Source organism: Theropithecus gelada, chromosome X, assembly GCF_003255815.1.
Source record: "Theropithecus gelada isolate Dixy chromosome X, Tgel_1.0, whole genome shotgun sequence".
Classification (NCBI taxonomy): Eukaryota; Metazoa; Chordata; class Mammalia; order Primates; family Cercopithecidae; genus Theropithecus; species Theropithecus gelada.
In genome coordinates, this window is record NC_037689.1 from 61,264,176 (window position 1) to 61,336,264 (window position 72,089).

The window sequence follows — 72,089 nt, forward strand, 5'->3', positions numbered from 1 at the left end:
CCTCCCGGGTTCACGCCATTCTCCTGCCTCAGCCTCCCGAGTAGCTGGGACTACAGGCGCCCGCCACTACGCCCGGCTAATTTTTTTGTATTTTTAGTAGAGACGGGGTTTCACTGTGTTAGCTAGGATGGTCTCGATCTCCTGACCTTGTGATCCGCCCGCCTTGGCCTCCCAAAGTGCTGGGATTACAGGCGTGAGCCACCGCGCCCGGCCATTTAAACACTTTCTAAAGGGATTTCATTAAATTGTTATTTTCAATGCATGTTTTCTGGTTGTATAAAAGCTTTCCCATGCAAGAGGGCTGATGTTATAAGAGAAGATTATTATGCTACAGTGTATTTTCATCAGGTAAAGAAAGCTTTTATAGTTTGGATCTTCTGGAAACATCAGGAAAAAACTGTCCTTGCTATGCACATTACAACAAAGCTTTGGTACCCTGGGCTTTGGGTTCATAGTCTTACAACTGAGAAGGGTTCCTCTACACTCTTGGAGCTGTACACCCTTTGGAACCCTTTAAGGTAAAACTAACTAGGGAAATTTCTCCCAAGAAAAAGATGGCATCCGTGATGTAAGCAGCTTTTGCCAAGTTTACACATTAAGACTTCTACTATCATGAAGCTCTTATCTTTGAATATTTTTTTTCTTGCTTCTGCCTCTATGAACAATAGAAGTGAAAAAGGGGTCTGTTAGGGGCACTTATAGGGTATATTTTTATTTGTGAAGGCGTTTGCAGCAAGCCTTATACATGGATAAACTTATACTATGATAAATCAAAGACAAACGCCCAACGTAGGTAGGAAACTTTAATGGTACATGTGTTGCCTCACAGTCAGTCAAAAATAAAACTTTGGCTCACTCCTGTTGACCCACATCAGGGGTTAAAAAGAACATTGCCAGGAGGGCTTCATTCTTCTAGAAGGGCATCATTTGTTCCTTTTTCCATAGCTTAAAGTAAAAGAGGCAGTTACTAGAAATGTATTCCCCATAATAGTCTCTATAGCAAAAAAATACTGTAAAGGCTACAATTTCACAACAGACTTTAATTTCTATTGTGAAAGTTATAATGGAATCGGCTGAACAGAAAAGTATCTGTACAGCTTCTGGCACTTATGACCTATAAAGGAATGCATCAAATGAACATTAGAGAAATTCAGTGACAGTGGATTAATGAAGAAACTGCTTAGTTAAGTCAGTCTTTGATCTATTTGATTTTAGGAAGTTTTGGTTCATGGGGACTTTGGGTAAGGAGCATACTCCAAACTGTTGGTATTATCCTCCCAATAGTCATAATAATAGTCTCCCTGGAGTGCTCTATTATCTCAAAGGTTTTAAATGCTTGCGGGCAGCCATCTCTATTATGTCATATGGTCTCTCTTCAACTGGATAACAGGAGCTGAAAGAAATGTGCAACCATGAGGACACCATAACCTATAAATAACGTGCTGAAACCGGAAACCCAAATGAGGATAACTAAGAGTGGTGCTAAGACCCTAAGTTTTGGTTATATTTTCACCTAAGTGAGAACCTAACCAAAAAGGTGGAAATTTTAAACAAAATTCTGGGAGGCCATTGTTTTGAAGTAAGCTCATGCACCAGGCCCCAACAGTCCAAACCAAATGAAATGGAGTGACTTGGGCTAAGACTTTAAGGAAATACATAGATTCCAGAAGAAATCAGGTTTTGTTTTTTCTCTTGCAATTCTCTATAACAAACATTCCTGACAGCAGAAGTATCCACCTTATGAAGTTCCCATTACATCTTTTAACCAAATTCATTTCCTCTCGCCTAGAGAGCATCAAGCTTTAGGTGATCATGCAACAAAGGCTCCAGCCAGTTCCAAGTGAAGACACCACCCCTGGCCATCAAGGAGCTACCTTGCCTCCACTAGACACAGCAGAATGACAGTTTTGTGATCCCCAGTAGGTAGGGACTATGCCCCAAGCCAGCATAAAGCAGTTACAGAAAAAAAGACCATTGGTCCCTCTGCCTCCCATAAAAATGTATGAGGATCACATCTCTCTGGGCAGATGAGGCAGGAAACTAGGATCTGGAGGCAGGGAACGTAAGGCCGATTCACACTTCAGCTATGACAGGAAATATCCTCTCCATAGGGCGTAGGCCAAGTAAATGACTTTGTAACATTACTTCCTCCTCTCCATTTACATAGGGCACACCCAAAGTAACCAGTGGAATCCTCTAGAGGGTGTTGTAACTCCCCAAAATGCTGTCATGGGGCCCTTGAGGCCCTATGCTCGGGCCCGCTCCCACACTGGAGCATACATTTATTTTCAGTAAATCCCTTTATTCCTTCTTTGCTTTGTTTGTGTGATTTGTCCAGTTCTTTGTCCAAGATGCCAAGAACCTGGACACTCTCCACCAGTGACACTAGGTGCTCTCCGACTGCAAAAGACAAATCATTTAAAAATATATATACACAATAATATTTCTAAAGACGTGGGATTCAAAACTACTAGCACTTAAGACCACATGCTTTCAGAAATCCCTAATTGTGCAATAAGCCTCATCTGAGCACTACATTTTAACTATATATATAAATAAGATTTTAAAATATGAGTCAATCATAAAAATGCAAAAATCATGAAGTAGCACCCTTATCAATGTACTGAAATTGTTCTGTAAGAAAAAACACACTTACACTTGTATTAATTGAGGAGGTTAGACTACCTCCATAACCCATAATATTTATCTAACTTGCCCTGCCAGAAATGTTTGCCGTTAACCAATTCTTTGTGTTAAAGCATTATAACCTCCCTCTATCAGACTGCATATTATCCAACAGGGAGTGGAACATTAAGCCATTAAATGTAAACTTCAGATTGGTTAGATTTTTAAAAATGAGACACAGCCAGTTATTTTCAATGGAGGCAAATTTCTCATAAAATAAAATTAGCCATTTTAAAATAAGTAATTCAGTATCATTAGTTATTTTAACAATGTTGTGCAATCACCTCTATCTAGTTCTAAACATTTTCGTTAACCCCCAAATAATATCACATACCCAGTAACCACTTATTCTCCATTCACTTCCCCCAGCCTTTGAAAACCATCGATCTACTTTTCTGTGAATTTGCCCATTCATAAATTATATATAAATTGGATCATACAATACATGACCTTTTGTGTCTTAACAAAACACATTTTTCAGGTTATAGCATGTATAGGTACTCTATTCCTTTTTATAGCTAAATATTTTCCATTGTATGTATATAACACCGTTTATTTGTCCATTAAGCTATTTATAGACATTTGGGTGTGTCCTGCTTTTGTCAATTGTGACTAGACCTATTAGGAATATTTGTGTGCAAGTATTTCTTTTAGTACTAGTATCCTATTCTTTTGAGTGTATTCCTTGAAGTGGAATTACTGGATTATATGCTAATTCTATGTTTAACTTTTTAAAGAACTGCTCCTATACTCTTTCTTTTGATGAATCTACCTTGGATCTCAAGTGAGCTCCCACAATGAAGTGGCCTTGTTTTCTGGGGTGACACCCGAGGTTCGTTGTCTCAGCCACAGAGATCAAGGATGTGGACACACAAAGAGTGAAGTTAAAAGGGAAATTTGCCAGGTGAAAGAAAGATAATAGCTTTCTGTTATAGAAAGGGGACCCGGAAACTGGGCGGCTGATCTGCAGTGAAATGAAGGAGGGAGTTTTTATAGTTGAGCTAGTGGGGAGATGGTGTCTGATCTACACAGGGCACGAAAAAACAGTTAGAACCAGGTTTGCCATCTGCATACCACTTGAATCTCTGGCAGCCCCCACCCCAATCTTTTATTATTCAGGTGGGTTCCCTGCCTGAGCGTCTCCATGTTGCCCATTTCTTTCTTACTATACAAGTGTTAACAAAAAAAATAAAACGGAGCTTCCATGGTGGACATGCCTGGCCCCCAGGTAGCCCTTTTCTATTGGTGTAGCTGCTGGCATTTCCGGTGCAAACTTCCAGCTTCCTTATCTATATTTGCCGCTCGATCTTTCAGGCTGCTCTTGTGAGAAATAAAATGATTTCTTAGGTTGCTTTTTGTTAGAAGGGAAGTTCTGCCAAAGCCTCTTTTGCTCTCACTATCTGTCTAAATAAATTCTTTCTATCTCCTGTATCAGAACTGTCAACATTTTCCACAGCAACTGACCAATTTTACATTCTCATAAGCAATGTAAAAGGCTTGCAATTTCTCCATATTCTTGACAATGCTAGTTATTTTTCTGATTTTTAAAAATTGCCATGTAGATGGGAGTGAAGTGGTATCTCATTGTGATTTTGATTTGCATTGTCCTAATGATTAATAATGTTTAGCATTACATTTCTAGTGTCATTTGCACATCTTTAGAGGAACATCAATTCGAGTCCATGGGCTGGTTGTATGAGATTGTTTTCCATGTTGTTGTTGTTAAAGACTTAAGAGTTGAATGGGAGTGTTTTTCATTTTGTTATTGAGTAGAAGGCATTCTTTATAAAATCTGGATACTAGATTCTTGTCAGCTATATGATTTGCAAATATTTTATCCCGTTCCATAAGTTGTCTTTCTCTTCCTTGATAATGTCCTTTAACATGAATGTCTTTTAACATGAAAACCGGTTTAATTTTAACAAACTCCAATTTATCTATTTTTTCTTTTGTTGGTTGTACTCTTGATGTCAGATCTCAGAATCTGTTGCCAAATCCAAGGTCATGAAGGTCAAGAAAACCTTTTTTCTCGTGGTGGCTCACGCCTGTAATCCTAGCACTTTGGGAGGCCGAGGTGGGCGGATCACGAGGTCAGGAGTTCAAGACCAGCCTGGCCAGCATGGTGAAACCCATCTCTACTAAAACAAAAAATTAGCCAGGCATGGTGGTGCACGCCTATAGTCCCAGCTACTTGGGAGGCTAAGGCAGGAGAATTGCTTGAACCAGGAAGGCGGAGGTTGCAGTGAGTCGAGATCGTACCACTGCAGCCTGGGCAACAGAGCAAGACTCCATCTCAAAAAAAAAAGAAAGAGAAAGGAAACCTTTTTTTTCCTTTCTTCCCCCCCCCCACTGGTCACTCATTTATTGAGCACCTACTGTGTGCTAGGCACAGGATACAGAGTGTGCGAATCTCCCCACTGCTGTGTAGTGAGATGCCAGCTCTGAGTGTGAGGGAGGGCAGAGTCAATGCAGCTTGCAACGGTGAAGATCGTGCATTTATGCAGGACTGCTGACTGACACCGAGAGTCCAGGAAGACGCCAGGTGGGTTCAGTGTGGGCCTTATGTGAAGTGCCAGTGATGAGGACAGGAGACACAGAGAAGAGAGTTGGCCTGCTGGCTTGTCAGCTGTGACATCCAGGTAGGAAGAAGCGGCACCACGTCCTCTGGGAAGTCTGCAGTGGGGGCTTTTACTCTGAACCTTGGGCCTTATCCTCTCTGCCTTCTGTGGACAAGCTTCTCTTGCCCAGGAGGCCCTGGAGCGTGTGTTCCAGCTGACAATGCTTTTTTTCTCCTTGGCTGGATCAGAGGTCTTCCTCCCACTCGCTTCCCCATCAGCCCAAAGAACTGGCTTGCCTTGCCCATCTTCACCTCCTGCAGCTGGAGCCGAATGCTGGGGCCAGCACCTTCCTCCAAGGCCACAGTTATCCAGGTCTCTGCTTCAGTGCTGTGTCTGTTCCTCTCCACCATCACCTGCCACAGTGCACACGGACAGCTCCATCAGGAGATGCAGGACGAGGCGAGGCAAGGCAACATGGTGAGCCCACACTGTCCCAGAATCCTCTGGGAGCCCCTCGCAGCCTGAAGATGCCTCCTGCAGGCTTTGGTTGGCTCTTTGGCTCCTTGATTATAGATAGAATACCCCCGTTTTCTGGTCCTTCCAGCTGTTCCTGCTTCCTTCCTTAGCTTACCTCAAGAAAACCCTTTTTTTTTTTTTTAAGAGTTTTAGAGTTTAGCTTTTATAATTAAGTCTTTGATAAAATTTTAAGCACATTTTTGTATATGTATATATACATAATTTTTTTTTTGTATAATTTTGTATAAAGCTACAACTTTTTTATTTTGTCTGTGAATATCAATTTGTCACAGCACCGTTTTCTTGAGGAAACTATTCTTTACCTATTGAATAATCTTGGCATCCTTGTTGAAAATCAACTGACCATACATATATATGATTATTCCTGCACTCTCAATCCTGTTCCATCAGTGCATATGACTGTTCTTATGCTAGGACCATACTGTTTAATTACTGTAGTTTTGTAGTAAGTTATAAAATTTGAAAATGATGGTCCTTCAATTTTGTTCCTCTACTTTGTGAGTGTTTTAATATTCAAGGCTCTTTGCAATTTCATATGAATTCAAGAATTGGGTTTTCCGTTTCTGCAGAAAGGCTCTTAGAATTTTTATGATTGCATTGAATCTATAGATTGCTTGAAGTTAGCATTGCCATTTTAACAAAAGTGAGTCTTCTAATCCAAAAACATGAGATATCTTTCCATTTATTTATGTATTCTTTAGTTTATTAATGTTTTATAGTTTTCAGTGTATGAACTGTCCACATATTTGGTTGAATTTATTCCTAAATACTTAACTTTTTTGGATACTATTGTAGATGGAATTATTTCCATTTTTTCCTTTTCAGATTGTTCATTATTAGTGTATAAAAAGACAGCTGATTTTTATGTGTTGGTTTTTACCCAGAAGCTTTGCTAAATTAATTATTAGGTCTATTAGGTTTTGGTGGATCCTATGGGATTTTCCATACATAGAATCATGTCATCTGCGAATCAGTTTTGATAGGGGTGTGAAGAAGTAAATAATATCATACAGTATGTGATCTATTCTGTCTGGTGTATTTCACTTAGCATAAATATTTTTCAAGTTATATCATGTATCACTAATTCATTCCTTTTTATGGTTGGATATTTTCATATACACCACAATTTGTTTATTCATTAACTGCCCATGGACATTTGGGGTGTTTTTAACTTTTGTCTATTTTGAATAATGCTACTATGAACATTTGTGTACAAGTAATTTTTTGAGTACCAGTATGTAAACCTTTTGAGCATATACCTAGAAGTAAAATTGCTTGGTTATATCATCTTTGGGTCATATAGAAAATAAAATATTCATAACATAGGAGTGCAGAGGATGTAAGTCTTGCATAGGATGCCACAATTGCTATAGAGGAAGAAGAGCCAGAGGGAGAAATAGAATATTAAATTCCCAGGAAATGTGTAGAAAGAAAGAAGTGAAAAAATGGATTAGAGAAATTTGTAAGGTGAGGTTTTTGTACTTCACAATTTATTCAATAGCCAGCTTTATTTACAGCAGAAAGGAAATGCCACAGTTAATTGAAATTTGTATTGTAAAGATGATTCTTAGAGACATGTTCTTGTTGTAACAAAAACTTGACCCTCTGAGGAACAATTAGGTCAAATCCTTAAATTCTGTACATATATATAGATATAGTGTTTAACATATAAAGTAATATGTTTTATTTTAATTGATGCTTCCAATTAAATCATTAAGTCTTTCCAAACAATCTTATGGCAGGCAACATGGAGTTTAAAGGCATTTAATAAAGTAGGTTTGCATTTTAAGAATTTCTATAGTAGATAGTATTTTAAAATCTGCCTACCTACTTCGACACAATTAAGTTTCAACTGTTTCAACTGTTTCAATTTTGATTCATGACAAAATTCCCAAACTAGAATCCTCTATTTTATATGCATTATTTTTTAGTTATGTCTGAATAATGATAAACAGAAAATGACCCAAGCATAGGTCATTCTAATCTACTACTCAATTTTAATCTCATCATATGTCAGTAGATTAAATTGCCATTTCTATCACTAGATTCCCATCTGCCACATTGATTACATTGGTTTTCCTTTTTAACCCTATTATTTAACATAATCAACACATCAAGTAAATGCCTGAATTATAAATCTGATTTCTTTCTGGACACCTTTCTTCCGGTCTTCACACACATCTAATCCATCAAAGTTTTGAAATTTCTACTTCCAAGAAATATCCCACTTCTCCATTTCTCTTTCTCCCCACCATCACCAGCCTAGGATAGGCCACCCTCATCTCTTGGTTGAATATTAAAATAGACTTATTTTTTTGTTTGTTTGTTTGTTTGTTTTTGTTGTTGTTGCACCCAGTTCCCTTCACCTAATTATGCTGTTCATACAGCAATGAGAATAGTCTTTTAAAAATGTAAATTAGAAAATTTCACTGTCTCGGCCGGGCGCGGTGGCTCACGCCTGTAATCCCAGCACTTTGGGAGGCCGAGGCGGGCGGATCACAAGGTCAGGAGATCGAGACTACGGTGAAACCCCGTCTCTACTAAAAATACAAAAAAATTAGCCGGGCGAGGTGGCGGGCGCCTGTAGTCCCAGCTACTCAGGAGGCTGAGGCAGGAGAATGGCGTGAACCCGGGAGGCGGAGCTTGCAGTGAGCCGAGATCGCGCCACTGCACTCCAGCCTGGGCGACAGCGTGAGACTCCGTCTCAAAAAAAAAAAAAAAAAAAAAAGAAAATTTCACTGTCTCATTCAAATCCTCCAGTGTCTTCTCCCTTTACACTTAGAATTTAATATTCAAACTCTTTATTAAAACCTGTAAAACCCTGCATGATCTGAACCTTCACTGACTCCCCCATACTTTCTGCTACTTTCTCCCTCACATGATATGCTCCAGCCACTTTATGACCCTCCACATGCTAAATTTATTACCTCTTCTGAGAGTTTTTATTTTCCTGTAATTTCTACTTGAAAGGCTTTTCCAGCTGGTCAGCACCTTGTTCAGCCAACTTATTAAGATCTTAGCTCCAAAGAAACCTCTTAAAGCCGGTCTTCCTTTACAACCTGATATAAATCGGCTGTCTAATTTCTCCCCTTTTCCATATTTTTTTTCCACAACATTCAGTTCTCTTCTATAGAAGTCTTATCACCATATATATATATACACACACACACACACATGTGTGTATATATATATATCAATCACCATCTATATATACTTTATGTTTATGAGTCACATAGACTAATCTAGCCATTTTCGGTTCCTTGTTTTGCTCTATTAAGCTATATTAACCTAGCTTTAGAGAATTTCCTCTCGGTTCAAAGTGGAGGGCTAAAGTGCTGAGCTAGTATTGGGACAATATTTAGTAACCTTATAAATAAATAAGTATATATATAGATATATATAACATATACATATATTTCTGTCTCCTCTACTAGATTTTAAGCTTCATAAAGTCATATCTTTGTATTTACTGATTACCAATCTATAATATGCACCTAGACTTGTACCTAATTTGAAAAAAAAAATAACATTTCTTCACTGTATAAATAACTTTTATTCTGTTAAGGAAAAAGAAACTGCCAGCTTATTTTCTCAACTTAATTCATTACTTCCCTCCACAAATTTTGTCCTTTCTCTTATGTACTTAATGTCTTCTACTCAACTGTTTGTTATTTTCATTTCTGTTATACGTGTGTTTTAATTATCTTTAGGAAAACAAAATGAAAACTTTACCCCATCTGTCAAGACATACCTTGATTTCTCAGCCTCTGCCTTGCCAGCTGTTTCCACCTGGACACCTACGAGCTGAAAACTTGGTCCTTAGCTGATCCAAAATGATATATACATTACATCAAAGGCTGTAGTGCTAATTCTAGTGACATGAGTAGTAATAGCTATATATTGAGTTCCCCCAAAAGTCTTGCTGCCAGACAGTCTAGAATCTGCTTCACTGAGATAGACCCTTCAGAATGTGCTTCCCTGGATTCACAGATGTATTGTGCATTTGCACGTTAGTTTCATAGAGGCCAAGGGAGATTTTCCTCTTGCTCTCTGAATGTTTGCTGAAAATCACTGACATAAGGTAGATTAATAGGAGAAAAGGCATACACCTTTGTTGTGCAGATGGGGAGCATCACAGAATGATTTCCCACTCTCCAATGGAGTTCAGGAACTTACATACTATCCTGGCAAAAAAAGGTTATGAAAGGTGGGAGAAGAGAATATCTGTTAAGGGGATCACTAGGAAGAATAATCAGATCAGGGAACAGAAAACTTGTATATTATCTTGTGAAAGGGTTTGTTAAGATGTGATTATACTCTTTGCTTTATAGAGAAGGAAAAAAAAATGTTCTCCTTGGTGGATCTGGATCTTAAGAAAAAAAAAAAATCTGAAGGTTTTGGGAGAGAGCGTATGTGGGGGAAGAAAGTCGTAGAGACGTTGAAGTTTCTTCAGAATGTCAATGTATCATATTTTGGAGTATTGATTTCTGAGCCCTAACATTTCATTCACCAGATGCGGGTTTTTTGTCTTAGTTTATATTGCTTAATTTTGACAGGTTATTCTTTATGTCTAGTTTTTATTCCAGGACTAGAATCCTGCCACATGTCTTGTTTACCTACTGGTCACCCTGCTGTTTTTGACTTACTTATACCCTATCTTCACTGGAGCTGGAGAAGTGCTCAGTAGTTCAGTCTTGGGACTGTGGACTCAGGATTTAATCCTTTTATTTTCTTAAAAAAAAAAAAAAAAAAAAAGATTCCAAAGAAGGACTGACCACTCCTTAAATCTCTTACAATTGAGATCCTTCTGTCTGAATAATCTCCTCAGGACCAACTATTTCCAAATTGTTATTGAGATTTCAGTGGGTGGAACAATCAACTTCACCACCTCGCTGTTAGTCCTGTTTTTAAGAAGCAGTCTTAAACATCAAGTTCTGCCTACCTCTGGCTTCTTGTTTGTGTAACATTTTTTAAAACTTTCTACGATTATTTCCTTTGTTTTGGCAACCTTGATCTGATCTTTATTTATTTGTTATCTGATTTCTTTCTCTTTCTCATTATTAAGACTATTCTTTGAAATGATTTCCAAATGATAAAACTAATTTTGTAGTCGTCATTAAAATTTATTTCCCTGCAGTAGTTGACTAATGATCCCTTTTTTATTGAAATATTCTTAAACTTTATAGTTTGTGACTTTTTATTATCTTGTTTCTCCTCTCATCTTTTCACCTAGGCTTATTGTTGCTTTTCTAATAACAGTTTTTTCCTGCTGCTCTTTAATATAAGACTCTGCCCTTGATTTAATTTTACTTTGCTCCTTATATCATTTTTTAATTTCATTATCCTAATTATCACTTCTATATGGAGTTTGTATACTTAGTTCAAACTTCTCTGGAACGCTTTATTTTTTTTTAGATGGAGTCTTGCTCTGTTGCCCAGGCTGGAGTGCAGTGGCACGATCTCGGCTCACTGCAAGCTCTGCCTCCTGGGTTCATGCCATTCTCCTGCCTCAGCCTCCCAAGTAGCTGGGACTACAGGGGCCCACCACCATGCCTGGCTAGTTTTTTTTTTATTTTTAGTAGAGACTGCGTTTCATCCTGTTAGCCAGGATGGTCTCGATCTCCTGACCTCGTGATCCACCCACCTTGGCCTCCCAAAGTGCTGAGATTACAGGCGTGAGCCACTGCGCCAGGCCTGGAACACTGTTTCTTATATTTCTATTTGATAGTTGGCTATTTCCATTTTGAAGTTCTATCAAGATCTCACTCTCAAAATGTCAAAACTTTTAGCCCATTGTCTAATAAATCATAACCCATTTTTTTCAGTGGTTGCCCATCGTTTTTCAGTTTTCAGTCTTCAAACTTGAAAATCACTTTTACATCCTCCTACATCACTCCCTAATCAGTATGTAATATCAGGTTTTTCATTATGTTGTTTCTCACATAAGACTCTTTCTATTCAGCTTTTTTTCTAGAAACTGAGCTTAATCTTTCAAGTCACATAAACTATATGAACATTTGCCTAATCGTATCTTCTCTTCTCAATAATAATAATTCTAGAGCAATCATCTACAAATTTGAGGTGCTTTGACACAAAGGTATTCAAGATTACTCTTTAGAATTGTTAAGTTTAGTCTAAAGCTGCCATCTTATTTTCAATTCAACCTAAAGATTTCTGTGTACACAATGAACTGTAATCTAACCAGGTTTAAAAATAGACTGCACCTATTCTTGTACCAATCATTGAGTTTTGGCCAGTCAAAGGCAACCAACTGTTCAACCCATTTTGAAATAAGCAAAACACCAAGCTATATCCAATCCAGCTGTTTCTGCACCTCACCTTGAGCTTTTGTTTTTTAATCCACAAATATTTTTCAACCATGAGATATCACTGGAGATTCTCTGAACATATTCTAGTCTGGGAGGCTGTCCAATTTATAAATTATGCTTTGCTCAATTAAACACTGATAAATTTAAGTTGTCTAAAGTGTTTCTTGATGGAAGAGAGAAGATGGCCATTAGATGCAGCTGGGAAGCTCCTCTTCTACTGAGAGAAACCAAAATCTTGGGTAAACAACTACACTTCAAACTGATCTTTTAGAGAAAACACTGAAAATTGACAAAGACACAACACAACTCCAAGGTTAAACAGGAAGCTGAGAAGTCCACATAGAGTCACCAGACCAGGCTCTTGGTTGTGAACAGGTCTTAAGGAAAGAGGTAAATGAAGGAACTCTGTGACATCACATTCCTGCTGTGAGTCTCTGGAATCCTAGCTCCAGGAGATATTGTGACCCTCATAGACATTTCAGTTGACAGAGGGAACTGCCTGAACAGTAGGCAGAGGCAGAGAATAAACTTGCACAGAACCAAAATGTTATATGGCACACAAGGCAACTGCAGCAAAACGTGACTATAAGTGTCCATCCCCAAAGGTTCTCCATCTTGCTTTGAATGGGTGTAGCTCCTCCTGAGTTTTGGCTGGGAGAGAGGAAGGCTGCCTTCCCTGCGGCACCAAGGTGCGACTGATCTGCATGTCCCCTTTTCCACCGGCCCATCACAAAGCAAGCTGCCTTTCAGCTCCCACAAGAGAATGCACACAGCACAGCCTCCACTATTCTGTCTGATTGTTTTGCCAGCAGTTGGAGAGCAGTTCAACAGCCTGGTACAGCCAGTGTTTGGCCCCAAGAGGCCAGAGGACAAAGCCACAGGACAAGTTTCAACTTCCTAGGGTTTGAGGACACCCACCACAGTTACTGAGCTGAGATTTTTGGCTGGAGTTCAAGTGTGGGGGGGAACCCCAAGTCTTAGAACACAGAGAAGAGTGAGGTGTGGATTCATGTGCTGGTGTAGGAGCTAAATGTCCCTCCCTCTGCAAGATCAGTCAGGGAAAGGTGGAGCCTGTTGGCCAGCCACAGTTTCTGCCTGAGTGAGCCCCATGGCCCTGATCACCTGGAACATGCCAGCAATCTGAGTGCAGAAGGTTTGAGACAAAGCTAGCTGATCAGGCTAGATATTGGGATCCCTTTGCCCAAGGACCCTCCACCCTTGATCCACTATATCACCAGATCACCTGCCGGTATACCCCACAACCTGCTCTGTCTTTGCTAAGCTCAGAAAACCAGTGGGTCCCTGAGAAGTTGCAGGAATCCTGGTGACCTAAACTTTGGCTCTGGCCACCCTTAAGGGAGGAGGAGTGCAGGCTCCCAGGGCTCCCCTTGGAGCTAAGAGAAAATGAGCACAGCACCAGTGATTAAAAGGGGTTCTCCCAATAAAGTCTTTTATTATTCTTTAATATTTACTAGTACTTTGGGAGATTTCCTTAACTTTATTGTCAAAATCTGCCATTACAGTTTTTATTTTAGCAACTATCTTTTTCATTTACAAGAGTTTTTTGTGTTCTTCATTGGTTCTTTTATCATCTTGTTTTTGACTTTTAGGTGCTCTGAAAATAATTGTTAGACGATTTTTTTATTTTAATCTTTTTATTTCAACAGGTTTTTTGGGAACAGGTGCTGTTTGGTTTCATGAATAAGTTCTTTAGTGTTGATTTCTGAGATTTTGGTGCACCCATCACCCAAGTAGTGTACACTGTACCCAGTGTGTAGTCTTTTATCCGTTGTCAGCCCCAGTCCTTTTCCTGAGTCCCCAAAGCCCAATGTATCATTATTATGCCTTTGAAGAGTCACTCAAAGCTTTCTGCATTGTCTAAGTTTGTCCAAAGGCATCAGAGACACAAATGCCTAGAGGACTCAGAAAATTTATTTTCTTTCGCATACATATGTGCTTTCTTTCATGGCCTCTTAAACATATTAATTAGATTAGATCAAGACGGCAAAGGGCTGTAGAAGTAAAGAATCTAGAGGAAAGAGAGACTCAAGAAAAGCCTTTGATACCAGGAAGAACTGGGGGAGTGTTTTTAATATGTAGATTGCAAATTGCAAAATTGAAATGGCACAATTGAAAATCAGTCTATTAATTCCAGAGAAACTAAAATGCAGTAAAACAAAACAAATGTAATCACAGTCACTAATTGGTGCTACAACTAGCAATGTATACATACTAACAATGTAAACACTAATTACTCATTTAAATAAAGGAGCACTTTTTACAAAAAGAACTGAAATAATTTAAGGAGAAGCAGTATTTAAAAAGATAATGGCTGAAAAATTTTCTAGAACTGATAAAAATAGGACTACAGGTCTAGAAACCACAGCACGCCCAAGCATTTGGAAAGAAAGGGTATCTGAAAAAAAACCAATAATTGTAATGACAACTTCTTTAAAGCATTAAGAGCTAGAATACAGTGAAATCATATCAAAGTCCTGAGAGAAAGTAACTCAATATAAATTACTGTACTGTTTTAAATTTTTAGTAATTGTGCCAAATTATTTTTTTCTCCCTATATCCCTGTAACGATGTCCTTGTACACTCCCCTTCCATATTGACTTTGGGGTTGGTTCTGTGATTTGATTTGACAGTTAGACTTTATCAAATCTGAGGCTTAAAAAGCACTTGATCATTGGGGCTTAGCCTCTTACTGTTGGAATCTCTACCTCTATCATGTGAAAAAGTCTGGGAGAGCTTACTAAAAGATAAAAACATATGGAGCAGAAGCAATCTCAAGTGAGATCTTCCTAGATCAGTTGTGGTAGACAGAATAATTCCCTCCCTAAACCATCCACATCTTAATCCCTGGAATATATAAATATGTTGCCTTACATAGCAAAAGAGATTTTAAATATATAAGTGATTAAATTAAGGGCCTTAGGATGAGGCCATTGTCCTGCAATATCCCAGTGGTCCTAATGTCATCAAAAATATCCTTAAAAGACTCAAATAAAAAGATGTGACAACAGAAACACACACAGAGAGAAAATGGGACAAGGATGCTAATATTGTTGGTTGTGAAGATGGAGGAAAGACCCAGAAGCCAAGGAATGTAAGTAATCCCTAGAAGCTAGAAGATTCTTCCCTGGAGTCCCGAGAAATAGCACATCTCCACCAGCATATTGATTTTAGCCCAGTAAGATTCATTTTGAACTTCTGAGCACCAGAGCTATAAGATAAAAATTTGGGTTGCTTTATGTTTTTACTTTTTAAAAAATTTATACATCATAACTGTACATATTTTTGTGGTTTATTTTTTATTTTTTAAAAATTATACATCATAGCTGTACATATTTTTGTGGTACATGTGGTAATTTGATATATGTATACAATACATAATAATTAAATCAGGGTAAGTGAGAGATTCATCACCTCAAATATTTACCTTTTGTTTGTGTCAGGAACATTACAATTCTTCTCTTCTCGCTATTTTGAAATATACACGAAATTATTGTTAACTATAATTTTCTATTGTACTATCCAGCATTAAGACTTACTCCTAACTGTATTTTTGTACCCATTTAACCAACTTCTCTTTATCACTTTCCTTTTCTTCACAGCCTCTGATAACCACCATTTACTCTCTGTCTTTATTAGATCCACTTTCCTAGTTTCTGCTTATGAATGAGAATATGCAATATTTGTCTTTCTGTGCCTGACTTATTTTACTTAACATAATGTCTTCATGTTCCATCCATGTTGCTGAAAATGACAGGACTTTATGGTTTAACAAAATTCATTGTGTGTGCATATATATATAAAACAATTTCCTTATCCATTCATTCATTGATGGGCACAGGTTGATTTCAGATCTTGGCTACTGTGAATAGTGCTGCAAGAAACATGAAAGTAAAGCTATCTCTTTGATATACTTATTTTCTTTCCTTTGGATATATAATGCTTCACAGTGAGTTTCACATGGTAGTTCTATTTTTAACTTTTTGAGGAACCTCAGTACTCTTTTCCATAGTGGCGGTTCTACTTTATATTCCCACCAAAAGTGTAGCAGCATTCTCTTTTCTTCACATCTTCACCAGCATTTGTAATTTTATTTTTATTTTTATTTTTATTTTTTATTTTTATGATTTCCATTCTAGCTAAGGTGAGATATTTCATTGTGGTTTTGACTTGCATTTTCCTGATGACTAGTATTGAGTATTTTTTCATATAGCTCAGCCATTTGCATGTCTTTTTTGAGAAACATGTATTAATGTATTTTGTTTACTTTTTTTTTTTTTTTTTTTTTTGAGAAGGAGTTTCGCTCTGTCACCAGGCTGGAGTGCAGCGGCATAATTTTGGCTCACTGCAATGTCCACCTCCTGGGTTCAAGCGATTCTCCTGCCTCAGCCTCCGAGTAGCTGGGACTAGAGGCACACAGCCCCACGCCTGGCTAATTTTTGTATTTTCAGTAGAGACAGGGTTTCACTATGTTGGCCAGGATGATCTCCATCTCTTGACCTCGTGATCCGCCTGCCTTGGCCTCCCAAAGTGCTGGGATTACAGGAGTGAGCCACTGCACCTGGCCTTTGTTTACTTTTTAAAGGGATTATTATTTTTGCTATTGAGTCTGAGTTCCTTATATATTCTGGTTATTAATGTCTTGTTGGATAGTTTGTTAACATGTAATTCCATTTTGCAGGTGGTCTCTTCACCGTGTTAATTGTTTTTTGTGTTTTGTTTTGCACATGTGTGTGTGCGCGTTTGTGTGTGTGTGTTTTTCTGAGTGAAAGCTTTTTATTTTGAGGTAATTACAATTGTCTTTTTTGCTTTTGTTTTCTGTTCTTTTGAGATTTTACCCCAAAAATATTAGTTTCAATTTTTTACGCCTAGCATAAGTCTTCAGTCCATTTTGAGTTTGTTAGTTTTATATGTCAAAAGATGGGGATCTAGTTTTATTCTTTTGAAAGAGATATTCAGTTTTCCCAGCATCATTTTATTAAAAAGACTATTCTTTCTTCAATGTATGTTCTTGGTGTGATGCTGAAAATGAGTTGGCTGTAAGTTTATGGATTTATTTATGTGTTATCTATTCTGTTCCATTGCTCTATGTCCAGTTTGTATGCATGGTGTTTTGGTTATGACAATGTTGTAATACAATTTGAAATCAGGCAGTGCAATACCTCCAGCATTGTTCCAGCATTGTTTATTTTGTGCAGGTTCTTTTGTTTGCTTGTTTGTTTGTTTGTTTTTTTAGCAATTAGGGGTATTTTGTGGTAAAATTTGGGTTTTTTTATCTTTTGTTTTAATTTTGTGGGTACGTAGTAGGTGTATATATTTATAGGTACTTGAGATGGTTTGATGCAAGCATGCAATATTAAATAATCACATCATGGAGAACGATGTATCAATCAATTCATTTTCCCTTTTTTAAAAAGGAATTTACATTTTGTGTTACAAATAAACCAGTTACCTTCTTTTAGTTATTTTAAGATGAAAAATATTATCAACTATAGTCACCCAGTTGTGCTATAAAATACTAGACCTTTTTTCTACTTTAATTTTTTTTGTGCCCATAAACCTTCCCCACCTTTCCCCAACTCCTCAGTACACTTCCCCATCTCTAGTAACCATCCTTTTACTCTCTATGTCCATGAGTTCAATTGTTTTGACTTTTAGATCTTACAAATAAGTGACAACTTGTGATATTTGTTTTTCTGTACCTGGCTTATTTCACTTAACATAATGATCTCCATTTCTATCCATGTTGTAAGTGATGGGATCTCATTATCTTTTATGGCTGAATAGTATTCCACTGTGTATATGCACCACATTTTCTTTATCTATTCATTTGTTGATGGACACTTAGGTTGCTTCCAAATCTTAGCTACTGTGAACAGTGCTGCAACAAACATGAGAGTGCAGATATCCCTTAAACACACTGATTTCCTATCTTTTGGGTATATAACCAGCAGTGGGATTGCTGGATTGTATGGTAGCTCTAGTTTTAGTTTTTTGAGGGATCTCTCCACTGTTATTCATAGTGGTTGTACTAATATCCATTCTCAATAGCAGTTTACAAGAGTTCCCTTTTTTCCACATCCTCACTAGCATTTGCTATTGCTTGTTTTTTTTATTTTTTTATTTTTTGTTATTGTTGTTGACATAAGCTATTTTAACTGAGATAAGAGATTTGGATTTCGCTAATGATCAGTGATGTTGGGCACCCTTTCCTATGCCTATTTGTCATTTGTATGTTTTCTTTTGAGAAATATCTATTCATATCCTTTGCCCAGTTTTTAATCGAACTATTTTATATATATATATATATATATATATATTTTTTTTTTTTTTTTTCCTGTAGAGTTCTTTGAACTTCTTATATATTTTGGTTATTAATCCCTTGTCAGATGAGTAATTTGCAAATATTTTCTCACACTCTGTGGGTTGTCTCTTCTTTTCATGATTGTGTCCTTTGCTGTGCAGAAGCTTTTTAACTTGATGTGATGCCATTTGTCCATGTTTGCTTTGGTTACCTGTTCATGTGGGGTATTGCTCAAGAAATACTTGCCCTGACCAATGTCTTGGAAATTTTTCCCGAAGTTTTCTTTTACTAGTTACATAGTTTGAGATCTTAGATTTAAGTCTTTAATCCATTTTGATTTGATTTTTGTATATGGTGAGAGACAGTGTTCTAGTTTTATTCTTATGTATGTGGATATCTAGTTTTCCCAGCACCATTGATGTAAAAGACTGTCTTTTCCCCAGTGTATGTTCCTGGCACCTTTGTTGAAAACTAGTTCACTGTAGGTGTGTGGATTGTTTCTGGGTTCTCTATCTATTTCATTCTTCTATGTGTCTGTTTTTATGTGAGTACCATGCTGCTTTGGTTGCTATAGCTCTGTAGTATAATTTAAAAATAGGTAATTTGATTCCTCCAGTTTTGTTCCTTTTACTCATGATTGTTTTGGCTATTCTGGGTCTTTTGTAGCTCTATATAAATGTTATAATTTTAAAAATATTTTTGTGAAAAATGTCATTGGGATGTCAATAGGGATTGCATTGAATCTGTAGATTGCTTTTTGGTAATATGGACATTTTAATAGTATTAATTATTTTAATTCAGGAATGTAGAATATTTTTTTCAATTTCTTTTATCAATATTTCGTAACTTTCATTATATCTATCTTACACTTCTTTGGTTAAGTTCATTTCTAGGTATTTGAATTTATGTGTGGCTATTGTAAATGAGATTACTTTTTATTTCTTTTTCAGATTGTTCACTGTTGGCATATAGAAATACTACTGATTTTTGTACATTGATTTTGTTTCTTACAAATTTAGTGAACATATCAGTTGTAATCATTTTCTTCTGTAGTCTTTAGGATTTTCCAAATATAAGGTCATATCATCTGCAAACAAGGTACATTTGACTTCTTCCTTTCCAGTTTGGATGCTTTTTATTTTTTTCCCTTGTCTGAATACTAGGACTTCAGTATTATGTTGAATGACACTGGCAAAAGTGGCCATGCTTCTCATGTTCCAGATCTTAGAGGAAAGACTCAGTTTTTCCTCATTCATTATGACACTAGCTGTGGGTCTGTCATATATGGCTTATATTATGTTGAGGTGTATTCCTTTAATAATCAGTTTTTGAAGGTTTTTTTTTTTAATCATAAAGGGATGTTGAATTTTATCAAATGCTTTTTCAGCATATATTGAAAGGATCATATGGTTTTATCCTTCATTATGTTGACATGATGTATCACATTGATTGACTTGCATATGTTGAGTCATTCTTGCATCCCAGGGATAAATCCCACTTGGTCATGATGAATGATCTTTCCAAAGTATTGTTGAATTTGATTTGCTAGTATTTTTTTAAGGACTTTTGCATCAGTATTCATCAGAGTTATTGGTCTGTAGTTTTCTTTTTTGAATGTGTCTTTCTCTGGTTTTGGGCAATACTGACCTCCTATAATGAGTTGAGAAGTATTTCCTCCTCTATTTTCTGGAATAGTTTGAATGGGATTGGTATTAGTTCTTATTTAAATGTTTGGTAGAATACAGCAGTGAAACCATAGGGTCCCAGCCTTTTCTTTACTGGAAGACTTTTTATTATGGCTTTGATCTTGTTGCTTCTTATTAGTCTGTTCAGGTTTTGGATATCTTCTTATTTCAATGGTGGCGTGTGTCTAGGAGTTTATCCATTTCAAGATTTTCCAATCTATAGATATATAATTGCTCATAGGAGACGCTAATGCTCTTTTTAATTACTGTAATATCAGTTGTAATGTCTACTGTTATATGTCTGAGTTTATTTATTTGGATCATCTCTCTTTTATTCTTAATCTGATTAAAAGTTTGTCAATTTTGTTTTATAATAAACAATTTTTATGTTTCACGTTTCATTATCTCTTGTATTGTTTTCTTCATGTCAGTTTTCTTTATTTCTGTTCTGATTTTTATGTTTTCTTCAACTAATTTTGGGTTTCGTTTGCTGTTGATTTTCCAGTTCTTTAAGATACATCATTAGATTGTTTCTTTGAAGTTTTTCCTCTTTCTTGATGTAGGCACTTATAGCTATTCAATGCCCTTTTATTGCATTCACCGTTTCCCATACGTTTTTATATGCTTTTTTCCATTATCATTTGTTTTAACATTTTTTTCAGTTTTTTTCTTAATATTTTATTGACCCACTTGTCATTCAGAAGCATATTGTTTAATTTTTATGTATTTGTATAGTTTCAAAAATTCCTCTTGTTTTTAATTTCTAGTTTTATTTTACTGTGGTAAGAGAAGGTGGCTGAAGCAATTTTCAAAGTGACCAAAAACCATAAAATTCTAAGGATGACATATAAGAAAAAGATGTACAAGACAGCTACACTAACATTTTAAACACAATGCAGAGAGAAATTTAAAAGTCATACATAAATGAGAAAATATACTTTGTTCAAGGAATGGAAAATTCAGTATTTTTCTCAAATTAGCAAATAGATTCAATATGATACCAATCAAAATTCTAAGACTTTTTATTGAAAATTGAAAAATGGATTCTTAACCTAATATTGAAATTCAAAGCGCCAGAAATAGCTAAGTAATTCTAGAGACAGAAAGAGAAGAAGGAAGGGGAGGAGGAGGAGGAGGAGAAAAGCAACAGCAAACACGCACACACAAAAAACAACATCCAAAATTGGCAAACCTATACTATGATATATTAAGACTAGTTATGTCCGGGCACAGTGGCTCACGCCTGTAACCCAGCTACTCGGGAGGCTGAGGCAGGAGAATTCCTTGAAACTGGAAGGTGGAAGTTGCAGTGACCCAAGATTGCCCCGCTGCACTGCAGCCTGGGCGAAAGGGCAAAACTCCGACTCGTGGGGTGTAGGTGGGAGGGTCCGGGAAGGAGTAGTTATAAAACTGAAGCATATAGCATTGTAACAAGGACAAATAGACCAATAGTAAATTGTCAAGTCCAGAAACAATTCCACATATTATGGATATTTAAATCTATGACAAATGTATTACTATGGAACCATAGGGAAAAGATGATCTCTTTGGAGCATGACTTCAGCAAGATGTTGGGCTAGGAAGCTCCAGGCCCTAACTTTCCCATGGAAGCATCAAGAGAACAATATGTAGGCCAAAATAGTTTTTTAAGAATGCCAGAAACCAGTTGATATAGTATAGATATTTTTCCCCACCCAAATCTCATGTCAAAGTGTAATTTCCAATGTTGAGAGTCTGGCCTGGTGGGAGGTGTTTTGGTCATGGGGGTGAATCTCTCATGGCTTGGTGCTGTCCTGACAATAGTCAGTGAGTTCTCATGAGCTCTAGTTGTTTAAAAGTGTGTGGTACCACCCCCCTCTCTCTCTTGCTTTTACTCTTTCATGTAATATGCTGGGTCCCACTTTGGCTTCTGCCATGATCATAAGCTTCCTAAGCCTCACTAGAAGTTGAGCACATCCCCAGTGCTATGTTTCCTTTATAAGTCTGCAGAGCTGTGAGCTAATTAAACCTTTTATCTTTTTTTTTTTTTTGAGACCGAGTCTTGCTTTGCAGCCCATGCTGGAGTGCAGTGGCACGATCTTGGTTCACTGCAAGCTCTGCCTCCTGGGTTCATGCCATTCTCCTGCCTCAACCTCCCGAGTAGCTGGGACTACAGGCACCCGCCACCATGCCCAGCTAATTTTTTTATTTTTATTTTTAGTAGAGACGGGGTTTCACCGTGTTAGTCGGGATGGTCTCCATCTCCTGACCTCGTGATCTGCTCTCCTCGGCCTCCCAAAGTGCTGAGATTACAAGCGTGAGCCACCGCACCCAGCCCCTTTTATCTTTATAAATTACCCGGTGCCAGAGACCAGCTCCCTCGGGGAGACCCTAACCTAGCGGCTCTAGAGGAATTAAAGACATACACACAGAAATATAGAGGAGTGAAGTGGGAAATCAGGCATCTCACAGCCTTCAGAGCTGAGAGACTCCAACAGACATTTACCCACATATTTACTAACAGCAAACCTGTCATTAGCATTGTTTCTATAGATAGTAAATTAACTAAAAGTATCCCTTATGGGAAACGAAGGGATGGGCCGAATTAAAGGAATAGGTTGGGCTGGTTAACTGCAGCAGGAGCATGTCCTTGAGGCACAGAGAGCTCATGCTATTGTTTGTGGCTTAAGAATGCCTTTTTAAGAAAATGTGGCACATATACACCATGGAATACTATGCAGCCATAAAAAAGGATGAGTTTGCGTCCTTTGTAGGGACATGGATGCAGCTGGAAACCATCATTCTTAGCAAACTATCACAAGAACAGAAAACCAAACACCGCATGTTCTCACTCATAGGTGGGAACTGAACAATGAGATCACTTGGACTCAGGAAGGGGGGAACATCACACACCCGGGCCTATCATGGGGAGGGGGGAGGGGGGAGGGATTGCATTGGGAGTTATACCTGATGTAAATGACGAGTTGATGGGTGCAGCAGACCAACATGGCACAAGTATACATATGTAACAAACCTGCACGTTATGCACATGTACCCTACAACTTAAAGTATAATAATAATAAATAAATTAAAAAAAAAAAAAAAAAAGAATGCCTTTAAGTGGTTTTTCCGCCCTGGGTCGTCCAGGTGTTCCTTGCCCTCATTCCGGTAAACCTACAACCTACAACCTTCCAGCGTGGGTTTTATGGCCATCATGAACATGTCACAGTGCTGCAGAGATTTTGTGTATGGCCAGTTTTGGGGCTAGTTTATGTCCAGATTTTGGGCGGCTTGTTCCCAACAACCCAGTCTCAGATATTTCTTTGTAGCAATGCAAGAATGGTCTAACACAGAAAATAGATACCAAGGAGTGGAGTATTGCTATAAAGATATCTGAAAGTATGGATGTAACTTTGGAACTGGGTAGCAGGCAGAGGTTGAAAGAGTTTGGAAGGCTCAGAAGAAGACAGAAAGATGAAAGAAAATTTGAAAGTTCTTAGAGACTGGTTAAATTGTTGTGAGCAAAACCCTGATAGTGATGTGAGGGAAGCAGGAGCCTAGGAGAACCAGAGTGACACCATTTTAAAATCAACTTCATCTTAAAACTAGCAAGTCACATTTCTTGTCAGTCATGACCCGTGGTCTTTGAATATTTATGGTTGAGGATACAGCCTAAAGATACCTACAAGGACACACTCCTACAGCAGGAGAAACTCCAGAGGTCCCAATACTCGTAATAATATATGTTTTCAAGATAACTATAGTTGTGCTTTGTTGTACTTGCATGCTAAATTGTCGAGGATAGTTTTCTTTAAATCAGTACAATAATAAATTTTGTCATGCTGTCAGTCCACCTGCACATAGGCATACCTTTGCTTAGCTTTTACATAAGCAAGACCATATATATATATATATGTATATAAATACATATATGTATATATATAGAGATATATGTTTTTATATATACATATATATATATGTATATATAAAAACTTAAAGAGGGTGCATTTCTCCACTTATTTTCTGAGGATGCCCTCTACTCTGTAATGGAGTAACTTAATAAACTATCTCTTCTCACTATGCTTTGAGATTCACCTTGCATTTACTCTGGCATGAGATCCAAGTATCTTCTCTTGGGGTCTGGGTCAAGACCTTTTTTTCAATAACAATGATATGGACAGTGAAGTCCAGACTGATGAGGTCTCCAGTGAAAATTAGAAACTTTTTGGGAACTGGAACAAAGGTCGCTTGTGTAATGCCTTAACAAAGAACTTGGCTGCATCGTGTTTATGTCCTAGTATTTTGCAGAAGTTTGTACTTAAGAGGGATAACTGGCCGGGCACAGTGGCTCACACCTGTAATCCCTGCATTTTGGGAGGCCAAGGAGGGCAGATCATGAGGTCAGGAGTTTGAGACCAGCCTGACCAACATGATGAAACCTCATCTCTACTAAAAATACAAAATTAGCCGGGCGTGGTGGCACACACCTGTAATCCCAGCTACTCAGGAAGCTGAGGCAGGAGAATTGCTTGAACCCTGGAGGCGCAGGTTGCAGAGAGCAGAGATCATGCCAATGACTCCAGCCTGGGTGACAGAGTGAGACTCCATCTCAAAAAAAAAGAAAATAAGAGTGATAATTTAGACCGAGTATGGTGGCTCAGGCCTGTAATCCCAGCACTTTGGGAGTCCAAGGCAGATTATCACCTGAGGTTAGGAGTTCAAGACCAGCCTAGCCACCATGGAGAAATCCTGTCTCTACTAAAAAAAAAAAATACAAAAATTAGCTGGGCTTGGTGGTGCACACCTGTAATCCTGGCTACTCAGGAGGGTGAGGCAGGAGAATCACTTGAATGTGGGAGTCAGAGGTTGCAGTGAGCTGAGATCATGCCACTGCATTGCAACCTGGGTGACAGACCGAGACTCTATCTCAAAAAAAAGGACTGATAATTTAGAGTATCTGGTGGAAGAAATTTGGCGGAAAAAATTTATAAGCTACACAGCATCTTAAGAATTAGCCTGGCTTCTTCTAAGAGCCTCTGATCAGATATGAATGCAGAGAAATGACCTACAATTGGAACTTATATTTAAATGGGAAACAGAGCATTAAAGTTTGGAAAATTTGCAGCCTAGCCATGTGGCAAAGAAAGAAAAACCTTTTATAGAGGAAGAATCCAAACATGCTGTGGAGAAATCATTTGTTAGAAAGATTGGCATGACTAAAAAAATAGCCAGGTGCTGGTAGCCAAGACAGTGAAAAAAAAAAGGGCCTCCAAGGCATTTCTGAGATCTTCCAGGTAGCCCCTCCCACTATAGGCCCAGAGGCCCAGAAGGATTGAATGTCTTGGGGGGCAGGCCTAGGGTGCCACTGCTTTGTCCCATCCCAGGGACATGATGCTCCTTGCATCATGCAAGGATGCTCCTGGCATCATGGATGCTCTTGCTGTAGCCTCGGCTCAAAGGGCTCCAGGCATATTTCATGGCACAGCTCTGGAGCGTGCAAGCTGGAAGTGTTTTAGTGGCTTCCACATCGTGTTAAGCCTTCAGGTGTGCAGAGTGCAAGAATGAAGGAGGCTTGGCAACCTTTTCTTAGATTTCAAAAGATGTATGGAAAAGGCTGGTAGGCAGAAGCCTGCTGCAGGGGTGGAATCCCCACAGAGATAATCTACTAGGGCAGTGCCACTAAGGCAGAACACAATCAACAGTAGGAAAAGACAACACACCTAATAAGACATAACATCTACAAGTTATATATCTGGTAAGATGTTAATATACAGAATATATGGAGAACACTTACAATGCAACAACAATAAGGAAATCCAGAAAATAGACTAATTAAGATATATGCAGGCCAGGCCCACTGGCTCACGCCTATAATCCTAGAACTTTGGGAGTCCGAGGCGGGCGGATTGCCTGAGCTCAGGAGTTCGAGACCAGCCTGGGCAACACGGTGAAACCTCGTCTCTACTAAAATATAAAAAATTAGCTGGGCATGGTGGCGTGCGCCTATAGTCCCAGCTGCTCGGGAGGCTGAGGGAAGAGAATTGCTTGAACCCGGGAGGTGGAGGTTGCAGTGAGCCAAGATTGCCTGGGTGACAGAGGAAGACTGCATCTCAAAAAAAAAAAAAAAAAAAAAAAAGGATATATGCAAAGCAGTTGAGTATATAGAAATTGTCAATAATAATAAAAAGTGCCTGACATCAGCAATTGTTGGATAAATGCAATTTAAAACCACAATGAGATACGACTTCATACCTATTAGCATAGCTACTATCAAAAACATAAAACAACAAGAGTTTGGAAGGATGTAGAGAAATTGGAATTCTTCCATACAGTTGGTGCAAATGGAAAATAGTGTAACAAGTAAGTAATATGGTGGCCCCTAAAAAATCAAACATAAAATTGCCATAAAATCGAGCAAATCCTCTTCTGGGTATATACCAAAATAATTGAAAACAATGACTTGAAGAGATGTTTGTATACCCATGTCGTTAAAAGTATTATTCACATTGGCCAAAATGTGGAAACAACTCACGTGTCCATCAGTGGATAAATGGATACACAAAACATGTGTACACATCTAGTTAAAAACAGTGTATGTGTGAAAAAAATCCAAAGGTCTAAATGAATGAAGGCCTACTTCATGCTCATGCATACTAAGACTCAGTTTTGTAAAGATATAAATTATTTTCTTTTTTAACTTTCATTTTGCATTTGGGATACATGTGCAAGTTTATTATATAGGTAAACTCATGTCTTGAAGGTGTATTCTACAAATCATTCATTTCATCACACAGGTATTAAGCCTAGTACCCATTAATTGTTTTTCTTATTCTTCACCTTCTCCCACCCTTCATCCTCTTGTAGGCCCCCGTGTCTGTTGTTCCCCTCTATGAGTCCATGTGTTCTCATCTTTTAGCTCCCACTTGTAACTAAGAACATGTAGTATTTGGTTTTCCATTCCTGCATTAATTTGGTAAGGATAATGACCTCCAGTTCCGTCCATGTTCCTGTGAAGGATATGATCTCATCCCTTTTCATGGCTGCATAATATTTCATGGTGTATAGGTATTCCATGCTCTTGATCCATTCTATCATTGATGAGCATTTAGGTTGATTTCATATCTTCGCTATTGTGAATAGTTCTGCAATGAACATACACGTTCATGTGTCTTTATGGTAGAAAAGTTAAATTTTCTATCCATACTAGTGTATAAACATGTTATGTATGTGCAAATGACCAGGATAAGAAGAATAAATGTTAATACATAACTTTAGTTATTACAGTACTCTTATATCATATTGATAGTTTACCTTGTTTTTCCACATTTCTTTTGAGGAACTGTTTCTCATCCCTCCACTTTAGCCATATAGACAGAATGGAAATTGCCTTTCTTTTATGTGACCCTACTGCTACTACCACAGGCATCATTCAGAGTCAAGGAATGGGCACATGAATGGAACTGAGACAACCAGCCTTTTTTGAGATTTTTCTAGCTGGAGGTATCAGTAAAGAGCCTTTTTCTTTCTAGTCAGAGAGACATAAGAATATAAGAGCTATTGGTGGATATTTTATTCAATTTATAGAGAAAGCCAGTCTTACAGAATAAAACACTGAAGAGAAAATGTAAAGGCTGAAGACAGCTCTGAAATATATATATTTCAATAGTGTTTTGGGAACAGGTGGTGTTTTGTTACATGAATAAGTTCTTCTGTGGTGATTTCAGAGATTTTGGTGCACCCAGCACCTAAGTAGTATACGCTGTCCCCGATGTATAGTCTTTTATCCCTCACCTCTTTCCCACCCTTCCCCTTGAGTCCCCAAAGTCCACTGTGCCATTCTTATGCCTTTGCATCCTCATAGCTTGAGCTCCCACTTACAAGTCAGAGCACACAATGTTTCGTTTTCCATACCTGAGTTACTTCACTTAGAATAATGGTCTCCAACTCCATCCAAGTTTCTGTGAATGGCATTCTTTCTTTCCTTTTTATGGCTGAGTAGTATTCCACGGTATGTATATTCCACATTTTCTTTATCTGCTTGTTGATTGATGGACTTTTGAGCTGGTTCCATATTTTTTGCAATTGCAAATTGTGCTGCTATAAACATGTGGGTGCAAGTGTCTTTTTCATGGAATGACTTCTTTTTCTCTGGGATTGCTGGATCAAACGGTAGATCTACTTTTAGTTCTTTAAGGGATTTCCATACTGTTTTCCATAGTGGTTGTACTACTTTACATTCCCACCAGCAGTGAAAAAGTGTTCTCTTTTCACCAAAACCACATCAACATCTATGTTTTTTTTTTCTTTTTAATTATGGCTATTCCTGCATGAGTAAGGCGGGATTTCATTGCAATTTTGATTTACATTTCCCTGATCTTTAGTGACGCTAAGCATTTTTTTTTTTTAATGTTTCTTGGCCATTTGTATATCTTCTTTTGAGAATTGTCTATTCATGTTCTTAGCCCACTTTTGATGGGATTATTTGGTTTTTGTCTTACTGATTTGAGTTCTTTGTAGATTCTGGATACTAGTTCTTTGTTGCATACAGAGTTTGAATACATTTTCTCCCACTCTGGGGGTTGTCTGTTAATCCTGCTGATTTTTTTTTTTTTTTTTTTTTTTTTTTTTTTTTTGCTGTGAAGAAGCTTTTTAATTAAGTCTCATCTATTTATCTTTGTTTCTATTGCATTTGTTTTTGGTTCTTGGTAATGAACTCTTTGCCTAAGTCAATGTCTAGAAGTGCTTTTCAGATGTTATCTTTCAGAATTTTTGTGGTTTTGAGTATTAGATTTAAATCTTTGATCCATCTTGAGTTGATTTTTGTATAATGTGAGGGATGAGGATCCAATTTCATTCTTCTAAATGTGACTTGTCAATTATCTCAGCACCATTTGTTTAATAGGGTGTCGTTCTCCCACTTTATGTTTTTGTTTGCTTTGTTGAAGATCAGTTGGCTGTAAATATTTGACTTTGTTTATGGCTTCTCTATTCTGTTTCCTTGGTCTAAGTGCTTATTTTTATACCAGTACCATGCTGTTTTGATAACTACAGCTTTGTAGTATAATTTGACGTCTGGAATGTGATGCTTCCAGATTTGTCCTTTTTGCCTAGTCTTGCTTTGGCTAAGTGGGCACATTTTGGTTCCATATGAATTTTAAGATTGTTTTTTCTAGTTGTGTAAAGAATGATGATGGCATTTTGATGGGAATTGCATTGAATTTGTATATTGCTTTTGGCAGTATGGTAATTTTCACAATATTGATTCTACCAGTTCATGGGCATGAGATGTGTTTCCAGTTGTTTGCGTCATCTATGATTTCTTTCAGTAGCGTTTTTGTAGTTTTCTTTGTAGAGGTCTTTTGCTCCCTTGGTTAAGTGTATTCCTAAGTATTTTATTTTATTTTTTTTTCAGCTATTGTAAAAGGGGATGAGTTCTTGGTTTAATTCTCACTTTGGTCGTTGTTGGTGTATAGCAGAGCTACTGATTCGTGTACACAGATTTTGCATCTTGAAATTACTGAATTCATTAATGAGACCTAGGAGCTTTTTTAATGAGTCCTTAGAGTTTTCTGCGGATAGGATTATATCATCAACTAACAATGACAGTTTGACTTCCTCTTCACCGATTTGAAGGCCCTTTATTTCTCTCTCTTGTCTGATTGCTCTGGCTGGGACTTCCAGTAGTATGTTGAATAGAAGTGGTAAAAATGGGCATCCTTGACTTGTTCCAGTTCCACGGGGGATGCTTTCAACTTTTCCCCATTCACTATAATGTTGACTGTGGGTTTGTCACAGATGGCTTTTTTTTTTTTTTTTACCTGAAGATATGTCCCTTCTGATTTTGCTGAGGGTTTTAATCATAAATGGATGCTGGATTTGTAAATGTTTTTTCTGCATCTACTGAGATGATCATATCATTTTTGTTTCTTTTATTTTTGAACAATATTCTTAAGTTGGTTCCTACCCATAACACAACCCTTTCTGAGGAAATAATTCTTATTCTACACTCAGCCTCCTTTCAAGGAGAAAACTCTTGGTTGTTATACACTGGAACCTGTTAACCATTCTACTGGTCACACTCAAATAACCTATGACTGGAACACCTGGCTCAAAGGCAGTCAATCACCACTATCTTTAATGTCTTATAATGTTGCCTGACATAAAAATTTGTATCAGATGAGAGGTGATGAACTAGGTAGCCAAACCACTAAATATACGGAAAGAATCTTTCAGTTGCTAGCAATAAGAAAGACTGAAAATGACTCATAGAAAAACCAAGTTATGAGTAAGCAGAAGTGGTAAATACAAAAAGGTATTATGAAAACAATATATAGAGAAAAAAGTTGAACAATGTAAAAACTGAGGTAATTATTGGTAGTAACAAGTACAGGAGAAGCAAAGACAAGAGAAAAGGAATTGCCAGAATGAAAGATGTTTAATACAGGCTACCAAGAGACAAATATGACAATTATTATCCCAAAAGTTTGAGCACTCTCAGTTCCTAAACTGCATTTCATCTCCAGTTATGCAGTCATATAATTGATTTTGCAATCCTACAAAATTGCTCTTTCCTTTACCAACATATGTGGCATTTATTATTTATTAAAATAATTTAAGTGAATTTCTTTTCTTCTTGATAAAAATAAACTAAGTACGACAGTTCTATATTTTGTTCTATCTAATGCAATTCTGAATTATTTACAAATGCATATGGTTTGATAAGACTTCCTAAGAAAATAACAAGGAATCAAATATTTATAATAAATATACCCATGCACCAAACAATTAAAGCATGGTTTCTATTAAGGTGTACAATTGTTATGGTAAAAAGATTGAGTCTTTTCTTTTTTAAACATGATTTTTTTTCTTAAGGTCGTGAATATTATTTCAGGATTTTTCTATTTTGTTTCTATTTTTCAATACATTATTTCAAAAGCTATCTGATCTGACTATTGAATCTGAAACTCTGCTAGACTTGGCAAAATATCTTACAGAACATATGTTCATCGGGACTTCTTTATCTTTTTTATTTTGAGATGGAGTCTCGCTCTGTCGCCCAGGCTGGAGTGCAGTGGTGCCATCTCGGCTCACTGCAAGCTCCACCTCCTGGGTTCACACCATTCTCTTGCCTCAGACTCCCAAGTAGCTGGGACTACAGGCGCCCACCACCACGCCTGGCTAATGTTTTGTATTTTTAGTAGAGACAGGGTTTCACCGTGTTAGCCAGGATGATCTCAATCTCCTGACCTCGTAATCTGCCTGCCTAGGCCTCCCAAAGTGCTGGGACTACAGGCGTGAGCCACTGTGCCCAGCCTATCTTTTTTTTTTTTTTTTTTTTAACTTTTATTTTAAGTTCAGGGGTATGTGTGCAGGTTTGTTATATAGTTGAGCTCATGTCACGGAGTTTGTTGTACATATTATTTCATCACCCAGATATTAAGCCTAGTACCCATTAGTTATTTTTCCTGATCTTCTCCCACCTTCACCCTCAACGCTCCAGTAGGTCCCAGTGGCTATTGTTCCCTTCTATGAGTCAATGTGTTCTCATCATTTAGCACTCACTTATAAGTGAGAACACATGGTATTTGGCTTTCTAGTCCTCCTTTAGTCTTCTAAGGATAATAGCCTCCAGCTCCATCCTTGTTTCTGCAAAGGACATAATCTTCTTTATTATGGCTACTTAGTATTCGAAGGTGTATAGGTACCCCATGCTCTTTATCCAGTGTACCACTGATGGGGATTTAGGTTCATTCCATGTCATTACTATTGTGAATAGTTGTGCAATAAACATACATGTATATGTGACTTTATAACAGTATGATTTATATTATTTTGGGTATATACTCAGTAATGGAATTGCTGGGTCAACTGTTATTTCTGTTATTAGGTATTTCAGGAATGGCCAATGTTTTTCACAATGAACTAATTTACACTCCTACCAAAAGTGTATAACCATTGCTTTTTCTTTCCAACTTTACCTGCATCTGTTATTTTTTGACTTTTATTAATAGCCACTCTGACAAGTGTGAGATAATGTCTCACTGTGGTTTTGATTTGAATTTCTCTAATAATCAGTGATGAGCTTTGTTTCATATGCTTGTTGGTGACATGTTTGTATTGTTTTGAAAAGTGTCTCTTCATGTCCTTTGACTTCTTTTTAATGGGATTGTTTGTTTTTCTCTTGTAAATTTGTTTCTTGTAGATGCTGAATGTCAGATGCATAGTTTGAAATAATTTTCTCCCATTCTGCAGGATGTCTGTTTACTCTGTGGATAGTTTCTTTGGCTGTGCAGAACCCTTTAGTTTAATTAGATCCTATTTGTCAGTTTTTGCTTTTGTTGCAATTGCTTTTGACATCGTTGTCATAAAATCTTTGCCCATTTCTATATCCAGAATGGTATTGCCTAGATTATCTTCCAGGCTTGTTATGCTTTTAAGTTTTACATTTAAGTCTTCAATCCATCTTTAGTTAATTTTCTATATAGCGTAAGAATGGGATCCAGTTTCATTCTTCCGCATATAACTAGCTAGTTATTCCAGCACCAATTATTGAATAGGGAGTGCTTTACCCATTGCTTGGTTTTGTCAGCTTTCTAGAAGATGAGATAGGTGTAGGTGTGTGGCCTTAGTTTTGGGCTTTCTATTCTGTGTCATTGCTCTATGTCTGTTTTTGTACCCATCCCATGCTGTTTCAGTTATTGTAGCCCTGTAGTATATTTTGGAGTCAAGTAGTGTGATGCCTTCAGCTTTGTTCTTTTTGTTTAGGATTTCCTTGGCTATTCAGAATGTTTTCTGGTTCCATATAAATTTTAAAATCATTTTTTCTAGTTCTATGAAAAATTTTATTGACAGTTTAATAGGAATAAAGTTAAACCTATAAATTGCTTTGGGCCGTATGAACATTTTAATGATATTCATTTTTTCTATACATGGGAATGGAATGTTTTTCCATTTGTTTGTGTTATCTCTGATTTCTTTGACAAGTGTTTTGTAGTTCTCTTTGTAGAGTTCTTTCACCTCCTTGGTTTTCTGTATTCCTTGATATTTTATTTTTCTGTGGCAATTGTGAATTGAATTGCATTTCTGATTTAGCTCTCCGCTTGACTCTTGTTGGTGTGTAGGTATGCTAGTAATTTTTGTACATTGATTTTGTACCCTGAGATTTTGCTGAAGTTTCTCTTACCAGCTTAATATGCTTTTAGACTGAGACTATGGGGTTTTCTAGATATCGAATCACGTCACCTGCAAACAGGGATAGTTTGACTTTCTCTCTTTTTATTTGCATGCCCTTTATTTCTTTCTCTTGCCTGGTTACAATGGCCAGTACTTCCAATACTATGATGAGTACGATTAGTGAGAGAGATCATCCTTGTTTTGTGCCAGTATTTAAATGGAACGCTTCCAGCTTTTCCCTATTAAGTATTATGTTGACTGTGGGTTTTTCATAGTATTTTGAGGTATGTTTCTTCAAATCCTAACTCATTGAGAGTTTTTAGCATGAAGGGGTATTGAATTTTATCAGAAGCCTTTCTGCACCTGTTGAGTTTTTGTCTTTAGTTCTCTGTATGTGATAAATCACATTTCTTGATTTGCATATGTTAAACTAACCTTGCATCCCAGAGATAAAGCCTACTTGATCATGGTGGATAAGCTTTTTGATGTGCTGCTTAATTCAGTTTGCCAGTACTCTCACTGAGGATATTTGCATCAGTGTTCATCAAGGATATTGACCTGAAGTGTTTTGTTGTTGTTGTTGTTGTGTCTCTGCCAGGTTTTGGTATAAGGATGATGCTGGCCTCAAAGAATGAGAGAGAGAGGAATTCCTCCTCCTTAGATTTTTAAAAATAATTTCAGTGAGAATACTACCAGCTCTTCTTTGTACATTTGGTAGAATTTTTTTGTGAATCCATCTGGTACTGGGTTGTTTTGGTTGGTAGGCTATTACTGGTTCAATTTTAAAGTTCATCATTGCTCTGTTCAGGGCTTTAATTTCTTTCTGGCTCAAACTTGGGAGATACATGTAATCAAGAATTTATTTATGTATTCTCGATTTTTGTTTGTATACATAGAGGTGTTCATAATATTCACTGATGGTTATTTGTATTTCTGTGGGGTTCGTGGTAATATCCCCTTTGTATTTTCTATTTGTACTTTTTTGGATCTTCTCTCTTTTCTTCTCTATTAGTCTATCCGGAGGTATAATTATTTTTTTATTTTAAAAACAACTCCTGCATTTGTTGATTTTTTTTTTTTTTTTCTTTGAATGGTTTTGTATCTCAGTATCTTTCAGATCTTATTTTCGTTATTTTTTGTCTTCTGCTACCTTCGGAGTTTCTTTGCTCTTTGTTTTCTAGTTCTTTTAGTTGTGATGTTAGGTTTTTAAATTCAGATCTTTTAAATTTTGATGTGAGCGCTTAGTGCTGTATATTTCTCTCTTAATACTGTCTTAGCTTTTCCCTAGATATTCTGTTATGTTGAATCTTTGTTCTCATTAATTTCATAGAACTTCTTGATTTCTGCTTTAATTTCTTTATTTACTCCAAAATCATTCAGGAGCAGGTTGTTTACTTTTCATGTAATTGTATAGCTTTTAGTGATTTTCTTAGTCTTGAACTCTATTTCTATTGCACTGTGGTCTGAGAGAGGGTTTAGTGTGATTTTGGTTCTTTTGCATTTGCTGAGGATTATTTTATGTCCAATTGTGTAGTCAATTTTAGAGTATGTATGATGTGCAGATGAGAAGTATCGGGTGAAATTCATCTCCGATATTCAATGTGGGTTCTTTTCTATTTCCCTAAGCATTGGCTGGTCTGAGAAATAAAGGGAAAGAGTACAAAAGAGAGAGATTTTAAAGCTCAGTGTCTGGGGGAGACATCACATGTCAACAGGTTCCGTGATGCTCCCTGAGCTGTAAAACCAGCAAGTTTTTGTTAGCAGTTTTCAAAGGGGAGGGAGTGCACGAATAGGGTGTGGGTCACAGAGATCACATGCTTTAAGGGCAACAAAAGATCACAAGGCAGGAGGTCAGGGCGAGATCACAACATCAGGGTGAAACTAGAATCACTAATGAACTTCCACGTCCAGCTATGCATGCATTGTCATTGATAAACAGGGTTCAAGAGCAGAGGACCAGTCTGACTATAATTTGCCAGCCTGGAATTTTCTAATCCTAGCAAGCCTGGGGGTGCTGCAGGAGACTAGGGTGTAATATTCCTTACTGGGGAAAGAATTCAATGATATTTATCTTACCCATTTTCGGTAATAAGAGAAATATGGTTCTGTTCCGCCTGGCCCACAGACAGTCAGACTTTAAAGTTATCTCCCTTGTTCCCTGAACATTGCTGTTATCCTGTTCTTTTTTCAAGGTGCCCTGATTTCATATTGTTCAAGCACATATGCTGTACAACCAATTTGTGCAGTTAACGCAATTATCACAGGGTCCTGAGGCAACATACATCCTCCTCAGCTTATAAAGATGTTGGGATTAAGAGATTAAAGTAAAGACAGGCATAGGAAATCACAAGGGTATTGACTGGGGAAGTGATAAGTGTCCATGAAATGTTCACAATTTATGTTCAGGGATTGCAGTAAAGACAGATGTAAGAAATTATAAAAGTATTAATTTGGGGAACTAATAAATGTTCATGAAATCTTCACAACTTATGTTCTTCTGCCATGGCTTCAGCTGGTCCCTCCATTCGGGGTCCCTGACTTCCCACAACAGAGAAGAATGTATATTCTATTGTTTTTGGATGGAGAATTCTGTCATGTTCATTTGATCCCATGCTGAGTTCAGGTCCTGAATATCTTTGTTAATTTTCTGTCTCAATCAGTGATCTGTCTAATATTATCAGTGGGCTGTTAAAGTCTCCCACTATTATTGTGTGGGAGTCTAAATCTCTTTGTAGGTTGCTAAGAACTTTTTTAAAGAATCTAGGTACTCTTGTGTTGGGTGCATATATATTTAAAATAGTTAAGTCTTCTTGTTGAACTAAACACTTTACTATTATGTAATGCTCTTCTATGTCTTTTTTTATCCTTTTGAGTTTAGATTCTTTTTTCAGATATTAAGATGGCAACCCCTGCTTTTCTTTTCTTTTTCATTTGCTTTCTAGTTTTTTTCACCTCTTTGTTTTGAGCCTATGGGTGTGAGATAGGTCTCTTGAAGACCACATACCATTGAATCTTGGTTCTTTATCCAGTTTGGCACTCTGTGCTATTTAATTAGGTCATTTAGTCTATTTACATTCAAGGTTAGCATTGATATTTGTGAATTTGATTGTGTCATCAAGATGTTAGCTGGTTATTATGCAGACTTGTTTGTGTGGGTGCTTTATACTGTTAGTGTTCTATGTATTTAAGTGTGCTTTTGTGTAGTGACTGTAGTGATTTCTCCTTTCCCTCATTAGTGCTTCTTTCAGGAGCTCTTGTAAGGCAGGTCTCATGGTAAAGAATTCCCTCAGCATTTGCTTTTGTGAAAAGGATCTTATTTCTCCTTTGCTTTTGAAGCTTAGTTTGTCTAGATATAAAATTATTGATTAGAATGTCTTTTATTTGGGAATGTTGAATATTTGCCCCTTAATTTCTTTGAGCTTGTAGAGTTTCTACTGAGAGGTGTGTTGTTAGTCTGATGGACTTCTCTTTGTAGGTGAAGTGAACTTTCTAGCTAGCTTTAACATTTTTTCTTTCATTTTGACTTTGGGGAATCTGAAGATTATGTGTGTTGGGAATGACCTTCTAATGAAGTATCTTACTAGAATTCTCTGCCTTTACTGCATTTGAATGTCAGCCTTTCTAGCCAGGTTGGGGAAGTTCTCATGGATGACATCCTGCAATATGTTTTCCAAGTTGCTTCCATTCTCTCCATCTCTTTCAGGGGCACCAATGTGTAGTACATTTGATCTCTTTACATAATCCTGTATTTGTCAGAGGTTTTGTTTGTTCCATTTCATTTTTTTCCTCCATTCTTGTCTGACTGTCTTATTTCAGAAAGCCAGTCTTTAAGCTCTGAGATTCTCTCATCAGCTTGGGCTGTTCTGCTGTTAAAATTTGTGATTGCATTATGAAATTCATGTAGAATGTTTTTCAACACTATCAGGGTGATTACATTCTTTTCTACACTGAGTATTCTGTCTGTCAGCTCTTGTATCATTTTATTGTAATTCTTAGCTTGTTTGTATTGTGTTTCAACATACTGCTGCACATCACTATCTCCATTTGTATCCACATTTTGTCATTTCAGCTATCTCAGCTCAGTTCAGCACCCCTCCTGGAGGGTTAGTGCAGTTGTTTATAGGAAAGAAGGCACTCTGGCTTTTTTAGTTGTCAGAATTCTTGTTCTTGTGCTGGTTCTTTCTCATCTTTATGGGCTGATGTTCGTTTAATCTTTGAAATTGCTATCCTTTGGACTTGTTTTCTTTTATCTTTTTTGATGACTTTGAGGGTTTAATTGTGTAAGATGGATTCAGTCTGCTGGTTACATTTCTGAAAGACTTCAGGGGGCCAGAATTCAGCTCCCAACTCTTGGCTTATGTGTTCTAAACCTTGGGGACTTGTATCATGCCGTGATTTATTTCTCTGGCTCCTTGAGTTTAGGAACCCACTGCACTAGGGGGAGCCAATGTGCTTCTGGACCGCTGGTCACTACACTCTGATGGGTGATGCCTTCCAAAGCATTTCACAGGGTGGTGGCAGTAAAATTCACTGTTGTTCATATGTGCCAGCAGTAGCAGCAGGGCCGCGAAATGCACACTCATGATCTGCATCAGGGTGGTAACAGATTCAAGGGCATTCGTCTCCCCATGGGCATTCACAGCAGCAGTAAAGGCAGGATGGCCCTGCGATTGCAAGGAACCTCCCTTGTCTACTATGTGAATGGTCACACTGGAGGTGATGTTAACATGGGGTTGGGACACTTGCAGGTGCAGTTCTGTGTGCACCTTCTGTGACTTCTCAGGGTGGAGAAGGGCCTACTGTTCTCGGTGCCTAGTTTCACTCAGGCACAGTGTTGCCACAATGGCAGCTTGTTGGCTGGAGCAGGCATGGGATGCTCTGTGCCTGCTAAGGTCTTGACGCAGTGGTGGGACAGGGGAATGGGGTGCACTGCAGGCAGCAGCAGAGCTAGGTCAGGGTACACACACACGTGTGCTGGTGGGAAGGGGAAGGTAAAACTCATGCATACACACACTGGCAAAGGGATGTGGAGGATTGCAGTGGGCCTGGAGAAAGCTGTAGTATGGGGAGTGATACGGCGGACCGGTGCATGGCTGTGGTGCCGCCCCATTGGAGCTCTCTGTCAGTCAGGCACAATCCACCAGTGCAGGAGCTACAATGCAGAAACACTGGGCACCCAAGGCTGCCCTGCAAGCAGGCATTACCAAGCTGGGGCCTCAGTAGAAGCCAGTACAACAAGGGATACTCAGGCCAGACTGGTTCTGTCTAATGGGCAAGACTGCTCAGCAGAATTTAGGTTTGACAGCTCTCCCAGTGCTAAAGTCTTCTATGGCAACAAGTTGAGCCTGTGAGGGATGGGCATCCCTGGCCATGCTCCACTACAGATGCTCCCACACTAAACCCTCTGGGCTCTGCACTGGCTGGAGTTCTGCCCCTACCATTTCTCTAAGCAGCTTTCTCTGCCAACTCAAGTGTCTATAGTTGTAGAGGGGTCTATTTCTGCCAGGATTCTAGAGGTCTGTGGGGAGAGTGGGCTGCTCCTTGGCACTTCAAGTCATTGGCTGCCCCAGAGTCACTAGGAGCCCAGAATGAGTCCCTGTGTTTGGTAGTGCCATGCAGGATTCCCAGCTTCCTGCCACTTCAGGCTAGCTTCTGTGTCTTCCCTCCATTCACTCTCCGAGCCTTCCCGTCTGAATATTTGTTAGGAGTGCACCAGTCATCCCCATCCCTCTGTGGGAGCTGTTCCACCTGGCCAGTTCTACTCAGTCATCTTGCTCAAATCCACCAGAAGACTCTATAAAAATATATGCTGAGTAAGTACGGTAGGATCCTTGTTTCCAGCAATTCAACTTTTAGGCATTCAATAGAAATGACAACGTATGTCCATGTAAACACCTGTACACATATGCTCATTATAACTGTATTATAAGAGCAAAATACCTCAGCAGCCAGCCCCCAACCAGTACATGAGACAATTCAAACTCCCATTTTTTAATTTGATACACACTTTCTTTTTTCTTTTCTTTTCTTTTTTTTTTTTTGGTGAGGGCGGGGACGGAGTCTCACTCTGTTGCCCAGGCTGGAGTGCAGTGGCGTGATCTCAGCTCACTGCAACCTCCGCCTCTTGGGTTCAAGCAATTCTCTGCCTCAGCCTCCTGAATAGCTGGGATTGCAGGCGCCTGCCACCACGCCCAGCTCACTTTTTGGTATTTTTGGTAGAGATGGGGTTTCACCATTTTGGCAAGGTTGGCATTGAACTCCTGACCTCGTGATCCACCCGCCTCGGCCTCCCAAAGTGCTGGGATTACAGGTGTGAGCCACCGCGCCCGGCTTGATACATACTTTCATTGAAATGTTGGTAAAATAAATGTGGTGTCTTTAGTGGGATAAAAATTTCACATAATTTTTAGATATGTATGTATATATGTGTATATATATACACACACATACAAATACACCCACATATATATTCATATTTATACATGTATACTTTATATGTATACATAAAAGATGTTGACAAAATCAGTCAAAATTGACATAAGTCTATTTTGTTCATTTATTTTCAAGATCTATAAATCATTTTACTGAAATTCAACAAATAACACAACAGTCTTTCAAGGTTGGGGGCCACCCTCTGCAAGCCATTTCCCACACTCTAGAAGCACAGATCTTGCACAGTATTTTTTTTTTTAAAGTTACCTCTATATAGAAATCAGACTCTGCCACGACACCATCATGAACTATTTACAAACCTTCACATTATAGTATTCCTTTTATGCTTTTTCCCTCCTTTCTTTTCATACCCAGCAGCTCCAGTACTTTCCCTTGACTCATCCTGAAGGGGTGGAGGTTACTGTAGGGGAAGGGGTGGTAGGCTACTCATAACTACTGGCACCAGCCTTAGGATGTTGTCCCTTACCACAAGGTGGTGAATAGTCTCCTCCCAATTGGAGGGGTGGAGGACTTGGTGCAAAGACATGGGGGATTAGACAGAATAGGTGAGTTGGAGTAACTCCCTATAGGCACAAGCATCTGCAGCCTGTCCTGACCCCAGCCTGCACCCTCTTAACTCCTCAACTGGGGATGGGGGAGCAAAAACTAGTTGCAGTAGGGGGATCAGCCCAGCCCTGGGTAGAAGGTGAAGCCCCCGCCCAGTCCCCACTCCTATCAACAGCCAGCAAACTGTCCATCCATCTGAAGGCGGGAACAGATGGCAGGTAGGTGGGAAGAATCAGGCTGGCACTGCCCCCAGCCTCTGTCCAACACAGGAGAAATTGAAGTAGCAAATGGCTGAAATGCTTTGACTAGGGGTTAAAAGGGAAGTGAAGGAAACGAAGTTCCTACTTGTATACAGCACCCACAGCCTAGGGGCTGGAAGAAGGCAGACCTTGCTAGTAAAGTGCTATAGCCTCTAGCAGGGTTAGGCCCCAGGCAAACTTGGAAGAAAGCAGACCAGGCAAGGAACCAGGTACTGGGCATTCCTGACTGGTATATGCCCTTCCATGCTTCTTGCAGGGGTGGCTGGGGAGAGTAGGCGGATAACTCTGCCATTAGCCTTCACCAGCCACCAACCACCTCTTGTCCGCACACAAACCAACACCCAACCAATACCGCAGGACTGATCCGCTCACAGCTGAAGGTAATGTGCCAACAGAGGTTACTCAGAGTCGTGGCCCCAGCCTGGGCTCCTCAATCGAAGCCACACCTTGAGCCTGGGAGTTTCTTGCTGGAGCAGGAGGTGCTATTGTCTGCTACTTCCCAGGCTCACACCTCATAGAAGATCACAGGGAAATCCATGTGGATTGTGGGGGTGGGGGTGGTGGTTCCAGGAAGTCTATTTTACAGTTAAATAAAACTGAGTAAAGCAAATAATAATAAATAAAAACAATGGACTATAAGTGACTATTTTATTATAAAATATTGTAAATTTGGTATATTAAAAATGCAAGATGAAATTTTTCCTACTTTGATAGAATAACTGGTAGTGGACTTGACCTCCTTTCAGAAAAAGTTATAAAACTAGAAAATACAGATAAAATACTGTTTGCAGACATTCGCAAACATGCAGGATAGAACTGTAATCAGTGAAGGAATAAAAGAAGGTAAGCACCACAATACCCCAGACAGAGAAATAGGAAAGGTAAACTCAGGAAAACACCAGTAATCTCCCTGGATTGGAAAGACCAGAATTGAAATTTTAGAAAGTTTAGATGGCTAAACTTTGGAATTTGTGGAATAGAGTACCAGAGTTGAAGAAATAGCATGGAGGAAGAGCGTCACAAATCTGCATAGAAAAGCCTTTAAACTTTTTGCTCAATAAAAAGCTGTGCATGCATAAGATGAAATTCCACGAGGTAAGACATAACTGGAAAGTCCTGACTTGAATCATTCCCAGAAATTACACAGGGTGGGGAAACATTTAAATCCTGGCCATTACACAGGGTGGGGAAACATTTAAATCCTGGCCAATCAGGTTGAAAAAACTCTTTGTATGATAGATTTTTCAGTAGAGAAGAATTAAACTGATCTGTAAGTAACTTAACTGCTTGTCTAAACATAATTCAAATCTAGTTAATGTAGGATAACAAATTTAGACATTCAACACCATAATATTCACAGATATCTACCATACAGTAAATTATTAAATATGCAAAGAAGCAGAAAATTATGATCCATAAAAGTAAAGTGATGGAGAAACATATGCCATGCTAACAACACGAACAAGAAGAAAGCTGCAGTAACTACATTAATTTCAGACAAAGCGGATTTGAGAGTAAGGAAAAATCTCGAAAGTAAAGAAGGGCATTACATAATGATAAAATAATCAATTCTCCAAGAAGATATAACAATTCTTTTTTTTTTTTTTTTTTTTTTTTGAGGCGGAGTCTCGCTCTGTCGCCCAGGCTGGAGTGCAGTGGCGCTATCTCGGCTCACTGCAAGCTCCGCCTCCCGGGTTTACGCCATTCTCCTGCCTCAGCCTCCCGAGTAGCTGGGACTACAGGCGCCGCCACCACGCCCGGCTAATTTTTTGTATTTTTAGTAGAGACGGGGTTTCACTGTGTTAGCCAGGATGGTCTCGATCTCCTGACCTCATGATCCGCCCGTCTCGGCCTCCCAAAGTGCTGGGATTACAGGCTTGAGCCACCGCGTCCGGCCGATATAACAATTCTTAATATGTATGTGCTTAACAACGAGCATCTAATATGTAACTATGTCTCAAACAATGAGTCTGATTTTGTCTCGTAGAAAGTGTGGCAGGATTTGGGTCCAAATTAACACTTAATATTGTACTTTTCAGGCTCTTTTGCTTTTTTCCAGTCTTAGCATTCAGTTAGCCGGTAGCATCAACCCCTACTATTTACTCCATGTGGATGAGGTAGGGCAGGATATTATGGCTATTTCTGTTCCATGGGGTTTTAAATTAATATTAAATATTACTATGTCTTCTTAATATGTTAAAATACATTCTCTATCATATTTATGGTGTGCATGTGCAAGTATTTTAAAGAGAACTCACGGAGTCACTAGAATTGAAATGCCTCCTCAGGGTTTAACCTTTAGTTTTCGTCAAGATTTGAACTACAGAAGTTTACCTAGGCAATCTCTTCCTAGTCTATAGCACATGCAGCTGGTTTTATAAAGCAAATATTCAAATAAAATTTGTTATATTTTCTCCGAAATACTTCACAACAGACACTTCTATAGCATGTAGTTAGAAAAAAAAAAGGACCTAAATGAAAATCAATGTACTCTTTAACATTCTCCTGAGACATTTTTATAAACAGATATTAAAAGGTCCTAAGATGGTAAGTGTGTGATAAGTATGTGTGTGCATGTAAAAGGTAAACCTTTTGGACTTATCTGTTGTAGATTTAAAAGGCAGGCTCTCTCTAACACACACATACACCCCCACACCCACATACACTCTTAGATTTCATGCCACAATATTGTCATCATTAGCCTGTGTGCAAGCTAAGCTATGAGGGAATCAATATATCCTTGAGAGATTGTACTTATTTTATGCTTGCTTCTTCTGCTATCTTCATAGGGTTTGTCCTGAGTGTTCTATAGAATTTATGAATTATCTATTTCATATAAATATGAGCTAATTATTTCTTTTTCTTTTTTTTTAATGTAAACTGTTGAGAAATGTTTCCAGTTTTGTGGGTACGATGAAAAAAAAAAAAGAGTATAGCAGAACAATGAGAAGCTGTATATCAAAGCAAGGTAACTGGTATTATTGCGTCAAACAAAATTTTCTTAGTAAACGGGTATTGTCTTTGTGGTAAGCATGTGGCATTAACAATGAGAAAGGGCAAGTTAAAATATGTAATTAGTTATTGAACCAAAGTATGAAACAATGTGTCCACACAAATTTAAGGGATAGATTGTCTGTACTATGCAATTTTGTTCCTTAAGTGTAAAGAACACAAAGATGATAAAAATGTTAATCTTTGTAACCATTAAAATCATGCTGTTAGTGGTTTCTTTTAGAAATAATGGAAGACCTGGTAATCGTGGCCTTGTATTTTCGAATGGAAATAATTAACTGCAGCAGAGCAGCAGTGGCATTTTGGAAATGAAACCATGATCTTTGTAGTAAAATACAGTTTAGCGTTATTTCCACCACTCCTTATTACATTTCTGACACTGAAAGATTTTTAAATCACTTTTCGGCATAGTATCATGAACCAATTAAAATAAAAAGATGCTGCTGATAAAAGTTAAGTAATTATTTGGAGGATGAACTAAATATTAGGAAAAAAATGAATTTGAAGTTTTCACAAGCAGGAAAAAAGTGCAAGAAGTAATTGCTAACTTTCAAGATCGCAATATATTATGGATCACAAAAGCACTACAAAATTTTTAAAAACTGTCCATTCAACATTTGCTATAAATTATAATAGTCACATGATTATTTCTGAGTCTTCATATATCAATGACCATTTCATATAATGCTTTCAGGTTATTGAAACATAGAAAATACAGTGTGTTCATGAAAAGATTGCATTATTTTATTGTGGAAGAAACTATGGGAATGTTTAGCTATTTGTCCCTTGAGTATGCTGCTCCGTCCCACATAAGCTCCTTTCTATCTTTCAAGCAAAGTGTTTATATTAACTTTGTCCTATCAACAATTTCTATCTCTTGTTGTTCATTGATATATCATGTTTCTCATTTGAGAAGAATTAATATGCAGTATTCATTCAGTATATGGAATATTTCATGTTATTATTGTTCCTTATCATTGAATATCTCTTGTAATGTTCCTGGGGAGAACAGCCAGGGTAGTAGTGAAATAAAAATTGGCCAATTACTAACAGCTCAGATGGTTGAAACTCGTGGTTGAGATGATTATCTGTGTAGCTTAATTGTGTGATCTCCTTGGACCTCCTTCTGTAGGTAATTGAAAATCTGCTATGTGATTTCTTTAGCATAAATACTATATTCAGCTGTTAAATCATGTTGCCAAACTTCATTTTTTGTTTCTTGCTCTTAAAAGGGAATGCTAGTAGAAGAGGTTTGTTGTAATGTAACTCAGTTCAGTTGTTTAAGTGTGTTTTTCAGATGTAAACTGTTTAGGTGATTTCTGAAACTAGGTGACTCAAAAGTAGATTTTTATAATACCATGTCAAAATTACTGCATACCTGCTTTAAGCAAAAGAACATACTGCATATTGTTTTAGAAAAAAACTTTTGAAACAATAAGTACTCTGAGCATCTAAAAGGACAGTTTAAGCAATTTTTTTTTTTACTTTAAAAATTTATGCAAAACGTCAAAACACAGCTGCTTTTCCTCAGAGATTGAATACTATTTGGCTGTGTATTCCTTGGCAAGTTATATAAGTTTGGGTTTCCTTGAACCATTAGGATTTAATGACAGCTTCTTTATACCACATTCACTTTAGGCAACAAAATCCCTCGAAAGTACAGAATTTGGGAATGCCAGGAAATCATCTTTCCTTAAATATAGCTACCAATTGATGAACCCAGATCTTTCTGTTATATCATCAGTACTTTATCAAGCTCAAATTACACTAAATTACTGTTCAAATCATCCTAAAAGGAGACACTGGCTGTCAATTAAATAAACCATTAGGTGTAACGTAAAATGAGTTACATGGGCACGATTAATCAGTTTTCGTCTTATTGCTGAGCTCTATCTGATTTCTACAGCCATTTTGCCAAAGTAATTGGTGGATTTTATTATGAAGACTGGACAACTCCACTTTTAGTTTTATGTGTTATTTTATTTAAACAGTGTTAAAATGCATAGATATAACTAGGAGAAGGTTAATAGAGTCAATATAGAATTCTTAATGGATGAATAAAGTACAGAAAAATGTATAATAATCTCAGATTCAAATTTAGAAGTGTTAAGAAAATTGTAGGTTAATGAGAAACTAATACATAATACAACTTTGCATGCTTAGCTATATTTACAATGGAAAAATTATGTGAGGCCATGGGATAATACTGCTGGAATTTCTACTATGATTACTTTTATTCTTTTAATACCTATTTTCTAATTGTCTATACAATGTACAGGGCACCAGGTTTATAAAAAGAAAATATACAGTTCCTATGTATTAGTCAAAATACATGCATATGTCATCATAGCAGATAACCCCACTAAACTGCAAGAGATGGAAAAACGATTCCCCTGTGTTCCCAGAAATAGAGGAAAACGGAATAAACGTGGCCACAGAAGTTCATGCAGGATTGCCCTCTTGTTGTTACCAAATGTGTGGTTCTTTCTCCTTCCCTCATGTAGAACACACACTATTCATGTTAAACTCCATGCTTTATAGGTAATGTATGTTGTCAATATCATAGATAGGTTCTTGGAAACTGCAACATTAAGTGAAACAACATACAGCAGGTCCTTGAATAACATAATGGTGAAGAGAAAAAAATGGTTTTGTTATATACATTGTTTCATTTAATGTAGCTGTTTCCATGGACCTGTCAAAGACATAAAGTGAGGACTTACTGTAATAGTCTTGTAACCATGCAACAGATTCACCTTGCCCACTGTCTAGACGGAGCTGTTATATTAAGACAGGGGAGCTGCAAGAGAGAAAGAGTAATTCACATAGAGCCAGCTGTGTAGGAAACCGAAGTTTTATTATTACTGAAATTTTTGAAGGTAATTTGTCAGGTTGGAGATGAAATCTTAGGGAGTCGAAGCTGTCCTCTTGACCTGAGTCAGTTCCTGGACGAGTGGCCACAAGACCAGACAAGCTAGTTGATTAATCTGGATAGTGTTTGCTGGTACATTGAATGCAACGTCTGCAAAATACGTCAAGCAGTGATCTTACATTTCACAATAGTGATGTTATCTCCAGGAGCAATCTGGGGAGGTTAAGAATCTTGCAGCCTCCAGCTGCATGATTCCTAAACCATAATTTCTAATTTTGTGACTAATTTGTTAGTCTTGCAAAGGCAGTGTAGTACCCAGGCAGGAAGGGAATCTGTTTTGGAAAAGGGCTACTATTGTCTTTGTTTCAAAGCTAAACCATAAACTAAGTTTCTCCCAAAGATAGTTTGGCCTACGCCCAAGAATGAAGACAGACAACTTTGAGGTTCGAAGCAAAGTGGAGTCAGTTAGGTCATACCTCTTTCACTGTAAAAATTGTCTCGGTTATAATTTTTACAAAAGCAGTTCTGATATCTTTAGTAGTACAAAATTAGTAGAATGCTGTGGTCTTGAAAATAAAGAATCAACATTATTATGTCAATTTTCCTTGAGTTACCTAAATGTAAGACTATTCCAATAAAAATACCATCAAGCATTTTTATGAACCTAGGTTTTAGGATTCATTTGGTAAAACCAACAAGTAAGAATACTTAGGAGGATCTTGAAAAATAGCAATGTTGATAGGAGGGTAAATCCTACCAAATGACAAAATATATTATCATGTTTATTTTATTAAATCAGTAGAGTATTTGCATATACATAGATACATGAATCAGTGGACCAGAAAAAAAAGTCAAGAAATAAAAAAAAGTTATATATGACAAATATGACATCTCACAACAGTTGGGAGAAAAGATGGGCTTTTTAAATTAGTGGTGTTGGAACTACACAACAGCAAAACACAAAAGTCAAAATTTGATCTGTTCCTCACACCATACACCCTGATGTGTTTCAAGTAGATCAGAGGTTGAAAAGATTGAAAAGTTAAATGAAACACAATACCAGTAGTAGAAGGCAAGGATGCTTTAATCTATTACCTGTGAGAAATGACTATTTTCTTCTTAAAATTCAGATACTGTAAGGGAAAATACTAATAAATTTGATAACATTTAAAAAACCTTTTGTCAGAAAGAAAACACCATCAGCAAAAAAAAAAATAAAATAAAATAAAATAAAAATCATATAAGTTACATAACAGAAAAATAGTTAATATCAATAATATACAAAGAGCTTCTAAAAAAAAGAGAAGAAATAGCAACAGTCTTATAGGAAAATAGGCGTAAGATAAGAGCATATTAGCCATAGCTAAACATATGAAAATGTATACAACCTCACAAAATATATTAACATTAAAATTACATGGTGATTCCATTTCTCAGTTATCAGATTATTAACAATACTAAAGCTTGACACAAATCAAAACTTGACCTTACATTTTTTAATGGAAATAATTAACTGCAACAGAGCAGCAGTGGCATTTTGGAAATGAAACCATGATCTTTGTAGTAAAATATAGTTTAGCATAATTTCCACCACTCCTTACTACATTTCTGACACTGAAAGAATTTTAAATCACTCTTTGGCATAGTATCATGATCCAATTAAAATAAAAAGATGCTGCTGATAAAAGTTAAGTAATTATTTGGAGGATGAACTAAATATTAGAAAAAGAATCAATTTGAAGTTTTCACAAGCAGGAAAAAAGTGCAAGAAGTAATCGCTAACTTTCAAGATAGCCATGTATTATGGATCACAGAAACACTACAAAATTTTTAAAAACTGTCCATTCAACATTTGCTATAAATTATAATAGTCACATGATTATTTCTGAGTCTTCATATGTCAATGACCACTTCATATAATGCTTTCAGGCTATTGAAACATAGAAAATACAGTGTGTTCATGAAAAGATTGCATGATTTTATTGTGGAAGAAACTATGGGAATGTTTAACTATTTGTCCCTTGAGTATGCTGCTCCGTCCCACATAAGCTCCTTTCTATCCTTCAAGCAAAGTGTTTATATTAACTTTGTCCTATCAACAATTTCTATCTCTTGTTGTTCATTGATATATCATGTTTCTCATTTAAGAAAAATTCATATGCAATATTCATTCAGTATATGGAATATTTCAAGTTATTAATAATTCACAGTTGTTCCTCATTATTGAATATCTCTTGTAATGTTCCTGGGGAGAACAGCCAGGGTAGTAGTGAAATAAAAATTGGCCAATTACTAACAGCTCAGATGGTTGAAACTCATGGTTGAGATGATTATCTGTGTAGCTTAATTGTGTGCTCTCCTTGGACCTCCTTCTGCGGGTAATTGAAAATCTGCTATGTGATTTCTTTAGCATAAATACTATATTCAGCTGTTAAATCACGTTGCCAAACTTCCTTTTTTTTCTTGCTCTTAAAGGAGAATGCTAGTAGAAGAGGTTTGTTGTAATGTAACAGTTCAGTTGTGTAAGTGTGCTTTTCAGATGTAAACTGTTTAGGTGATTTCTGAAGCTAGGTGACTCAAAAGTAGATTTTTATAATACCATGTCAAAATTACTGCATACCTGCTTTAAAGCAAAAGAACATACTGCATCGTGTTTTAGAAAAAAAAAAAACTTTTGAAACAATAAGTACTCTGAGCATCTAAAAGGACAGTTTAAGCAAATATTTTTTGTTTTACTTTAAAAGTATATGCAAAACGTCAAAACACAGCTGTTTTCCCTCAGAGATTGAATACTATTTGGCTGTGTATTCCTTAGCAAGTTATATAAGATTGGGTTTCCTTGAACCATTAGGATTTAATGACAGCTTCTTTATACCACATTCACTTTAGGCAACAGAATACCTCGAAAGTACAGAATTTGGGAATGCCAGAAAATCATCTTTCCTTAAATATAACTACCAATTGATGAACACAGATCTTTGTGTTACATCATCAGTACTTTATCAACTCAAATTACACTAAATTACTGTTCAAATCATCCTAAAAGGAGACACTAGCTATCAGTTAAATAAACCATTAGGTTTAACGTAAAATGAGTCACATGGGCATGATTAATCAGTTTTGCTGAGCTCTATCTGATTTCCAGACCCATTTTACCAAAGTAATTGATGGATTTTATTATGAAGACTGGACAATTCCACTTTTAGTTTTATGTGTTATTTTATTTAAACAGTGTTAAAAGACATAGATATGACTAGGGGGAGATTAATAGAGACAATATAGAATTCCTAATGGATGAATAAAGTACAGAAAAATGTATAATAATCTCAGATGCAAATTTAGAAGAGTTATTTTCTTAATAGAGACCAAAATTCAGATTCTGTAAGAGAAAATAGTAATACATTTGATAACATTTAATTAAAAAATCTTTTGTCAGAAAGAAAACACCATCAGCAAAAAAAAAAATGAAAAAAATTATGTAAGTTATATAACAGAAAAATAGTGTCAGTAATATACAAAGAGCTTGTAAAACACGAGAAGAAAACAGCAATAGCCTTATAGAAAATAGGCATAAGATAAGAGCATATTAGCCACAGCTTAAACATATAAAAATGTATACAACCTCACAGAATACATTAACATTAAAATTAGATGGTCATTCCATTTCTCACTTACCAGATTGTTAACAATTCAAAAGCCTGACCACAGAGTTTTGTTTGTTTGTTTGTTTGTTTGGCAAAGCTATGGAAAAAATAGGCAATCCGAACTACAAAAGGGTACAACCACTTTGGAGTAAAATTTGTCAAGATGTAACAAAAAGAGTCTGACTCAATTTTTTGTAATGGACAGCAGACAACTTTTAAGCCTCACCACTCCCACTTGCCCTTCCACACACATCTGGGCAAGCTGATGAGGAACCCTGTGTGCTCTTACCTTTGATATCAGTAGGAAGTTCAAAACACACAAGTGCTAGCCCCTACGCAATAATTCTTACCCTAACCCCACTCCCAGCTACCATAAAAAACAAACTAGTCTCCTTCCTCCAGTTTCTCAAGCCATCCTTATTTATGTTTGAGATGTTGCCCTGTTCTTGTCAGAAAAACTCATTGTGTGATTAATAGAACTTTTTATACCATCTTGGTGCATATGTGGCACCATCAGCCTTGATATCCAAACCAAATTTTGGGTGAGGGTCCATCACATTTTTGTGGGACGGCTGTGATAGGGTTGTCTAGAGGGATAGAACTAATAGGATATATGTATATATGAAGGGGAGTTTATTAGGAGACATGACTCATACAGTAACAAGGTGAAGTCCCACAATAGGCTATCTGCAAGTTGAGCAGCAAGGAAGCCAGTAGTGGCCAAGTCCAAGTCCCAAAAATCTCAAAAGTTGGGAAGCTAACATTGCAGCCTTCAGTCTATGTCTGAAGGTCCGAGACCCCCTGGCAAGACGCTAGTATAAGTTCACAAGTCCAAAAGCCAACTAACTTGGACTCTCATGTTTAAGGGTGGGAAGCATCCAACACAAAAGAAAGATGAAGGCTGGGAGACTCAGCAAGTCAGCTTCTTCCACCTTCTTCTCCTGATTTTTGTAGCCACACTGGCAGGCAACTGAATGGTGCCCACCCACATTGTGGGTGTGTCTTCCTAAGAGTAAGTCTTGCTCTCCCAGCCCACTGATGCAAATGTTAATTTATCCTGGCAACACCCGGAAACAATACTTTGCATCCTTCAGTCCAATCAAGTTGACACTCAATATTAACCATCACAATGGCCAAACACATTTATTTACTTTTGACTCAGAGTCCACTTCTAAGAATCCATCTCAAAGTCATCTAGCAAAAAAATATAAAAATATAGGCGGTCCCGGCTTCTGTGGGGCGCTGCCCGGTGGCTCTGGCCCCGCGGGGCCATTGGCCCAGCCCGCCGGCCCCTGAGCTCCAGTAGCCCGCCGTTGCAGGAGCTGTTCGCCCAGGGCGGGCCCTTGCGGACCTTCCTCCAGCGCCAGGCGGGGTCTGAAGCCCATTTGAAGGTCAGGAGGCCGGAGTTGGCGGCGGCAGTGATCCAACTGCTGAACGAGAAGGAGCAGGAGCTGCGGGAGACCGAGCCCTTGCTGCACGATGAGAATGAAGATTTAAGGAAACTTGCAGAGAATGAAATAACTCTGTGTCAAAAAGAAATAACTCAGTTGAAGCATCAGATTATCTTACTTTTGGTTCCCTCAGAAGAAACAGATGAAAATGAACTGCAGGAGTTGGAGGTCAGGAGGCAATGTTGTTTACTTCAGAGATATTTGATATGTATCAACAATATGCTGCATTTAAAAGACGGCATTTCGAAACCCTGGAGTATTTTCCAAGTGAAATAGGTGGCCTTAGACATGCATCTGCCAGTATTGGGGGTTCAGAAGCCTATAGGCACATGAAATTTGAAGGAGGTGTGCACAGAGTACAAAGAGTGCCAAAGACACAAAAGCAAGGCCGCATCCATACTAGCACCATGACTGTAGCGATATTACCCCAGCCTACTGAGATTAATCTCGTGATTAATCCGAAAGATTTGAGAACTGACACTAAGCAAGCCAGTGGAGCTGGGGGGCAGCATGTAAATACCACAGACAGTGCTGTCCGGATAGTTCATCTTCCAACAAGTGTTGTTTCTAAATGTCAACAAGAGAGATCTCAACTGAAAAATAGAGAGCTGGCTATGACAAAGTTATGTGCCAAACTGTACAGCATGCATCTAGAAAAAGAAACAAATAAAAGACAGAATGCTAGAAAAATTCAGATTGGAAGTAAAGGAAGATCAGAGAAAATAAGAACATATAATTTTCCACAGAACCGGGTCACAGATCACAGAATAAGCAAGACACTGCATGATCTTGAAACTTTTATGCAAGGAGATTATCCACTGGATGAACTTGTACAGTCATTGAAGGAATACGCCGATTATGAATCTTTAGTAGAAATTATTTCCCAAAAAGTTTAAGTTGATTTGTTATTTATAGACTTTTGTAGCTTAGAAAAATTCTACAGCACATCCACATAGGGTGAAAATACCCTTATTCTCTTAAAAAACATGAGTTAACACAGTTGGAGGTAATATGCATATTTTGAAGTCATAGATAATTTACACAGATCTCTCTCAATGCATTAGCAAAAATCATACAATATACAAATGGTCCTCGATTTACATTGTGGTTAATTCCCAGTAAACCCATCATAAGTTAAAAATGCATATAACGTTAGCAACACAGCAGCCTCCTACTTAATGACAGCCTGATGTAACAATTTTCCAATTTTACCGTGGTATGAAAGAGGCATAATTTGTAAGTCCTAAGGAGCTCCTCAGCTTGAAATGGGGCTGCATCCCTGTAAACCCATCATAAAGTCAAAAAATCCTAAAACCATCATAAGTTGGTGACCACCAGTAATCACGATGTAGTGATAAATCTTGGACACTTCCTTACAATAAGTAGACAAAGGAAAATCATCCTTTGTCCTGTTCTGTGTAAGTATTTAATGAATGATCAAAAATTCAGTTTAAATATTATGAAAAACTTTAAACATAAAGTAGTAGAAATATGACAGTAAATACTGGATCCTGATATCTAGTCAGGAGACAGAAACCATACCATTAACTTGAACAGGGATAATTTTAATATAAAAAACTGTTAACTGATAATGGTATTAGCTTTTAAGAGGGATGAAAGAGAGCTACGATGTTCTAGGACTGAGAGTACCCAAGTTAAGAATAACCTTGAAAGGGGCTCCCGTTACCTATAGTGAAGTCAGGCCTGATGGAGAGAGAGTGGCTATAGCCTACTCAGTGATGGGGAAATTCCCTGTTTCGCCTTGGGCCAGAGCTGGTGTACAGCTGGTGGATCAGTCTTACAAGCAAAGAACCTCACACCTTCTACTGGTAAGCCAGAAGCCTCTTGCTAGGGTGTGAGCAAAACTTGGACAGGAACTCTCAGTAGATGTTTGTGTTTGTCAAGATTCTCCAGACAAACTCCCTTAAAAGGATTGGCTTGTGTGATTATTATTATGTCTAACAAGTCCAGAAGCTGGAGTGTGAGGCAGGAGGCTGGAGACCCAGGAAAGCTGATGGTGCAGGTCCAGTCCAAAGGTATCTGTTGGAGGATTCTCTTGTTCTTGGAAGAGGACAGTCGTTTCTTCTCTTCAGACCTTCACCTGACTGCATCAAGCCTACTAACATTGAGGAGGGCAGTCTGCATTACTCAAAGTTCACTGATTTAAATGTCAATCTCATGTGAAAACACCCTCACAGAAACACCTAGCATAATGTTTGACCTTATGATTGGAAAATCAGAGCAGAAGTTAAATCTCTTAAAAAAAAAAAAGTATGACCCAGTAGCTAGGCACCCTGCGGCCCAGTCAAGTTGACACATAAAATTAACTGTCACAGTATCATCTTAGAAGCAAGAGAAGCCCCTTTATTCTGCAGTGCCCCTCTACCAATACCTACTGACAAAGAACATGGTGCTATCTGGCATGGGAGAAATGTTCAGTTTGCTATGGCTTGAATGTGTCCCCTCAAATTCAAGTGTTGCCAATGTGACAGCATCAAGAGGTGGGCCCTTTAAGAGATCACTAGGCCATGAGGGATTCTCTCAGGACTGGGATGAAGGCCCTTAATAAAAGAGGCTTCAGGGAGCATCCTGCTAGTTTGCCTTCTGTATGTGAGAACACAGCAATTAAGCCCTAGTCAACAAGTGCCAGCTCCTTGATCTTAGACTTCCCATCCTCCAGAACTGTAAGAAATACATTTCTGTTCTTTACAAATTAAAAAAGTATATATATAAAAATATGTATCCACATAATTATTTCTTACAGCACTGGTTTTGTCATTGCAAACAACTGGAAACAATCTGAATGTCCAGTAATAGGGGACTGTTTAAGAAAATGATTGAGCAGCCAAACAATTAAATATTGTACAAGTGTAAAAAGAAATAAGGAAGACCTCTGTATGCTATTATGGAATGACATCAAAAACACGTTATGAAGTGAGAAAGGGCACATATATAACAATTTGTATGGTACGCTAACTTGCACTTAAATAAGAAAAATTGATATATCTATATCTATACATATTTATTTTTTTCTTTACAAAAAAATAAGGTAATACTGAAACAAATTAGCAAAATGTTCACCTAAATAAAAAGTGATAGGGACAGGGTGTAGTGGAAGGAAATGGAAGACAGATTACCATGCTTGTAAATTTGACTTTGGTAGTATATAACTGTCTTACATATTAAAAACAAAATGAAATCAAAATGAAAAATCAATACTTAAAAATAAAAAAACAAAAATTATACCATCTGAACTGTGTATCTTGTCAGAGGCCTACACTCACACATAATTATTTCAAATGACTTTAAAATGAGTTAACTACGTATCCTTAGTAGGGATTAGCCTAAGGACGAAAGAAAATGCAAAGAAACATTAAACTGACTTATGATTATATTTTTACTAACCATATTGATCATTTTATTCTGAAGATTTGTGTAGATATTGCCAGAGAAAGCAAATAAATATTTGTGTTAATGTCATTGGAAGCTAAGACTTTCAGTATAATTAAACAGATACTTAATACTCTGAACTAATTTTAAAGGGAAAATATCAGTAAGAATTTATGATATAAATTCTAAAATCTGTAAATCTGTTTTCTTGATTTGCACTGAAAAAAAAAAAAAGACAAACATATATGTGATGAGTTGTCCTAAATTTGCAATGATGAACTCTATGATTTTTCCAATTAAGGCAACCAGAGATTCTTGGAGAAATAATAATTTTAAAAAAGGGGGAGTGGTAAACAAAATGTGCAAAATGAGCCTGGAGCATGTTGTCATGCCAGAAAACAGGAAAGCTATAAAAAGAAATGATTTGCATCACGTTAAAAGGATTCAGATGCCTAAAGAGTTTCCTGCTAGCCAAAGTTCAGATAATATGAGCATCAAAAGTAGTAATAACTACAGTGGATAGAAACACATTGCAAATTCATGAATTAATTATGTTGAGTTAAAAAAAACAACTTCAGTTTGCAGGTTTCTGTGGAACCAGTTTTGGAAACTGGCAAATGAAGGAAAGAGTCGGGCAGTTTTCTTGCTTCTCTTGTGCAAATTGTACTCAGGGTAGCCAAATAGTGCAAAAAGTTTTTAAAAATTACTTTTGCTAACAAATAACAAATTGAAAGAATTAGTATATTCCCATTTTGCAAAGTCTAGTGAAATCACAGATTTGAGAAATGATCGTAAATGAATGCTGAAACTATTATGTGAAAAGCTGATGGATAATTTAATAATGAATTGATGAATGAAGCTGACACACTTGACTTACTGATCAAACTTTTTATCACTGTAAAAGGAGACAACGGGACATTATGAATCTCTGTATATGATTCTATGGAAAGTTAAAGAAGCCCACTATATGTGAATTTTCATTCCCAAACAAGTGTACCTGAGAACCGCAATCTGTATGACATATGGGAAATAGATCAACATATTAAATAGTATCATGAAAATACAATCTATGAAATCTTGAGTGTGTAGAACTATAGTAGTAGGTTTTAAACTTTAGCGTGCATCAGCAGATTGTTGGGCTCTTAACTCTAGAGTTTCAGGTTCAATAGGTTTGGAGCGTTCCTTGAGAACTTACATTTCTAAGTTTAAGTTCAATTTAAGTTCCCAGATGATGTTCCCAGATGATGCTGATCCCTGCTGATCTCAGGACTACCAGTGGCCTTTTCCCACAAATATAGTGAACATATAGAGTAAAATACACTTAGGAAACACTCCAGGAATATGGATGTGCAGATCCTCTTTGGATTCTGATTTGAAAAAAGTTTGTAATAAATGTTCATGAAGAAACTGGAGAAATAGGCTCAGTGATACTTTACCGTAGACATTATTATTAAATGTTAATATGTGATAAACATGTTTTCTGTGTTTTCTTTAGGTGTGAATTTTAGAGATATATACTAGAACATTATTGGCTAAATGATATTAAAGATGGTGAATACGTGGTGTTGTATATAGTATTCTCTATATGTTCAAAATTTTCTAAAATAAAAATTGATTTATAAAGCCAGAATGTAAATCTATTTTCATTGTCATTTCTAAAAACCCAGAAGGTTTCTGGATATTATAAAGACATTCAATATAGATATAGTTGTGTCAATTTTATAGTATTTAATTTTCAGATGAGAGTTTTGTTATAGTTTATAAAAGAGGCTTTCCTATTGAGGACTCAGAACTATTTTGGAACCTAAAAATAAATGTGATTCCCAGCAGCTTCAAGTTTTGATATTCAACAAGCTAATAATTTTTTAAGTTAAATATAATGAGCTATTGCTCAGCAAAAGAATGTGTTTTTTCCTTTTAACTTCTAACAAATTCTGTATCTAATGTATAAATAGTATAGAAAAATACGGGGTAATGTAAAAATATAGGGACATTGTGGCTAAAGAATTAAAATCACTTGTAAAATAAACATATTCTTATGGCAAAAAAATCAGCAGCTAAAACACCAGTTCTTTTCAAGTTATATTCTCAAACATTATATAAATTATAAAAATATTATGGATTACACTATGCTGTATGTTTTCATTTTATTATTTGTTATATATTTATATATTACATATTTATATTTAGTTTTATGATATATAATATAGCATATATATATCACACATATATATATATATATATAGAGAGAGAGAGAGAGACTTTGTGAACCTCCCTTCTCTCCCTCAATTTAATGGGGACTGCCTTGAGATGAGGCTGTTAGTATGGTCTCTTGGAAGGCCACAAACTTAATGGGATTTTTGTTCTGAGTTACTTTATTAAATTAAAAGGTTTTACTAGGTGCCACACTCTTAAGCAAACTTTTCCCAGAGGAAATTTAAATCAGATTAAAAGTTTTATTGGGCATTCATTCCTTAAAGTCTTATCACTCTTGCCTTTTATATTTGGAGCTCAGAAGTAGTCTTTTAAACACTGGAATTTCTGGACTTTTCTATTTCCATTATTATTATTATTTGCTTTGAAACTAACCAATTATTTTCGGAGTTCTTCTTTTGCTTGTAATACTATGCCAAACACAACAAATAACAACTAACACAATTACCATTAGGTTGATGCAAAAGTAATTGAGATTTTTGCAATGAAATTGTTGCAAAAAACACAATTACTTTTGCACCAACCTAATAACATTTTCATTTTCTACTTTGCTTTCTAACTTCTTTTTGTCTACAAGTTCATTTGTTCTATGTTCTAATGAATAATTTGTGAAACATGACAGTTATTCCAAATGTCTTGTCATTGTATAATATGGTTACCATCCTTCCCAGCTATATTAAAATGTTTTATTTTATTTTACTGTTTCCACATCTACAATCAAAGTAAGCTTAATTTTTTTTTTTTTTTTTTTTTATTCATCCTAGTAGGTTGGGCTATGCTGCAGTTACAGAGGCTGGCAAATTTCGGAGGCTCTGCACAATCACCCAGGGACAGAGGCTGATAGACTTTTCACTCTCTTGAAGCTACACCATTTAGAATGTGTATATGTGATAACCTGTCAGGGGAAGAAAAGACTGGAACTGATTTTTTTAAACCAATTAGCCATAACTGTGGCACCATCTGCAGCCTAATTATAAAGGAAAGTATAATTATCCTGTGTACCTGAAGGGGGGAGAAAACTCCATTGGATATTAATGCACACTAGAAATCCATACCATACCTTGACCTAAAACACCATGAATCAAACAGATAGGCAAACTCCATGTTACAGTACAGAGCAATAACTGATATGATAAAAGTATGCAGTGTGCTACAAAACATGGTGAGTGATATAGAGGATCTCTCGTGGTTTTGTCTCTTCCATGATTGTATTAGTGCATTCTCTCATTGTTCTAAAAAACTGAGACTGGGTAATTTACAAAGAATAGAGGTTTAATTGGCTTATGGATCCACAGGCTGTACAGAAAGCATGGTGGCATCAGCTTTTGGGAAGGCCTCAGGGAACTTACAATCATGATAGAAGGTGAAGGGGGAGGCAGCCCTTCACATGGCTGGAGTTACAGGAAGAGAGAAGGGGAGGTGCTACACACTTTTAAACAACCAGATATCATGAGAATTCACTTACTATCATGAGAACAGCACCAAGAAGAAATCTGCTCCCATGATTTAATCACCACCCACCAGGCCCCATCTCCAACATGGGGGATTTTGTTTTGTTTTGTTTTGAAATGAAGTCACACTCTGTTACCTCGGCTGGAGTTCAGTGACGCGATCTCGGCTCACTGCAACCTCTGTTTCCCAGGTTCAAGTGATTCTCCTGCCTCAGCCTCCTGAGTAGCTGGAACTAATAGGCATTCACTACTACGCCCAGCTAATTTTTGCCTTTTTAGTAGAGACAGAGTTTCACCATTTTGGTCAGGATGGTCTCAAACTCCTGACCTCAAGTGATCTGCCTGCCTCGACCTCCCAAAGTGCTGGGATTACAGGCTTGAGCCACCGTGCTGGGCCAACATTGGGGATTACAATTAAACATAAGATCTGGGTGGGACACAGAGCCAAACCATATCATTCTGCCCCTACCCCCTCCAAAATCTCATGGCTTTCTCACATTCCAAAATATATTCATGCCTTCCAAACTGTCCTCCAAAGTCTTAACTCATTTCAGCATTAACTCAAAAGTCCAAAATCTCATCTGAGATGAGCCTAGTTCCTTCTACGTATGAGGCTGTAAAATAAAAAATAAGTTAGTTACTTCCAAGATACAATGAGGATACAGGCATTGGGTAAATATTCCCATTCCAAAAGGGAGATATCGTCCAAAACAGAGGGGATATAGGCCCCATATGAGTCCCAAACACAGCAGGACAGTCATTAAATCTTAAAGATCCAAAATAATCTATTTAGACTCCATGTTCCTTATCTAGAACACACTGATGCAAGGAATTATTTGAATCTTCTCTCTCTCTTTTTTTTTTTACTTTGTTAGTCTATCAGTCTTGCCTTTGGTCTGTCAATCTTGTTTGTTTTTTTTGCAGAAACAACTCAGTTTTATTGATCTTTTTAGGGATTATTGTATTTCAATTTCACTAAGTTCTCTGATTTTAGTTATTTCTTTTCTTCTGCTAGTTTTGGAGTTGATTTGTTTCTTTTCTTCTAGTTTCTCTAGGTGCAATGTTAGATTATTAATTTCAGATCTTTCTAACTTTTTAATGAAGGCATTTAGCACTGTAAATTTTCCACTTAACGTTGCTTTAGCTGCATCTCAAAGATTTGTTAATTTTTGTCTCTGTTTTCATTTAGTTTATATTTTTTTTACTTCTGCCTTAGTTTTGTTGTTCACCCAAGAGTTATTCAAGGGTAAGTTGTTTATATTCCATGTATCTGTGTAGTTTTGAGAGATGTTCTTGATATTGATTTCTATTTTTATTGCACTGCGGTCAAGAGTGTGCTTGATACGATTTCAATATTTTAAGTTTTTGAGACTTGCTTTATAACCAACAGGTGGTTAATCTTAGAATATCTTCTGTATGCAGATGAAAATAATGCATATTCTGTAGTTATTTGCTGGAGCTCTGTAGATGCTTGTTAGGTTCAGTTGGTCAAGTGTCAAGTCTAATTTCAGAATTTATTATATTTCCACCTTGATTATCTGTCTAATGTTGTCAGTGGGGCGTTGAAGTCTCCCACTATTATTGTGTGTGTGTGTGTGTGTGTGTGTGTGTGTGTTTTGTGTTTAGGCTTTTTGTAAATTAAAAAAAAAATTCTTTTATGAAACTGGGTGCTCCAAGGCTGGGTACAGATATATTTAAGATAGTTAAGTATACTTGCTGAATTAAAACCTTTGTAATTAAGTAATGTCTTTCTTTGTTGTTCTTAATTGTTGTTGATTTAAAGTCTGTTTTATCTGACATAACAATAGTGACTCCTCCTCTTCTTTGTTTTTCATTTGCATTGAAGATCTTTCTTCATTCCTTTTCTTTGAGCCTGTTGGTGTCATTACATGTGATATGGGTTTCATAAAGATAGCAGACAGTTAAGTCTTGTCTTTTAATCCAGCTTGCCACTCTATGCGATTTAAGTCAGGCATTTCAACCATTTCCATTCAGCGTTGATATTTACCTTTTAACTTTTATTTTAAGTTCAGGGGTACATTTGCAGGTTTGTTATATGGGTAAACTTGTGTCGTAAAGATGTGTTCTACAGATTATTTCATCGTCCAGGTATTAAGGCCAGTAATCATTACTGGTATTTCCTGATCCTCTCCCTCCTACCGTCCTCTACTCTCCATGTGTGTTGTTCCTCTCTATGTGTCCATGTGTTCTCATCAGTTAGCTCCCACTTATAAGTGAGAACATGTGATATTTGTTTTTTTGTTCCTGTGTTAGTTTGCTAAGAATAATGTCCTCCAGCTCCATCCCTGTCCCTGCAAAGGGCATGATCTCATTCTTTTTTAATCCTATAAAATAAAACAAACAACAACAAAAAACCCATAGTATTCCATGGTATATACATAGCACACTTTATTCAGTCTGTCATTGATGGACATTTAGGTTGATTCCATGTCTTTGCTATTGCGAATAGTGCCGTGATGAACGTATGCTTGCATGTGTCTTTCTAATAGAACAACTTATATTCACCTGGGTAGATGAAAGTAAAGATTAGAAATAATAGAAATCAGTGAAATTGAAAACAGGATACCAGCTAACAACATAATGAGAGGATCAATATCTCATAATCTTTATTTTGTTAGCTGGGCTCCTGTTTTCAATTTCATTGATTTCTGCTCTGTTTATAATTTCTAATGTTGACTTTTCTTCTGCATGCTTTGGATTTAATTTGCTATTTTTTTAGTTTTCTAAATTGGAAATTTGATTGCTGATTGTAGTTCTCCCTTCTTTTCTAGTATATGCATTAAATGCTATACATTTCTCTCTAAGTACTACCTTGGTTCTATTCTTGACAATATTGACAAAAGTCAATAATTTCCATTTGAGATATTTAAAAATATTTTCTAAAATTATCTTCACACTTCTTATTACACATATATGTTATTTTAAAGTGTGTTGTTTAATCTCCAAGTATTTTGGATGTTTTCCATGTAACTTTCAGTCACTGATTTCTACTTTCATTTTATTATGGTCTGAAAGCATACTTTGTATGATTGTTATTAATTTAAATTAATTAAAGTGACTTTTATGGCCCAGAATACTTTCTAAGTTGGTAAATGTTTAATATAAGCTTAAGAAAATGTTTATTTTTCTGTTTTTGAATAAATTTTTCTATAAATGTCCATTACACTTAGTTTATTAAAGATACTATTCTGTTCAAATACATCCATACTGATTTTATGAATTCTGAATCTGTCATAATGAGAGTGGAGTGTGTTGAAATCTCCAACTATGTAAAGGTAGATTTTTCTATTTCTCCTTTCATTTCTGTCACTTCTTGTTTCACATATTCAATGCACATTGTTAAGCACATACATTTTAAGAATTTTTATATCTTTTGGAGAATTGATTCTTTTATCATTATGTAATGCCCTTCTTTACGTTTAATATTTTTCCTTACTCTCAAATCTGCCTTGTCTGAAATTAATATAGTTACTGCATCTTTCTTCTTGCTATTGCTGTTAGCATGGCATATTTTTATCCATCATTTTGCTTTTATGGGTCATAATTTTTGGCTTCTTTGCATATCTAATGATTTTTCACTGTATAGTAGTTATCTGTGAATATTATGGCATTAAGTGTCTATATTTGTTGTCCTACATTAACGATATTTGAATTATATTTAGACAGGCAGCTATATTACTTACAGATCAGTTTAATCCTTCTCTACAGAAAAATCTATCAACCTGATTGGTCAGGTAAAGTGTGACATATTTTTCTGTAGAGAAGGATTAAATGAGTTTTTCAACCTGATTGGTTAGACTTTAAATGTCTTCCCTCCCTGTGTAATTTCTGGGAATTGTTCAAGTAAAGACTGTCCAGTTGTTGTCTGTTTTAACTTGTAGAATTTCTTCGTATACATGCACAGCTTTTTACTGAGCAAAAACTTAAAGGCTTTTCTATGCAGATTTGTGAAGCTCTTTCTCTATGCTATTCCTTCAACTCTGGTACTCTACAAATTCCAAAGTTTAGCCATCTAAACTTTCCAAAATTTCAATTCTGGTCTTTTCAATTCAGGGAGATTACTGATATTTCCCTGAGTTTACCTTTCCTATTTCTCTGTTTGTGATATTGTGGTGCTTACCTTCTTTTAACCCTTCTTCACTGATTACAGTTCTATGCTGCATGTTTGTGGATGTCTGCAAACAGTGTTTTACCTGTATTTTCAGTTTTGTAATTTTTCTGAAAGGAGGGCAAGTCCACTACCAGTTATTCTATCAAAGTAGAAACAATTTCATCTTGAAATTTTAATATACCCAATGTAAAATACTTTGTAATGAAATAATCACGATAATCCATGTTTTTATTTATTATATTTTGCTTTTCTTAGTTTTATTTTACTTTAAAATAGAGTTATGTCAATTTTTACTTGTTTTTGCCATGATCTTTTATGTAAACATAAAAAGCGCATATATGTATAAATATGAATATATATACACACACACACATACACATCTATAAATTGTCTCACTAAAGACCCCATGTTTATTTTACCAACATTTCAATGAAAGTATGTATCAAAAATCAAAAACAGGAGTTTGAGTGGTCCCCGGTACTGGTTGGGGGCTGGCTGCTGGGGTATTTGGCTGTTATAATAAAGTTATAATGAACATATGTGTACAGGTATTTGTATGGACGTATGTTGTCATTTCTTTTGAATAAATACCTAAAAGTGGGATTGCTGGAATCAAGGATCCTATTGTAGTTACTCAGCATAGATTTTTATAGAGTTTTCTGGTGGATTTGAGCAAAATGGCTGACTAGACTCAGCCAGGTGGAACAGCGCCACACAGGGATGGGGATGACTGGTGCACTCCTAACAGATCTTCAGAAGAGAAGGCACTGAGAGTGGATGGAGGGAAGACACAGAAGCTAGCCCGAAGGGGGAGGAAGGTGGGAATCCTGCAAGGGGCTACCATGCACAGGGACTCACTCCCAGCCCCCAGTGACTAAGGCAGCCAATGACTTGAACTGCCAAGGAGTAACCCAGTTTCCCCGCAGACCTCTGGAATCCTGGCAGGCAGAGACCCCTCTACAACTACGGACACTTGAGTTGGCAGAGAAAACTGCTTATACAAGTGGTAGGGGGCAGAACTCCAGCCAGTGCAGAGCCCAGAGGCTTTGGTGTGGGTGTGTCTGTAGTGGAGCATGGCCAGGGATCTCCATACCCCAAGGTTCCACTAGTTCCCATGGGACATTTTTGCCCTAAAGGAAGTGTTGGTCCTGAACTCTGCATGGTGGTGCTGCCCATGAATCAGGGCACCTCCCCGCCACCCACCAATACCCCTCAGTCTGCTTGCTTCTTCCGAGTCCCCAGCCTGGCTATGCCTGCTTACAGTGCAGTCCCCAGGTAACTTCTGGGGGCCCACATCATATAGCTCCTGTGCTGGCAGATTGTGTCTGACAGGCAGAGTGCGTCAATAGATTGACCCCACGGATGCACACCAGTCGACCCCTGCCCTCCTCCACTGCAGCCTCCCCCATGCCACTTTGCCTGCAGTCACTCACCCACAACCAGCCTCCCCCATTGCTTTGCCAGCGTGTATGTGCATGGAAAGATCTAGCACACTCTGTCAGTGCACATGCACCCTGCTGTGCCACTGTGGCAGAAGTGAGTGCACACACCCCCACCTACACTGCATGGCCATTGTTTTTGGAGAGCATGGAGCCTGCCAACCCTGCCCCAACCATTGCCCCACTTCTGGACCAACACTACTGCTGGTGTGAAACTAGGCATGGAAAACAGCAGACCTGCCCCCACCCAGAGTGGCTACTGCCAACAGTGTGCACAGAGAGGGTGCACCTAATACTGCACTCTCAAGCATGGTACCCCCATGCTGACATCAGCATGAACATGTGCACCATGACTGGTGTGGGATCCCTACTCCCACTGAGTTGTACTGCCATAAACACTGCTGTGAATGCCTGCACAGAGGCCAGCAACCAACCACACAATTAACACCCTGTCACTACCAAAAAGCCTGCACCCTGCTATGCTGCCACTGATGTCGTTGCTGCCACATGTGAATTAAGATGGATCCAGCTTCCACTGCCATAGGAAGTGCTTTGTCTGACACCACTCATTAGAGTGTTGTGACCAGAAGTCCAAAAGCACTTTGGTCTCTCGAGCGTAGCAGGTTCTTAACCTTTGAGGAGCAAGAGATAAAATCTGGGGCCTAATATCAGTCTCCCAGAGTTCAAACACCCAGTTCAGGAGTCTTGAGATGAGACTTGGCCCCTAAAAGCTTCCAGTCATGAAACCAGGTGACTGAACCTACCCTATACCACAATTAAACTCAAGGTTTTCAAATAGGAAAAAAGGAAAAATCTTAACCAAAAAACAGATACTTCAAAGATTAAATAAAACATCAACCCACAAAGATGAGAAAGACCCAGCCAAAGAACCCTGACACCTCAAAAGCCAGAGTTCCTTCTTTCCTCCAAATGATCATACTCATTCTACAGCAAGAATTCTTAACCAAACTGAGATAGCTAAAATGACAGAAATATAATTGAGAATATGGATAGGAATGAAGATCATCAATATTCAGGGGAATGTTGAAACTCAAGCTAAGGAAGCTAAGAATCACAATAAAATGATACAGGAGCTGACAGAAAAAATAGCCAGTATAAAAAATAATGTAACTGATGTTACTGCACTAAAAAACACTCTATAAGTATTTCCTAATGAAATTGCAAGTATTAACAGCAGAATATACCAAACCGAGTAAAGAATCTCAGAGCTTGAAGACTGGCTTTCAGAAATAAGACAGTCAGAAAATAATTTAAAAACAAAAACAAAAAAAGAATAAAAAGAAATGAACAAAACATCAGAGAAATACAGGATTGTGTAAACAGATTGAATTTACAACTCATTGGCATCCCTGAAAGAGATGAGGAGAGTGTAAGCAACGTGGAAAATATATTTTAGGTTAGCCTACATAAGAAGTTTCCTAACCTAGATAGAGAGGCCAACATTAAAATTGAGGAAATGCAGAGAACTCCCACAAGATATTTCAATGCACATAAACATCAGATTGTCTAAGGCCAAAAAAAAAATAAATAAATAAATAAATTAAAGGAATCAGAAAGTGACAGATAACTTACAAAAAGAAGCTCATCAGATTAATAGCAGACCTTTCAGCAGAAACCCTACAAGCCAAAACAGGTTGGGGGGCTATATTAAATCTTCTTAAAGAAAACAAATTTTAACTCAGAATTTTATATCTGGCCAAATTGGGCTTCATAAGCAAAGGAGAAATAAGATCCATTTCACATGAACAAATGCTGAAAAAAGTAGTTACCACCAGACTTGCCTTACAAGAGCTCCTGAATGAAGCATTAAAGCTGGAAAGGAAAGACCATTACCAGCCACTACAAAAACACACCTAAATGAACAGACCAGTGACACTATAAAGCAATCACAAACAAGTTGGCATAACAAACAGCTAACAATACAATGACAAGATCAAATCCACAGATAATCAATGCTAATCTTAAATGCAAGCGGACTAAATGCCTTAATTAAATGACACAGCTGGATAAAGAAGCAAGGCCCAGTGGTATGCTGCCTTTAAGCAAGCCACGTGACATGCAGTGACACTGATAGACTTAAAGGGATAAAAAAATCAACCAAGCAAATGGAAAACAGAGAAAAGCATGGGTCGCAATCGTAATTTCAGACAAAAAAATAGAATTTAAACCTACAAAGAACAAAAAAGACAAAAAAGGGTAGTGTATCATGATAAAGGGTTCAATTCAACAAGAAGACTTAACTATTCTAAATATATATGCATCCAACACAGAAGTACCTAGACTCATAAAACAATTCCTTAGAGACCTCAAAAAAAATTTAAACTTTCACATAATAACATGCCACTGACAGTATTAGACAGATCATCGAGGCAGAAAATTAATTAAGATATTCAGGACCTGAGCTCAAAACTGGATCAAATGGACTTGATAGACATCTACAGAACTCTCTACCCCAAAACTATGGAATATATATTGTTTTCATCTGTAGATGGCACATACTCTAAAATTTACAACACAATTAGGCATAAAAAAAAAATACTCAACAAATGCAAAAAACCAAAATCATACCAACCACTCTTTTGGACCACAGCACAATAAAAATAGAATTTGAGACTAAGAAAATCACTCAAAACCATAGAATAACATGGAAATTAAACAACCTACTCCTGAATTACTTTGGGGTAAATAATGAAATTAAGGCAGAAATCAAGAAGTATTTGAAACTAATGAGAACAAAGATATACCAGAATCTCTAGGACAAAGCTAAAGCAGGGTTAAGAGGGAAACTCATAGCACTAAATGCTGACCTCAAAAAGTTAGAAAGATCTCAAATTAACTACCTAACAGCACAACTAAAATAACTAGAGAAGCAAGAGCAAACCAACCCCAAAGCTAGCAGGTGACAAGAAATAACCAAAATGAGAGGTAAACTGAAGGAGTTTGAGATATGAAAAACCATTCAAAAGATAACCAAAGCCAGGAGCTAGATTTTTTGAAAAAATTTGTAAGATAGATAGACCACTAGCTAGACTAATATAGAAGAAAAGAGAGACAATCCAAATAAACACAATCAGAAATGACAAAGGAGATATTACCACTGCCCCCACAGAACCACCATTAGAGACTCTTATGACTACCTCTATGCAAACAGACTTAAAAAATTTAGAAGAATTGGATAAATTCCTGGATATATACACCCTCCCAAGACTGAATCTGGAAGAAATTACATTCCTGAACAGACCAATAATGAGCTCTTAAATTGAATCAGTAACAGCCTACCACATCCCCACACCCCCCAGAAAAGCCCTGGACAAGACAGATTCAAATCCAAATTCTACAATACATACAGAGAAGTGCTGGAACCATTTCTCTTGTAACTATTCCAGAAAATTGAAGAGGAGGGAGTCCTCCACAATTCATTCTTTGAAGCCAACATTATCCTGATTCCAAATCCTGGCAGAGTCACCACAAGAAAGAAACTTCAGGCCAATATCCTTGTTGAATATTGATGCAAAGTCCTCAACAAAATACTGGCAAACCAAAGCACATCAAAAAGTGAGTCTACCACAGTAAAGTAGATTTTATCCCTAGGAAGCAAGATTGGTTCAACATATATAAATCAATAACACGATTTATCACATAAACAGAAGTACAAAACTGCATGATTCTCTAAATAGATACAGAAAAGGTTTTCATTAAAACTCAGCATTTCTTCATATTAAAACTCATAACAACATAGGTATTGAGGAAAAATACGTCAAAATAATAAGAGCCATCTGTGGGAAACCCATAGTCAACAATCATACTGAATGGACAAAAGTTGGAAGCATTCTTCTTGAAAACAGGCACAAGACAATGATGCCATCTCTCTCACTACTCCTATTTAACATATCATTGGAGGTCATGACCCAAACAGTCAAGCAAGAGAAAGGAATTAAAGACATCCAAATAGGAAGAAAGGAAGTCAAAATATTCCTGATTGCAGATGACATGATTCTATTATCTAGAAAAACCCATACTGTCAGGCCAAAAGATCCTTAAGCTGATAAACACCTTCAGAAAAGTCTCAGGATACAAAATCAATGTACAAAAATCATGAGCATTCCTATACACCAACAGTAGCCATACTGATAGCCAAATCATGAATGCAATACCATGCATAACTGACACAATAAAAATAAAATGCCTAAGAATATAGCTAATCAGGAAGTGAAAGATCTCTACAATGATAAATACAAACCACTGTTCAAGGAAATCAGAGAGGACACAAACAAATGGAAATACATTCCATGCTCATGAATAGGAAAAATCAGTATCATTAAAATGGCCATACTGCCCAAAGCAATTTATAGATTCAGTTGTATTTCTATCAAACTACTAATGACATTTTTAATAGAACTAGAAAAAGAGAAATTGCTGGCCAGGCACAGTGGCTCACGCCTGTAATCCCAGCTACTTTGGAGGCTGAGGCAGGAAAATCACTTGAACCTGGGAGGCGGAGGCTGCGGTGAGCCGAGATTGTGCCATTGCACTCCAGCCTGGGCAACAAGAGTGAAACTGTCTCAAAAAAAAAAAATTGTTTCAAAATTAATATGAAACCAAAAAAGATCCTGATTAGCCAAGGTAATCCTAAGCAGAAAGAACATAGCTGGAGGCATCATAGTACCTGTCTTTAAACTATACTGCAGGGCTGCAGTAACCAAAACAACATGGTACCTGTACAAAATCAGGCACATAGACCAATGGAACAGAATTGAGAACCCAGAAATAAGGTCACACACCTACATTCATCTGATCTTTGACAAAGCTGACAAAAACAAACAATGGAAAACGGACTTCCTATTCAATAAATGGTGCTGGGATAACTGGCTAGCCATTTGCAGAATATTGAAATTTTACCCCTTCCTTATAACATATACAAAAATTAACTAAACATAAATAAAAGACATAAATATAAAAGCAAAAACTAAAAAAAAAATCCGGAAGACAACCTAGGCAACACCAATCTAGACAAAGAAATTGGCAAAGATTTTTATGATGAGGAACCCAAAAGCAAATGCAACAAAAGTCAAAATGACAAAAGGATCTAATTAAACTAAAGAGCTTCTGCACAGCAAAATGAACTATCAAGAGAATAACAGACAATTTACAGAATTGGAGAAAATACTTGCAAACTTTGCATCTGAAAAAAGTCTAATAGCCAACATGTATAGAGAACTTAAACAAACTTACAAGGAAAAAAAAAATTAAAAACTGGGCAAAGCACATGAACAGACACTTTTCAAAAGAAGACATACATGTGGCCAACAATCATAGGAAAAAAGCTCGACATAACTGAGCATTAGAGAAATGCAAATCGAAACCACAATGAGATGCCATCTCACACCAATCAGAATGGGTATTACTAAAGAGTCAAAAACCAAGAGATTATGATGAGGTTGCAGAGAAAAGAGATCAATTACATAGTGTTTATGGAAGTATAAATTAATTCAAGCATTGTGGAAAGCAGTGTGGTGATTCCTCAAAGAGTTAAAACCATTTGACCCAAAAATCCCATTACTGGGTATATACCCAAAGGAATATAAATGATTCTATCATAAAGACACATGCATTTGTATGTTCTTTTCAGCCCTGTTCACAATAGCAAAGACATAGAATCAACTTTAATACCCATCAATGAAAACTGGATACAGAAAATGTGGTGCCTAGTCACCATTGAATACTATGCATCCATAAAAAAGAACAAGATCATGTCGTTTGAAGGAACATAGATGGAGCTGGAGGCCACTATCCTTGGAAAACTAATGCAGGAACAGAAAACCAAATATCACATGTTGTCACTTATAAGTGGGAGGTAAATGATGAGAACACCTGAACACAAAAAGGGGAACAACGGACACTGCAACCTACCAGGGGGTGGGGGATGGGAGGTGGGACGGTAGCAGAAAAAAAGTAACTATTGAGTTCTAAGCTTAGCACCTGGGTAATGAAATAATCTGCATCAAACCCCCGTGACATGACTTTACTTATATAACAATCATGCACATGTAACCCTGAACCTCAAATAAAATTTTTTAGAAAAGAAAATTGAATGAGTGATATAAAAAAGAATAATAAATCATTAAATAAAATTCAAATCTCCCTGTGATGTGCCAGTCCTCTCCCTTATTTAAACATGTGCTTTCCATACATAATACCCTGTGAAAAGGAAACTAAATATATTTGGGTAACTCAATTAGTCTGCTATCACTGTGTAACAAAACACCAATAACTAGATGCCTTAAATAACAATGCTATGATTTGAAAATGCATATGTTGGAACCTAATAACCAATGTAATAGTATTAAAAGGAAGGACCTTTGCAGAAGTGATTGCTCTACCCTTATGAATGGAATTAGTGCTCTTATAAGAGAGGTTGTAGTGAGCACATTAGCTCCTTTTTGCCCATCCATCTCTTCTGCCATGTGAGGACACAGGCTTTATCCGTTTTTGCCCTTCTGCTCCTTTCACCATGTGAGGACACAGTATTCACATGTTTTCTGCCATAAGAGTATTCCATGAGGAAAACAATGGCTATGAGGATCCCTCACCAGACACCAAAACTGTTGACTCCTTTATCTTGGGCTCCCCAACCTCCACATCTGTGAAAATTAAACTTCTGCTATTTATAAATTACCCAGTCTAAGATATTATGTTTTATTCATCTGAAATGGACTAAGATAAATTTATTTCTCACAGTTCTTGAGGTTGGAAGTTCAGGATGAAGGTGCTAGCAGAGTTGGTTTCTCCTGAGGCCTCTTTATTTCTTTAGCTTGTGGATGGCCATTTTCTTTGGGTACTAACATTGCATTTCTCTCTGTGTATGTGTGTGTGTGCATTTTCTTCCTTTTTATATAAGGACAACAGTGCTAATGGATTAGGGCTTCACCCTAGGTTCTCACTTAATCTTAATTATCTCTTTGATGATCCTATGTCCAAATATAGCCATATAGGACGTTAAAGCTTCAACATATCAACTTGTGGAAAGGGGACACAATCCAGTCTATAACAGTAACTGAGCAGGTATTTTCAATTGTGTTTGCTCACTTAGATTTTTGTCAATTTCTTTGCCTTGGCATGATGATTTGCACTTTTATGGGCATAACTACCCTTGAACACGGTTTAAAAATAATTTTAAAAATAATTATGGGCTATTTTTACATTAATTTTCAATGTAAAGTTATATGTAATGTTAAGATCGTGAACTTTGTCTTCCTAAAATTAATATGTTGAAGTCCAAAACCCCAGAATATGGTTGTATTTGAAAGTAAGGTTTTTATATTGGTAATTGAGGTTACATGAGGTCACTTCATCAAGTGCTAATTCTATGTGACTGTTATCTTTATAAGAAGAGGAAATTAGGACACAGGTGCACACAGGGAGAACATATGAAGACACAAGAAGACAGCCATCTGCAAGACAAACAGGCAATTCTGCCAACATAAACAACTCTGCCAACACCTTCACCTCAGACTTGCCCTCAGAACTGAAAGTAAATATATTTCTCTTGTTAAAGCCTCTTAGTCTGTGGTACTTTGTTATGGCAGTCCTAGCAAACTGATGTAGGTGCTAATTTTTTTCACATTTTACCCAAGTTCCTGTCTTTTTCCTGATCATTAACCATTATCTACCAATTCATTTTCTAAGGGATTGAGATTCACACCTCTGAATTAATCAAGAGATTATGTGCATCAACTACTTTTTTTTTTTGAGGTGTGGTATTCCCAGATGACAATCTTGCAAAACTCAACTAAAGTTTAACAGATTAGATGCAAACTTTAGAGAAATGCTGTGCATTTTTTTTTCTTTTATTCTCAGTCAACATACCTACAGTGCCCTATTAACCCAGTGATGATTGAAAAATCTCCCAGGGAAAACCTCAATTGCCCTATCACTT

At 37.2% G+C, this 72,089-nt stretch overlaps 1 protein-coding gene and 1 pseudogene across 2 annotated transcripts; one reads left to right on the top strand and one right to left on the bottom strand.

Moving 5' to 3' along the window:
• Positions 1-5,373: 5,373 nt before the first annotated feature.
• On the bottom strand, positions 5,374-51,440 carry TAC4 (tachykinin 4). The gene is given in 4 exon segments (XM_025371840.1): positions 5,374-5,464; positions 5,499-5,633; positions 5,635-5,805; positions 51,286-51,440. Coding segments are annotated over 4 exon segments (552 nt in total).
• LOC112615695 lies at positions 51,281-53,120 on the top strand (annotated as a pseudogene). Its single transcript, XR_003117445.1, has one exon. The product of XR_003117445.1 is annotated as a peptide chain release factor 1-like, mitochondrial pseudogene (transcript).
• Positions 53,121-72,089: the final 18,969 nt, after the last annotated feature.